Here is a 60,948-nt window from a genome sequence, read left to right on the forward strand (position 1 = left end):
GCTGTGCACCCACTGGCAGGCCCCACAGATCAGCACCTCCCCCTCTAGCTCCACGCCTGCCTGCCTGCCATGATCAGCTGTTTTGTGGCATGCAGGAGGCTCGGGGGGTGGAGCAGGGACGTGGAGGGGGCGGGAAGAAGTGTGGGCAGAGCCTGGGGTAGAGCCAGGGGTTACGCACCCTCCAGCACATTGGAAAGTCAGTGCCTGTGCATCTCACCTCTAAAATATCTTTGCTACCAGTTGACTCTTGGTAGGTCTAGGGCCCCAAATTTCATTATTCTGTCCCAGTGAAGGCCTGGTGGTCAGTCTGCCTGCAAAAAGCACTTTTAAGCAGTTGTAAATCAATGATCTAATCCCCCCTGAAACAGCTGCTGTACACTGAGTGATATTTGGGCAACTTGTGTCCTTCTTGCAAGCCTATGCTTTAATGCAGTGGCAGGTACAGTTTTACTTCTGTAATGTATTACCACTGGCAGTATCTTGTGGTGGGTCTGGTTTACATACTAAATCTGGTCACTTGTGTTCTGTATTCTGGATTAGCTTTGACCCACTCCAGAATCGTTCAAAGACTTGACTGGTTAGACAAACTTTGACTCTGGCTTGCAGTCCAAGCACTTGTTGGCCTCCCCCAAAAAATTAATTGTCCTAGTTGTTTCTGAATCAGTTGAGCTGATGCGGAGTGACTTGGAAGCTGTCCAGGATGTTTCTCTTGCATACAGATTCTTTCAGCATACAGAAAGGTGGACCACTCTGTGACATGATACTCAAATTGTAAAAAAGTGAGACAAAGTAAACTTTGATCACAAATCAGCTAAGAGCTGCCAAACTTCTCCTTTCCAGAATAAGCTGTACTTCCTGCTGGAATTGTGCACTGCATTGCAGAAAACATAATTGGACTTTTACAAGATCAGCACATTCTTAAGCCACACAATGTCTGAGAAACTCAGTGGGAAGTCTAGCTTGCCAGTCAGGTGAGCATATCTACACAACTTTTGTATTCCTTTTCTGCCATCCCATATAAAGGGGTGTTAGGACCGGGTGGAATTCCCCCAAGAGTTCTGAAGGAACTCAAATATGAAACTGCAGAATTACTAACTGGGTTATATAACCTATCACTTAAACCAGCTTCTGTACCAGATGACTGGAGGATAGCTAATACATTGCTGTGTGTTTGTGTTTAAAAAGGCTCCAGAGGCAAGCCTGGCAATTAGACTAGTAAGTCTAACTTTAGTACCAGGGAGACTAGTTGAAACTCTAGTAAGAAACAGAATTATCAGACATATGTGAACACTACATGTTGGAGAGTCAACATGACTTTTGTGAAAGGAAATCATGCCTCAGTCTATTGGAATTCTTTGAGGATCTCTGCAAGCTTTGATCCAGTTGATATAGTACTTAGATTGTCATAAATCCTTTGACAAGATCCCCATCAAACATTCTTAAGCAAAGTAAGCTGTCATGGAATAAGAAGGAAGGGCTCATAGCTCAGTAACTGGTTAAGAGACAGGAAACAAAGGGTAGGAATAAATGGTCCATTTTCACAATGGAGAGCAAAAGAGGGTTGCCCAAGGAGCTGTACTGGGACCTGTACTTTTCAACGTATTCATAGATCTGGATAAGATTAAACAGTGATCTTAAGGGGATAAACAAAGCTTGCAGGTGATACATCTGCTCAATGTGTTAGCTTTGACAGCTACTACAATCCTAGGAACCACTAGGAAAGGGATAGATAAGACAATCATTATGCCTCTATATAAATCCACAGTACACCCACACTGAATAGGGCAACCAGAATGGCATGCTCAAATCTCAAGATATATTAGAATTGCAAAAGGTGCAGAGAAGAGCAACAAATGATTAGGGGTACAGAAGTCTTTTGTACAAGGAGAGATTAAAAAGACTAGAACTGTTCTCCTTAAAAAATTGATTAAGGGGGGAATGATATCTATAATCTCAAATGGTGTGTAGAAAACAAATCAGGGAAACATTTAGCCTTTCACATGATACAAAAATCAGGTCACCCAATGAGGTTAATAAACAGGAGGCTTAAAACAAATGTAAGGAAGTACTTCAACCAATGCACAGTCAACTTGTGGAGCTCATTGCCAGGGGATGTTGTGAAGGCAAAAAATGTAACTAGGTTTTTTTTATAATCCTAAGTCTATGGAGGATGTGTCCATCAGTGGCTATTAGCCAAGATGCTCAGGGACACAACCCTATGCTCTACATGTCTCAACCTCTGGTGCCCAGAAGCTAAGACTAGGGGATGGATCACTTGGTAACTGCCTTGTTCTGTTCACTCTCTCTGAAGCACCTGGCACTGGCCACTGTCCAGATACTGGGGCTAGCTGGACTATTGATCTGATCCAATATCATTGTTCTTATGTTCTCAGTCTCAGCAGAAAGTTGTGCCATCTCCTGAGGCTTGCCAAAATCAGAATCCAGTTTTGAATACACTAAACTAAATACTTGTAGCTTACTACATCCTACCAGTGTAGAATTTTCCTACTACCAACTAAGGGCTGACTAAATCTAAACCCCTTATCTCCACCTAATAACTACAGGAGCAAGAAACTGACTAGTTCATGTCCATATAACTAAAACATGCTTTCCAAAAGCACAACTTCAAACAATAGCATGCTTAAATAATCACATGAGAGGATTCTTTAGTGCTTCTGTGATTACAAGAATATGGCATGTGGGAAACTGATCTTGTTAGCAGGTTGAAACTACAGAAACCTTTGACTCCCTGTCAGTGCTTCTCTTCCTTCTGTTTTCCTGCAAAATAGCTAGGCCAGAGTATCTTCATTGTGGGCAGAATGTATCCTAAAATCATAACACAGCATGGTTCTAGAAATGCCCTCATTTTTAAGGCTCTCAGATTGTATCCTAAGTCAACTAGAAATCTAGTGGTGTAACTATGATTTGAAGTCTGAAGCAAAAACCTATTACAACTATGCCTCGGTGGGGGAAGGTCAGAATTTACATGTCTGTGATAAGTGAAATGGTTACAATATTGCTGACTTCTTAACATTTGTATTTTATGCAAGAAGTGGAAGCTGTCTGGGTCTGTCAGGGACCAACAACCATAGATTCAAAGGCCAGTTAGACTATAGGATAGGGGTGGGCAAACTTTTTGGCTCAAGGGCCACATTGGGGTGAAACTGTGTATGGAGGGCCAGGTAGGGAAGGCTGTGCCTCCCCAAACAGCCTGGTCCCCACTCGCCATCCCCTGACTGGGACCCCACCCCATCCAACCCCCCCTTACCATGCCACTCAGAGCAGCATGTCTGGGAGCCACGCCGGAGCCGGACATGCTGCCCTGCATGAGCGCACAGCCCTGCTGCCCAGAGTACTCCCTGCACAGTGGCATGGCTGCAGGGGAGCAGGGACGGCAGGGGAGGGGCCAGGGGCTAGCCTCCTGAGCCAGGAGCTCAGGGGCTGAGCAGGACAGTCCTGTGGGCCGGATGTGGCCCACAGGCCATAGTTTGCCCACCTCTACTATAGGATCATAATGGTCCCAAGCTTTACAATGCAGGCCATAGAACTTCCCCAAAATTCCTAGAGCATATCTTTTTTTTTTTTTTTTTAGGACAGTATCTAAATCTTGGACTCAATGCCCAGCAAGACTCAAAGTTCATCTTATAGCCTGCCTAGAACAGCCATCTAGAAGTAGCACTTCTAGGAGTATAGATGCTTGCTAAACAGGAACATCAAATGCAGTGATGGGGAATTTGGAAGCAAAAGCTGAACAAGTTCATAATATCTAGTTGCCTGGTGTTTTCCTAACCAGACTTCAGCTTGGTATCCAGCCCTTACAGACTATAGTATCTTCCTGAGTTTGCTGGTAGAAGGCACAAACTTAGTCAGTTGAGATTGCTGGGGCCAATTCCTTTTGGATGTTACATAATTAAACTTGGCATTGTTTAAAGTTATAGGTTATGCCTTACAGACTGTAAAAGTTGGTATGAACCAAATTACTGTAGACTACATGGACTCTTCCAAACTAGTTCTTTAACAATACCACTCCTTTGTCAACATGTCTACCTCAACTTAGCATGATAAATTCAGCCCAAGGCTTCAGCTGACCTTTCTGTAACTTGTAAGAAATTATATTATAAAAAATAAAGTAGAACTTGCTTCTAATGACAAAGATGTAACAAGTTATTGGCCTTCTGGAAGTATTGAACCACTCTCTAAAGCATAGCTGTTGCCTAAACCTGCCTCTACACTGAAGCCTGAAGAATTTCACTAAAGTACCAGCTCTCTAAAAGTAGAAAAGTGCTTTATTTGAAGTCCTTTATTCAGAAGCTCTGTAGTACTGAGATCACAATGTCCTGAGAAGCTCCTAGGTTGGTTTGTCAGAGTCAACAAAAGAAACCATTGAAAGGTGGCTGGCGTGTGGGGAGGCCTAACCCAGAATCATGGATTTACCAAGGCACTAAGTGAATACCAGGACGATGTACCACATTTGCATCTTATTACCCTGTGAGTTATCTTTTTGAATAACTATTCGCACTTAACAGAACAGCAGTAAAAGAACCAACAGCTGTCAGCACCTGACAAGGAAGAGATGTAAGGCAACCTGAATCAGGGAATTTAAATAGTGAACAGTTACTAGACAGCAACTGGTTCTTCTGATTTGTAAACAGCATGGGATTCCTACAAGCCTCTGTACAAATAACCTCCTGTTGTAGACATTTGCTCTATAACTGTTCTGCACTTCAAGAGGAAACCAGGAAAGTAAAAATCCTTACTTCTAAGCAGAACTGTGCTTCAGTTGGCCCAGCCTGTGTAAACACTTGTAGTGGTGTTCTCTGAACATGTGTCTATGGGGCAATGCAGATAATACCCTGACCTGCAGGAGGCTTCCCCTTAGCGGAGAGCCAGATCATCATACTTGGGCAAGTTTTAAAATGGAGTGCAATAGTCTAATATGAATTAGCTAAGTTAACTTTCCTGCAGCTAGATTCGGTGTGAGTTGGATTCTTCAGTTGTATGCACTGTGGAAACACCTGAAGACTATTCCTCTGTAAAGGAGAAATATGATCTGGCAGTCCAAAATCCTGAAGAGGAAGGGTGTCTACAAAGTTTTCAAGCTGTAAAGCTACACCGGATACTTACTTTGTATGCCTCTGGCATTAATCTTAAATGCCTTCCTAGACACACTTAAGCAATTATAATAGATGTGTACCACCCTGTAACTGCTTCCTAATGCCCTTCTACTGAAACCTCATCCAAACCTGTTTAACCATCAGGTTTCAATGACCATACAGTGACTATACTGCTGCTTGGTAATTCAACATCGGCTCAATTGTAGTTGCTGGGAGACTTACTTCACTGTCATTGCTTGGGGTGAAAGCTGGTAGCCTGACTAAATGCATTGTGGAGGAGACATTCAGATTCAAACCTGGGCATGGTGATGTCCTAATTCTAGAGGTGCTAGATTAAACAGTAAATCAAAGGGAACAGAACACCGATGATGCCCATGTTTGTGCCAGTGCCCTGTAACTAGACCATCTTAAATGTAGAAAATAGCAGTTTCCAGATAACACAGCACATTCTTGGGACATCAGGCTAACTAGCCTCCTAGCTTAGCTACAGTGTGTGATGGGTGGAACAGGCTCAACTTGGAAGAAGTTTAATCTTAATGTTACCTTGGGCAAGTCATTCCTACTTCAGCATTCCCCCACCAAATGAGAGATCAGGGAAATATTTGCTGAAGCTGGTGCCAGTTTACCTACTTACTAGCAAAGCCCTATGCTAACTTAATAGGGTACAATAGCCTAGAAAACTATGCTCTCATGAGTGCATATGGTATTGTAGGGATACCATTAATATTGTTTTCCTCTTTTCCAGCCTTGGGAGCTGCTTATGGAACAGCAAAGAGTGGCACAGGTATTGCAGCCATGTCTGTCATGAGGCCTGAACTGATCATGAAGTCAATCATCCCTGTTGTCATGGCTGGTATTATAGCTATCTATGGCCTGGTAGTGGCAGTCCTTATTGCCAACTCCCTTGCACCTGGCATCACACTATTCAAGTAAGTTTTTGCTACACCTGTCAATAGCAGTGTTGGGAGTGTTAACCTGAAACTCTTGACCCTTGTCAAATGACTAGATTTCACTTAAACACTACTGCAGAGAAGCCTCTTATTATGGAGTACTTGGAATCTGTGGTGATAAGGGCAGTAAAGTACTTAGAGCATTCTATAGCTATAGAATAGCTTGTAATCCTGTAACAATCTGGTCCAAAGTTCCGATCCACTTTCTCCTGTCCTATAAGGAACTCAGTGCATCATGCAAAATGGAGAGCTTCAATACATGGTTGTCTAACCTTGCCATTCTGTTTCTCTTCATATATTACTGTAAACTGGCATTTAAAGTTGTCCCACTATGGCCCATAAGCAGTTCAAGAAAGGGGTCATCAGCCAGTGAGAAGAACTTTACAAACAGTCCCTGTTTATGGTACAGCTCCTGATTAAACAAAGACTATTTAAAATCCATACCCCCTACAAGGTGTGCTAACTTAATTAGGCTGGTCAAATACACAGTTTGTGAGCTTTGGTATGCACCAGAGTTACCAGGGAGGTGTTTGTGAATAATTCAACTTACTGCTTATTTCAGAGCATGCCAGCATGTTGGTAAATTAATCCTTTAGCTATGTTAATCTCTCAACAGTTGCCTTTTTGCACCTAGAGCAGTCTGAAATTCAGTCCCTTCCATGCTTCCTGAGACAGGCTGAAACTACCCTAATATGGCAGTAACACCTGTAATTCTGTAACTTCCTAAAAAGTCTGTCCTATTAAGGACCACTAAAATCTGTCTTAATCCTAACTGGGTAACAGAAGCAGAAGGATCTTCAGATACTGAAATTAAGGCAGTCCTTATTGCCAACTCCCTTTCAAGTAGCAACTCTTCTGCCCTAACAAATTTGGAATTTTTTCCAAAACTAAGAGTGCTTAAACAATCTATGCAAGTTAATGAGGGACTGGCACTCCTCAACTGTCCAGTGTGATACTGTTAAACCCCTTGATTCTAGAAATAGGACTACATCACAATGCGGGAGTTACTGTGCAATGCTATCCATCAGCAGTAGCAAGTGAAGTTATGCTCTACCTTTTATTCTTGGGAGGAAGCTGGCACTCCAGGTGTCCGGACAAATGGAATTAGAACCACTTGGAGCAAAAGTTGTAGCTGTGCAGCACAGTATGGCAAACACTTCTATTGGAATAGAACTTAATACCAGAATGACTCCTTACTGTACACATTAATGATTAACTGCCTAGAAAACCTATGCAAAGCTATAGTTGCCAGAGTCTCGAATATTTAATGAACCGTTTGATTCTTACATAGCTTCATGTGCTGCCCGTATTTGGAATTGCTTCCGACTAAATTACTAATGCTCTTTCAGAAGCATGCTTCCTGATAGTATATGGGCTTGATGTCCTGTCAGGGTCTGCAAATGCAGACACCTGAGAACATGAGATTCCCAACTCTGTTCAACATCAGTCTTCCAAGACTACACCCACATGTGTAGTGGGAGATAAAGCTAGGTGTACAGTTGGGAAGTTCCCTGCTGAGATTGAGGGAATATCTGTCCCTTTAGGAGGATGTGATTCCCCCTTCAAAAGTGGTGATGGAAGTGCTGTTTCTACAGAAAAATGGCAGTTACCTTTTTGACCCAGCCCTTGAACTTGAGATCTGTCATTCACCACTAATTGTCTCATCCTTGATCTGCAGGAGCTTCCTTCAACTGGGTGCTGGCTTGAGTGTGGGCCTCAGTGGTCTGGCTGCTGGCTTTGCCATTGGCATTGTGGGTGATGCAGGCGTACGGGGGACAGCACAGCAGCCCAGGTTATTCGTGGGAATGATCCTGATCTTGATCTTCGCTGAAGTCTTGGGTCTCTATGGCCTCATTGTTGCCCTGATCCTTTCCACAAAGTAAACACCACAGAGTATAATGTAAAGAATTAAACAAACAAAATCACAATTAAAACAAAAGCTCCAGAATGAAAATGGTCTCCACAATGTGTACAGTTGTCTTAATTTGGTAGTGGATCTCTTGTAAATGCGCAATGTATGTTAGTGACTTGTCTGTCCTGTGTGTAATTCAATATTAAACTGGATGGGCTGTCCCAAGCCTGCTTCAGGGCTTGGCATGACCTATGTTCAACTTTCCACCCATTTGCCATTAGAGTATGTATAAATAGGAACTAGAAATGTAATTTTTTTCTCTTCACTGGATGTTTATTTATAAAAGACTTGACATGTTCATGCATTATGGAGCAAGAATTTTCAATTTCCCATGCTATATATATTAATCATATATAGGTAGATTATTACACTGTGGGGTTAATTGTAAGTGCAGAGAATTTCTTGGATGTAACTTGATGCTAAAGATTGCTGTCGTGTCCTGGTATTGGAGTGTGAGAATTGTTTGTTTTTACTTATACAGCAAATGTCCAACACTCCCATGTTTCCAGTAGTAAAATTTATGCTCCAGCATCAGTCGTGCACCCAGTGTTGGGTTTTGCAGTTATACAATGTTTCCAAATAAAACTTCCTCCACTACCCTACTGTAGCAGATCTTGTGGTTTATTTTAAATCATGTGAAACAGTGGCTAATAAGTGGTATCGCACTCCACCTCCTAGACACCCCCAGTCCACACTTACATACTCCGTCTGAATCATGGGAGCAGGCAGGATTCCAATACAGTTGAGCATATAGTAATGGAAGAGTTCATACTGCAGTGCATCAAATATAGCCTGTACATGAAAGAAGCAGTATGTCCCCTTACCAAGGATAATGAGCTCTTACCTAAGCCAGAGACCTACTTTACACTGGCTGGGCACTCTGAAAGCACTGGGCTAGAGCAATGCTTCATGCACTCAGTCCTTCCAGCCTGCTGCATATTAAGTCAGAGTTAACAGGATGTTAAGCGTGCTGAAGGCCCAGTTATCACAGTGCTACTGTTAGCTTCATTGGTACTTGGTGCAACTGCAATGGAAAGGGTGCAGGACTAGCAATACTTAACAATTGATGCATCATCCCTCTACTTTCCCAGTGTGCAAGCTACTTAAATGTAGCTTCTTTGCTGTAAACCTGAGCCTAAAAATGGATAATAAAACACAGTACATGCCAAGAGAACAAAATTGTCTGTGGTTGAGTGCTCTCAAAACACATTTAACAGAGGGAGACAATATCCCTTAAACAGACTATCCATGGTTCACTCCCTGCTATGTAGAAATATCACCAGGTAGCTTACTGATCAGGCTAATGCTGCATGTACACTTCAGAGTTTTTAATACTGCTTCTGTGGGGGTGGCAGGAATGGCTTGCCCATCTGTGCTGCTGGTTGCCTGTTCTGTTCATTCCCTCTGGGGCACCTGGCATTGACCACTGTCTGAAGATTGTGTACTGGGCTACATGGACCTTTGGTCTGAGCTAGTATGGTTACACTTATATTCTTACGCTGTGGAAGCATTTCTCAAAGAGCATAGACATGAGACTTCTTCAGACTGAGCCAAAGTCTTCAGCTACTTCCTTATTGTGACTTGCCCTAAGGACAAGCTCTTGTAATTGTTTCTGCTGGTGAAGAATGTAGATCAGTGATGGTCAGACTGAGGCTCATGAGCTCTTATTGTGTCTCTTTGCAGCATATTAGTTAAATCAAGTGTGTTACTATAACCAGTTGTAACTGATATAATACTTAATCAGTTATTTTGCTATGAGAATATATATATATAAAAAGCTAAATATGTCCCTGTCCTGCTTTTTTGAATGAGTCTATAGCACTACAGGTTTCAGAGTAGCAGCCGTGTTAGTCTGTATTCGCAAAAAGAAAAGGAGTACTTGTGGCACCTTGGAGACTAACCAATTTATTTGAGCATAAGCTTTCGTGAGCTACAGCTCACTTCATTGGATGCATTCAGTGGAAAATACAGTGGGGAGATCCATATACATAAAGAACATGAAACAATGGGTGTTACTCTGGTTACAGTGTGTATGGTGATCACTTAAGGTGAGCTATTACCAGCAGGAGAGCAGGGGGGGGGACCTTTTGTAGTGATGATCAAGGTGGGCCATTTCCAGCAGCTGACAAGAACGTCTGAGGAACAGTGGGGGGGGGAATAGTTTTACTTTGTGTAATGACCATCCACTCCCAGTCTCTATTCAAGCCTAAGTTAATTGTATCCAGTTTGCAAATTAATTCCAATTCAGCATTCTCTCTCCTTGGAGTCTGTTTTTGAAGTTTTTTTGTTGAAGAATTGCAACTTTTAGGTCTGTAATCAAGTGACCAAAGAGATTGAAGTGTTCTCTGACTGGTTTTTGAATGTTATAATTCTTGATGTCTGATTTGTGTCCATTTTATTCTTTTACGTAGAGACTGTCCAGTTTGACCCATGTACATTGCAGAGGGGCATTGCTGGCACATTGGTAGATGTGCAGGTGAACGAGCCTATGATGGTGTGGCTGATGTGATTAGGCCCTATGATGGTGTCCCCTGAATAGATATGTGGACACAGTTGGCAATAGGCTTTGTTGCAAGGATAGGTTCCTGGGTTAGTGGTTCTGTTGTGTGGTTGCTGGTGAGTATTTGCTTCAGGTCAGGGGGCTGTCTGTAGGCAAGGACTGGCCTGTCTCCCAAGATCTGTGAATGATGGGTTGTCCTTCAGGATAGGTTGTAGATCCTTGATGCATTGGAGAGGTTTTATTTGGGGGGTGATGGGTAGTGGCGTTCTGTTATTTTCTTTGTTGGGCCTGTCCTGTAGTAAGTGACTTCCAGGTACTCTTCTGGCTCTGTCAATCTGTTTCTTCACTTCAGCAGGTAGGTATTGTAGTTGTAAGAATGCTTGATTATAGATCTTGTAGGTGTTTGTCTTTTGTCTGAGGGGTTGGAGCAAATGCAGTTGTATCGTAGAGCTTGGCTGTAGACAATGGATTGTGTGGTGTGGTCTGGATGAAAGCTGAAGGCATGTAGGTAGGAATAGCGGTCAGTAGGTTTCTGGTATAGGGTGGTGGTTATGTCCATCGCTTATTAGCACCGTAGTGTCCAGGAAGTGGATGTCCACCATCAACCTCAGCCTGGACCAGTCCACACAAGATCCACTTCCTGGACGCTACGATGCTAATAAGTGGTATCGCCTCCATTTTTACCTTAGCTGTGAAGTGAATCTCTGAGCTAGCCTGGCAGAATCTCTGCCACTTGAGGGCTTGTCTGTAGTGGGTGTTGTGCACCCATGGTAGCTGTGCTGCACCAGTACAAACCAGATTAAGTTGTACTGGTTCAAACCCTGGCTTTATATGCATGCAGCTACTGTGTCAAACGTTTCCCCGCATGGACCATCCCTGAGGGTCTGTACATTCTGAATCCAATGTACCTAATACTTTAAGGATGGCTGCAGCTTCCCAGCTGGCTTACTCAAGAAGCAGCAGCTATCTGAGGTATTTATCTGGACCCATCACTATAGTAGCTGAACACTGCACAGTCAATGTAGTTACTTCACAGGTGTGTTGTGAGGATAAGGCAAGGCAGTGCTGCTATCCACATTGTGGAGAAAGAATTGAGGCACAGAGAGGCAAAGACATTTGCACAAGGTCACATGGAAATCTGTGGTAGAGCAGGGAATTGAACCCCAGTTTCCCAAGTCCCAAGTTAGAGTCCTAACCACTGGCCCTGCCTTCAGCCAAGATGCAGAAACTCTTACTGCATTTAAAATTTGACTCCTTGTACTGAAGGTGACTGGATTACAAGGAGTAATAGAATTGCCATCCTAACTAGAGGACTTAAAAACCAAGCTCTAATTCATCTAAAGAATAACAGCCTCATCACAAAGGCATGTTTGAGTTTGTTACAAACTGCTCCTGACTTGGAATCAAGTGTGTGTAGATTAAGTTACCAGTTATTTAAATCAGTTCTTCTTTGCTAAAAGCTGACTTGTGTCTGGATTCATTGAACTGACCAGATACCCCTAGAGCTGTAGTTATAGGGTGACTCCCTTCCAGTTGCTTTCATTTCAATGTCTTTGTTGATTTTAAGACATGGAATGGACAAGTTTTCCACTACCAGCACATGCTTTGTAGCTGTGTGCCTTTCTTGGGGTGAAGTGTGTGCTTTGGCTACATCTACACTGCACCCAGAAGAGTAATGTGCAGTGTGTGTAGGTATACTTGCACTAGCTGTAAGAGCTAGCTTGCTAAAAATGGCAATGAGGACACGGTGTCATGGGTTCAAGCACTAGTGAGCAATGAGTGTTATGAATTCAGGGGGCTGGATGAAGTCCTTGCTGCCACATCCTCGCTGTTACTATCTCGCTACCTTTCTGAAAGTATCTGGCATAGGTGCATCTACACAAACTGCAAATTACACCTCTGGTTGCAGTGTACATTTAGGCCAGATCTATACTAGGACCACTTTGCCAGTGTAGCAATACTGATATACCAGCAAAGCACCTCTAGTGTGGATGCAGCACTGTTGCTAACATAGTTTGTTCCAGCCCCATGCCCCTTGTAAGCTATATGGGCACAAGTGCAGTTTGGCTGATATAACTATGTCTACACTAAGGGCTTTTGCTGACACAGCTGTGTTGGTCAGAGATCAAATTTCACACCCTGACCAACATAGTTGTGCTGGCAAAACTCTGTAGTGTAGACCTGGACATAGGTTGTAGGGGCACAGAAAAATGTGGAAAATGCCACAATTCTACTAGGAGCACCAGATTGCATGAAGAAAAAGTCTTTCTGACATTTCTGAAGCCTGAACAGACCAAGTGAGAACACTGAGACAGAGTCCTAATCTTCAAACTGCTGCTGGACCAATGGTCTTCAAGTTGCACAGGACCTATATTATACATTTCCAGCAGCACAACTGCATCATCTCTTCTCACCCTTCTGCACAGAACATCAGTTCAGAACTGTGACTAAGATGAATTTTTTAAAAAAAATTCTCATCTCAAGCTGCTTAAATTTAATCTTCCAAATATTAAAATCCTGTAGCCATCCTAGAGAGATTTATACAGCTCATATGGCAGAGTTAGGGGAGGGCCTAAAAGTAGTTAGGGATATGCATGCAAGATCCTTCACATTTATGCTCTTCAGGGAATACACACAGTCAGGATGGTATTTAGACAATTGGAAAGCATATTAGCAAATTGCAGATGAAATAGCAATAGTAAATGCTGGGAGTAACTTTAATCTGTAATGGCTGCATATGAAACAAACTGAAGGCACTGGTCTAGAGAAGTCCTAAAACTTAACTGCTTCTGACTCAGTTGTACCTTCTTATAAGAGCTTGTAAACGTTACAAGGACCAGATATAATAAGTCTATAGTATGACTCCTGCGTAACTAAACATAGCTGTGATCCTCAAATGGGTTAGAAAGCCAGGCATCTCCCATGGTACGTAATTGATATTGAAGTATGCATGCATCAATATGACTAGAGAGCAGAGGATACCAGGTGAGGGTAATTTATTTTGTGTACCTACAAATTGTTAAATAGCAGTAAGAAAAACAAGTTCAGAGGCATGCCTCTGAATTTATATTTTGGCCAGGGCAGTTCCTCTAACTGCCTCACTGTGGTGATTGTCACTGACCACTCCCAGGCAGGAATAAGCTTGTTCAAGTCCTTCATGTGTTGCATCAGCAGATGGCTCTAGTGATTCAGACCACTGAGAACTATAGGATCGTTCAGTCCCTCACTTTCCTTTACCCCCAACAGGCTCCAGCAATCTACCCCATCAGCATGCTGACCTACCTACCTGCCAGGGATAAGCCTTGTAGACTCAGGGTTTGGATGAGGTGTTGAGGAGTTTGAGTTTAATTCATAGATTCCCAGGCTAGAAGGGACCATTGTGATCATCTAGGCTGACCTCCTGCATAACACAAGCCAGAGACTGCCCCAAAATAATTCCTAGAGCAGAGCTTTTAGCAGAGCATCCATCTTGATTGAACAATTGTCTGATAGAGACTCCACCCCGATCCTTGGAAAAGAATACACAGGCTCTGGAGTGCCCAGTTTTAAAGGGGGATATAAATAGTTCTTTCTACCCCAGCAGGTTACCTGCCTGTGAACCTATACTTCAGCCATTCTCTGAGTACAGCAGCATGAGTCAGCCCTGCAGAGATAGGAGAGAGAGAGAGAATAGAACAGATGGATCTGAGGTGATAAACATCCATTAACAGTCAGCCCGGGCTCTGGCTAGGCCAGGTTGAGAGATGGTGGGTGTCAGATACTGCTTACATACACCATGTTCTTGTTTAGCTGACTATCCCTCCTCTCTCTAACTCTTTCCAGGTGTCTGACTTCTCTAGAGATCCAGGAGGAAAGGGCAAATGAAAATGAAATAAATTATTCATGGGTCTCACTGGAGACTAGCTTAATAGAAGTTTGGTCAGTGACTGACCAGATCCTGTGCTTTTTCCAGGATCCCTTTGTTGGGCTAAAAAGGCTCTTAAAATGAGCTGCAAGGAAATAAAACTCCCATTCAGACAAATGGCCATTAATTTTATCATGGTACAGAGGTGTTCCTGTGGCTGATGCTTTACCACAGATGGGGAATGGGGGCAGGGGGACTTCTGTTTTCCAGTGCTACTGGGTGTGATGGGTTCCCCCCAGAGTGCTGCCTGGAACTGAGGTACCACTGAGCCTCCCTGACCCACTAGCCTGGGATCCCTCTCACACTGAATTGCTGACAAGTTGCTAAATTCTCCAATCTTGCTCTTTCAATCAGTATACACACAGGGACACAGCCTGCCGTTGTAAAGGCAGTCAGGCTTTCTGACCAGCCCCTACATGGGAAGGCTTATACAGCTAGGGCACTTACCAGCTTCTCAGGCACACACCCCCTCTAGAGGGTAAACCCAAAATTATACCATCTTGTGCTTCACAGAGAACTACAGCGTAAGCTCATTAAATTTGCCCTCTCCCTCAGTGTGGAGAGAGATATGCAACAGCTTCTGCCCCAAGTTATAATGTCCACACACTGGTTTTAGAAAAAATGAAAACAAGTTTATTAAATACAAAAGAGATTTTTAAGTGATTATAAGGGATAGCAAACAGATCAAAGATTACCTAGCAAATAAACAAAATGAAAGAACTAAAATAAACTAAAGGAATTGGATATGAGTAGCAAATTCTTACCCTAAATGATGGTTTAAGCAGTTTTTGGTGATTCTTGGGGCCAGCTGCCCTTGCTTGCAGCTTAAAACCCCAGGTATTCGTTTCACAGGCTAAAATTTTGGGGTTTTTTGGAGCAGAATTTTTAATTCTTTGGTGCAGAATGCCCTCAGGAGTAAAGAGCCTGGTTTGAAAGACTACGAAATGCATAGGACTAACTGCTATCTAATTTACCTAATATAAATAATTGTGCATTGCAGGGTCCTGTAATCTTCCTTGATACATTTATCCCAAGTTTAGGAAATTTTCAGACAAGAAATAATTAAGATGAAAGAAAATTTACTTAAGGAAAAAATCATTAGAACATTCTAATTTGTAAAAATCAATGTCTGCACACAATATTTTAAAATTCTGCAAATTTTATTTGTCAAATAAATGTGGAGGCTCCATCATGGCATTGGAGAGCACAGGCCACTAGCTGCACAGAGATGGGAGATCACTGTGCAGCCCCGCTGGGACACAGACTCAGCGGTGAGGCTGCACACAACTGTGACACGATGAAAGAACCAGGCCTGCCCCAGAAACACCCCAGGGCCCTGCCCCTCCTTGCCAGGTGCTCTAGGTGTGGGCAGGCAGGCTCAGCCAGGCAAGATCCAAGTGTGGAGGGGCTTAGTGTGGGGGGAGCCAGCTGTGGGTTGAGAGGGTTCTTTGTGGGGCAATCTGGGTGCAGACAGCTCAGTGGAGTATTCAGGTTTGGTGGGAATCTGGGTGCACAGGGCCTTGTTGGGGGGTTCTGGATGCAACGGTAATGGGACTTTGCAGGTGAAGGTGGTCGGGGCTCACTGCAGGAGGTCTGGATGTGGTGGGGGATAGAGCTTGGCAGGAGGGTCTGGGTGTGGGGGTCTCAGTGGGGTGGGGATCCAGGTGCAGCTGGTTGGGGCTCAGTGAGGTGGGAATCCAGGTGGCTCTTTGGGGCCAGGTGTAGGGGAAGTGAGACTCATCGTGGGGGGTTCTGAATGCAGGGGGGTGAGGCTCGGTGGGAGGGTCTGGGGGTGAGGGTGTCTGGATGCATGGGGGTTGGGTGGATGGGGGAGCAGCTCCCTGTACAGGGATCTCTCCCCCTGCAGCTGAGGAGTGATGATTGCAGGAAACATGGAGGAAAGGGGGGAGTTTCTAGAGCTTCCTGCAGCTGGGGGAGAAACCTGGGGGTGGGTCTGACCCCGCCACCGATTCCGGATAGGGGAAGAGGAAATCCCGTCTTCCCCAGCCCAGCTGGGACTAGCAGCTGAGCCTGGCGCAGGGTAGAAGCTACCAGCTAGGTCTTCCGCAGTCCCGCTCCCTATCCCACAATGATTTACCTCTCTGCCAGCTGCCCCTGGCATCCGAAACATACTGCTGGGGAGGGCTGCATGACCATTCTTGTGGCTTCCCCATCAGAAAGTCATTTTTCTATAGGGAAGCAAAGAAATCTGCGGAGGACATAAATTCTGCACATGCGCAGTGGCACAGAATTCCCCCAGGAGTAGTGCATCTTTGGCTAAAGACATTAAGTCCTTAAAATTTTTGAATGAGTCTAGTTTCTAGGTCAAGCTGGTTTTGGTATTGATGTTCCAAATCCAAGATTGTCAGCTCTTTGGAGCAGGAACTGGCTTTTCTGTGTTTTCACAGCACCTATCACAACAGGTTTCTGGTCCATGACTGAGGTTCCTAGGCGGTATGATAATACAAATAATAAATGACAAATAACATTAATAAAGCATTAGAAAACCCTGAGAAAGCTTTATAATGCAACACCTTGCATCTAGTATCTACAGCTATTCTTATAGGTCCCAATCCTGGAGTCCAAGATGCCTTCTGCAAAATGCTGAGCATCTGCAACTCTCATTGACTTCGAAGGGTCAGGCTCTTGGTTAAGAGTCGGCTAAGTCCAATCTTTTCTACATGTAGCGTAGGCTGAAATCCTCCCTCTCATTCTCACTTGCCAAGCAGCTATGCTGACTGGTTCTTTGTCAGCACGTCAGGCTGCCATGTTTATGCCATTCCCTCCATTGGGGCTGCCAATTTGACTGTCAGCCTCTGTTCCTTTTGTGGAGACCCCAAGTGGCTAAAAATTATAATTACTGCCTATTTTTCCCCTTTGGGTCATGCATACTGAGATGAAACCCCATGAAAGCATGAGTCCCAGACTGATGTATTCCCCGGGTCATCCATGAAATCAGTTTCAGACGAGATATTAAGGAGTAAGACTATTCTTTTAGATACCTGAGTGAGTGTACATGAGAGATCAGAAGCTGAGATCCCTTTGGCATGTTGGTTGGTTTGGAATTGTTGAGCAATCCAGAGTGTACAAATTGCAAACTGTTTAGAATTCAGGTCGCAGCTTTATCAGTACCTTTTGGAGATGAGCCCCCCCATGCTTTTGACCCATTCTCACACTAGCATCCTTCTCTCTCATTGGCATCCTCTGATAAATTAATCTTAGGTCTTTCAGAAACTTCCAATAACAGTTGGCAGTTCTGATCCTCTCAAATAAAGTCAATGTGGCATTGAAAATAGAAAATTGACACTGATAAAAGTTAAGCAGAATCAAATATTCTAGAAATTGGGCAAAGGTAGGTTGAATCCTGTAGTTACAACTTAGTGGTTAGGCAGGATTCAAAGTCTTACATCTAAGCACAGACTGCTTTGCTCTTTCCAGCAGCATGGAGGAAGTTTCAAGCTATTATGCATGCACCCTTCAGCAGGTTCAGTGACTCACCCTTTGGCTTGCATCCTCTTCTTAGAACTCATGTCATGCAGGTGTCAAAAAAAGCCTTATTAACATGCCAGATCAAGTCAGAACATCCTTAATCAATGGATATTAAACAGAATCCTAAAATGTAGGGCTGGAAGGGATTACAGCTAGTCTGTCCCCCTGCGCCAAGGCACGATTCAGTATATCTAGACCATTCCTGACAGCGGTTTAAACATCTTTAAACAATGAATATTTACATTTTAAATAAATTTCTCTTCCATAATCTGGGAACTTCTCCCCAAATTGGCTCTGGAGGTAGAACAAGCCTATTCACACTTATTTGCGTATACCAAGGTTTCCTTTTGATCTTATAGTAGAGTATGAACCCACACTCACCTTTTTATGCATACACACAATTTTGCACCTTCAGAAGGCGCTCTCCCTCTTGAGCAAACAGCCTGGCATTGGAATGTATTTGTGGATGGCATTTTCTCTCTTCCAAATGGCCACACTGTTTCTTCAGCTTATGACCATGCTGTGAAAATGAACCATTACTGACAACAGCTGGGCTCAGTAATGGGTTAAACCACAGTAAAAGTCCCAAAGGGTCAGTGATGGGTGCTGCTGAACATGGTTTAACTACCTATTAGGGCAGGAACAACCTGTATCACACACACATTCAGAAACCAAACCTGCTCTGAGCAATTCTTAACCAAGGATTTCCAACACGCTGCTGAGCATGGCTTTTCCTTGGCTGAACTTGTAGCTGCCCTGCTGCTGTCACCCATTGGCAGTTTCCGTAGTGTAGATGAGGACTAGTGTAGATGAGGACATTATTGTCAGCTATTATGGTGCTGAGCGCAGTATAAAACCTTACCTAAATTAGATTGCTGGCCAGCCTGAGATGTTACACACACAAAATTCAATTCCTTATCATTTATCTGTGTGCAATGTGATTCACTAAACAGCAGATTGCATCAGTGCCCCGTCCAAATACAAAACTTGTTAAGGAACTTGTCTTTCTATGCAGCGTTGTTGGAGTGTGAACCAACAGGCAAATGGACAAGCAAAAATTACATATTAAAGAATTCTTGAGAAGGAAGAAACCATCTCATGCAGGGAGCCATCAATTAAGGGGCAAGAAGAACATAAACAAAACGAAGGATTTAGCAGGTGGACTATTTAGGACATTTGCTTAAACTGAAGGGAAATATGGATGATGTTCCCAAGTGTCCCCAGCTTGTATTTTATCTGTTTGAAATATTTGGGGCCTGATCCAACTTCCACTGAAGTCAGTGGAAAGACTGAAAACATTATAAAAGTAAGCCCTTTTGTTGTTATCATCATAATCACTGGAGAGAAAAGAGCAGTCAACTAGAAGTTAGAATTGAGAGTCAGAACACCTGGATTCTATTCTAGACTATCACTGACTCACTGTGTGACCTCAGGTAAAGTCACTATTAAAGGGACACGGTCAGGTTAAAAATAATATTGAAAAATAACTTGCCTTGCCCAAGTTCCAGACACCACATGTGGACATGATTTTCAAAGGTGTAATATTTTTCCAATAAGACCTAAAATTCTTGGAGAAATGAAGTTAGAGGTTCCAGAATCATATATTTACCTCTGCTCCATTGTAGCGGGGTGGCTACCCTACTCCTAAAATAGAAAGGGTTAAAAGCAGCCCTGAAGAGGGCTGTGGCTGGGGCTGGCTGATTGGGGAAGCAGCAGCAGCTGGGCCACACCCCAGTCAGGCCCCAGCTGGCCTGTATAAAAAGGCTGTGAGCCAGAAGCCTAAGGAGTCTCTCTCCAGGCTGGGAGAGAGCAGGGCCTGTCTGACAGGGTACTGAGGGTGGTGCTAGTGCTGGCGAAGGAGCAGGCTGAGTAGGGGTGCTCCAGGCTGGCAACTCCCCAGGCTGTAGGGCCTGGTCCAAGGCCCACAGAGGTACTGAGAGGAAGGCAGCAGGTCTGAACCCCCTTGCCTACGATGAGTGGCCTTTACACGGCAGTCTGCCCCAGGGAGTGGGGGCTTGGTGATGACTAGCAGTAGCCCAGACTGAGGCAAGGTGGGGATAGTGGGTTGGGGGTTCCCCAGGAAGCGGAGACCCAGAGGCAGAGTGTACAGGTACTGACAGGGGGCAGATCCCCAGAGAAAGGGGCACTGGGGTTTGTGAGAGCTATGAGGGCCAGAGGTCTGTGGATCACCAGCCTGCAGAGGGTGCTCCAGGCTGGAAAAGAGCTAGTTCCCAACGGCCAGCAGGAGGTGCCGCAGGTGTGAGTCCGCTCCTTTACAAGTGGTGGAGAATGCAGGCACTAGCAGTCTGCCCCACTACAAGGGGCAGGGCATGGACTGTGGGACAGAACAGAGAAAGGAGAAAATGGTGGAGAAGTTGGACTTCTATTGGGGGGCCCAGCTTGCCGAGCAGCAGAGAGGGTTGCTCTGGCTGTTGCGGGGGTGAGCACCCAGGCCCTATCAGAGACCAGGCACTAAGAGCGGGAGGCTAGGGCCTGGGCTCAAGAACTGTTTTGCCTGTGGGCAACTGGGACTCTTCAGGAGGGAGTATCCCCACTGGGAGGGGGCAGAGAGGCCCCACCCAGACAAAGTGCCCCCTGTGCGGGCAAGAAGGGGGCCTTCAGCTTGTTGGGTCTGTGTTGAGACTTCAAGAGGGAGTGCCCCTGCAGGGCTCCCAAGGCCCGGGCCAGCCCAGAGGGAAGGGCTAGGGCCCAAACAGGCTGTGGTAGGGCTGCGGCCAAGGGAAGACACAAGTGGTGGTTCCACTGCCACAGAGGGCCCCTTAAAGGGATGCTGCTCCCTAAGGCAGAAAGGGGGAAGTGTCCGAGACAAGGGCTTGGTCTGAGACCAGCCCCAGGGAAGGGGTCGTGAAGACTGGGGCCACGAGGGAGAAAGAGATTGGGGCAGAGAGGCCCCGCCTAAACCAAGGAACCTACACTGGGGCCAGGAGGGCTACAGTGAGGACCCAAATGGAGAGGGGAACCCCTGTAGAACCAGGGTGGTCTATGGTGAGAACCCAGACCCTAGAAGAGGGAAGCAGGTGGCTCCAGAGTGTGGAGGGCCTGAGAGAGGAGAGGGATGCCCTGCGGGCCCAGCTGCGAGGGAAGCTGGGGCGATAGGGATCCCCTGTCCCCGTGAGAATAGTCTTAAGGGGGGAAGTGTGTGGTGGGGCAGTGCCCCACCCCCATGCCAGATTAGGCTACAACAGACCAGAGCCGCTGTGCAGGGCAGTAGCCAATCAGGGAGGGCCTGTTAGAGCCAATCAGGGCCAGTATTACAGCCAGCCAATCGGGGCTAGGCTAGGCCCTATATAAAGGCTGCCCAGGAAGGGAGCAGGCAGTCTCTCCCAGGCCTTCGGAGGGTGAAGGACAGTCTCCTGCGTGAGGAGACTAGCCCTACTGGGATCTGGGAAGTCGATGGACGAGGGGAGCAGAAGGGCTGCAGGCCCTGAGAAAAATGGCCTAGCCGGTGCAAAGGGGCTGAAGGGGAAACGGCCCAGGGAGAGAGACGGACAAAGGGAGAGAAGGAGGGCAGGCAGGAAGGCTGCTGCCAAAGGGTCCCTGGGCCAGGACCCAGAGTAGAGGGTGGACCTGGGTCCCCCCCTTGCACTTCCACCTGGCCGTTTGGAGTGGTCATCATGGACTGCACCAGACCCCTGCCAAAAAGGTTAGACTTTGGGGTGTGGTTGGCCATTGTGGCTGGGACGAAGAGGACTGCTCATAACACCAAATCCCTGGAAGGGGATGAGACTGGAGCAGTGGGCACTGCTGGAGGGCAGTGTCCTGAAGAGGACACTGCAATCTGGGAGCAACATGGGTCGAGATGCCAATCTAGGGCGAGAGATGGACAGGACACCACCTGCAGAGGGCACTCTGCATGAACTGAGCTAATTCCCCGAATGAACAGCAGGAGGCGCTGCGGTGGTGAGTCCCAACTCCGTACATCCATAAACAAAGAAAGGGCTAACATTTCACTGAATTATTTCTGTTTATTAGTGGGCACAGCGAGCCAGCTCTCTAAGCATTTACATGATATAAATCACACAGCTTTTTGTTCTGTAGTTGTATAGTGCCTAGCACAATGGAGTATGCCTGGGGCTCTATAGCAGCACTATCACAATACTAATGACAACTGGCCAAATGAAACAAGGTCCTATGCTCAATCCAATGGCATTTCTCTATTTGTCTGGGTGTAACATGATAACTTTTGAAACCGTATCTGATCAATCCAAAATGTTCAGTGGATATTCTAGGCACCAGTGGGCAGAACTCTATTTTTTCTGGTAAAAATCAGGAACACCGATGTGACGGGTTGCCCCCCTTCAAGGTACCACCTGATGTATTGAGATACCACTGAGCCTGCCTGTTCTGCCGGCCTGAGCCCCCTTTAACCTGTCTTGCTGAGCCAGGTTCTTAAGCCTGCTCTGCCACACACACAGAAAGGGCGACACCCAGCTGCAGAAAGACACAGACACGGAGCCCTGGTCTACACCATGAGGTTAGGCTGGATTTAGCCACGTTAGGTTGATATTATAAGCAATGCGTCTACACAACCAACCCCGTTCCATCGACCTAAAGGGCTCTTAAAATCGACGGCTGTTCTCCTCCCCGGCAAGGGGAGTAGCACTAAAATTGACCATGCTGGGTCGAATTTGGGGTAGCGCAGATGCAATTCAACGGTATTGGCCTCCAGGAGCTATCCTAGAGTGCTCCAATATGACCGCTCTGGACAGCACTTTGAACTCCGATGCACTAGCCAGGTACACAGGAAAAGCCCGGGGAAATTCTGAATTTCATTTCCTGTTTGGTCAGCATGGCGAGCTCAGCAGCACAGGTGACCATGCAGTCCCAGAATCGTAAACGAGTTCCAGCATGAAGCGAATGGGAGACACTGGATCTTATTGCTGCATGGGGAGAAGAATCTGTGCAGGCCAAACTCCGATTTAAAAAAAAAAAAATGCTATCTATATATGCCAAAATCGCACAGGGCATAGTGGACAGAGGATACAACAGGGACACACAACAGTACTGCATGAAAGTTAAGGAGCTCAGGCAAGCCTACCAAAAGACAAAGGAGGCAAACGGTCACTCCAGGTCAGAGCCCCAAACATGCCGCTTCTATGATCAGCTGCATGCCATTCTGGGGAGGACTCTACCACTACCCCACCACTGTCTGTAGACACCTGCCAGGGGGGAGTCTCACGCAACAGGGAGGAGGAGAATGCACAGCAGACAAGTGGAGAATCTGTTCTCCCAGGCAGCCAGGACCTTTTCCTCACCCTGGAGCCAATACCCTCCCAAGGCAGGTTCCTGGACCCTGAAGCTGGAGAATTACCTCTTGTGAGTGCACATTTGTAACTACAGTACAGGGTTTAAAAGCAATTTTGTTTAATGTTTGATTTGCCCTGAAGAATTGGGAAGCATTCACGGCCAGTACAGCTACTGGAAACGTCTGTTAACGTGTCTGGGGATGGAGGGGGAATCCTCCAGGGACATCTCCATGAAGCTCCCCTGGAGATTCTCATAGAATATCAGGGTTGGAAGGGACCTCAGGAGGTCATCTAGTCCAACACCGCCCCCCCCCCCAGCTCAAAGCAGGACCAATCCCCAACTAAATCATCCCAGCCAGGGCTTTGTCAAGCCTGACCTTAAAAATATCTAAGGAAGGAGATTATACCACCTCCCTAGGTAACGCATTCCAGTGTTTCACCACCCTCCTAGCGAAAAAGTTTTTTCTAATATTCAACCTAAACCTCCCCCAATGCAACTTGAGACCATTACTCCTTGTTCTGTCATCAGCTACCACTGAGAACAGTCTAGATCCATCCTCTTTGGAAGCTGCTTTCAACTACCTGAAAGGGGGTTCCAATCAAATCCCCCCTCATTCTTCTCTTCCGCAGACTAAACAATCCCAGTTCCCTCAGCCTTCCCTCATAAGTCATGTGTTCCAGTCCCCTAATCATTTTTTGTTGCCCTCCGCTGGACTCTTTCCAATTTTTCCACATCCTTCTTGTAGTGTGGGGCCCAAAACTGGACACAGTACTCCAGATGAGGCCTCACCAGTGTCAAATAGAGGGGAACAATCACATCCCTCGATCTGCTGGCAATGCCCCTACATATACATCCCAAAATGCCATTCGCCTTCTTGGCAACAAGGGCACACTGACTCATATCCAGCTTCTTGTCCACTGTAACCCCCAGGTCCTTTTCTGCAGAACTGCTATCTAGCCATTTGGTCCCTAGTCTGTAGCAGTGCATGGGATTCTTCCGTCCTAAGTGTAGGACTCTGCACTTGTCCTTATTGAACCTCATCAGATTTCTTTTGGCCCAATCCTCTAATTTGTCTAGGTCCCTCTGTATCCTATCCCTACCCTTCAGCGTGTCTACCTCCTCCCAGTGTAGTGTCATCTGTAAACTTGCTGAGGGTGCAATCCACAGCATCCTCAATATCTTCATAAATGATCTGGAACAAAACCGGCCCGAGGACCAACCCTTGGGGCACTCCACTTGATACCGGCTGCCAATTACACATGGAGCCATTGATCACTACCCGTTGAGCCCAATAATCTAGCCAGTTTTCTATCCACTTTATAGTCCATTCATCCAGCCCATACTTCTTTAACTTGCTGGCAAGAATACTGTGGGAGACCGTGTCAAAAGCTTTGCTAAAGTCAAGGAACAACACGTCCACCGCTTTCCCCTCATCCGCAGAGCCAGTTATCTCATCATAGAAGGCAATTAGATTAGTCAGGCATGACTTGCCCTTGGTGAATCGATGCTGACTGTTCCTAATCACTTTCCTCTCGTGTAAGTGCTTCAGAATTGATTCCTTGAGGACCTGCTCCATGATTTTTCCAGGGACTGAGGTGAGGCTGACTGGCCTGTAGTTCCCAGGATCCTCCTTCACCCATTATTTTAAAAGATGGGCACTACATTAGCCCTTTTTCCAGTCGTCCAAAAGACTCTGAAAGCCTTTGCAGAAGTTTTCTGAGGAGGGCTGCCTTATGTCATCCCCCACGGTAGGACACTTTACCATGCCAAGCCAGTAGCAAGTAGTGTGGAATCATTGCAGCACAAAGCATGGCAGCAAATGATCCTGGGTTTTGGTCACATTCAAGCAACATTTGGTCTTTATCTTTCTGTGTCAGCATCAGGAGAGTGATATCATTCATGGTCACCTGGTTGAAATAGGGGAAATTTTGTAAGGGAACAGTAAAAGGACCCCATTCACGCTGGGCTGTTTGCGCTTGGCTAAAAGGGATCATCCCAGAGAATAGCCACACGGGGGGGGGGGGGGGTGTAGAGAGGAGTGTGCTGCACATCCAACTGAAAACCGCAGCCCCTCCTTTTAAATGGCAAACTCAACCAGCATTGCTTGCTATGGGAAAGGAGAGCGCTGTGGTTTGAAACTGTCAAGGTTCCTTCCCCATTCTGAACTCTAGGGTAGAGATGTGGGGACCTGCATGAAAGACCCCCTAAGCTTATTCTTACCAGCTTAGGTTAAAACTTCCTCAAGGTGCAAACTTTGCCTTGTCCTTGAAACGTATGCTGCCACCACCAAGCGGGTTAAACAAAACAGGGAAAGAGCCCACGTGGAGAAGTCTTCCCCCAAAATATCCTCCCAAGCCCTACACCCCCTTTCCTGGGGAAGGCTTGTACAAATTGGTGAGGATTTTTATCAAGTGAACACAGACCCAAACCCTTGGATCTTAAGAACAATGAAAAAACAATTAGGTTCTTAAAAGAATTTTAATAAAAGAATCATCTCTCTAAAATCAGGATGGTAAATACCTTACAGGGTAATCAGATTCAAAACATAGAGAATCCCTCTAGGCAAAACCTTAAGTTACAAAAAGACACAAACAGGAATATACATTCCATTCAGCACAGCCTATTTTACCAGCCATTAAACAAAAGGAAATCTAACACATTTCTAGCTAGATTATTTACTAACTTTTTACAGGAGTTTTGAGCTGCATTCCTTTCTGTTCTTGGCAAAAGCATCACATAGACCCTTTGTTCCCCCCACTCAAGCTTTGAAAGGAACATGTCTCCTCATTGGTCATTTTGATCAGGTGCCAGCGAGGTTCTTTTACCTTCTTAACCCTTTACAGGTGAAAGGGTTTTTCCTCTAGCCAGGAAGGGTTTTATAGTTCTGTATACAGAAAGGTGGTTACCCTTCCCTTTATATTTAGGACAGAAGCCATTCCCACATGTTATGAAGGCAGAAGAAGCCAACCCCACATAACATTTGGCTTACCATGGCTGCCTGGAAACTGAATTCTGTTGCCCAGCTGTGTATAATGTGTCACCATACCAGCAGGCACTCAATATAAAAGGCAAAATGCGACCTTGTACTTAAAGCACGTGTGCTGTCTGCTGTGAATTGCCTGATTTACTGTGAAAGTCTCCCTTTTGTTCTCAGAAATGCATCCTCATAAATTTTACTCTCCCTTTTTATCTCCCCTGCAGGTGCAAATGTTTCTATGCTCCCCCTATCATCTCCCTCCGTGAGGTTATCGCAGATTAGAAGGTGAAAAAACGCACTCGCAATGACATGTTTTCTGAGCTTGTGCAGTCCTCCTGCACTGAGGCATTCAGTGTCAGAGGCCAGGAAAGCATTAGGTGAGCACGATGAGAAGAGGCATGAAGCGATGCTGAGGCTAATGGGGGAGCATACAGACATGCTCAGGCATCTGATGGAGCTGCAGGAAAGGCAACAAGAGCACAGACTGCCGCTGCATCCACTGTATAACCACTTGTCCTCCTCCACAGGTTCCATATCCTCCTCACCCAGATGCCCAAGAACGCAGGGTGGGAGGCTCCGGGCACCCAGCCACTCCACTCCAGAGGATGGCCCAAGCAACAGAGGGCTGTCATTCAAACAGCTTTGATTTTGTAGTGTGGCTTCAATAAGCAATGTGGCCTTATCCTTTCCTCCCCTACCCCACCTGGGCTACCTTGTAAGTTATCTCACTTTTTTTTAATTAATAAAGAATCAGAGTTCGAAAGGACCACAGGAGGTCATCAAGTCCAACCCCCTGCTCAAAACAGGACCAATCCCCAATTTTTGCCCTAGATCCCTAAATGGCCCCTCAAGGATTGAACTCACAACTCTGGGTTTAGCAGGCCAATGTTCAAACCACTGAGCTGTCCCTCCCCCTGGTTTCAAAACAATAGTGACTTTATTTCCTTTGCCAGCTGTGATCAAAGTAGGGAGGGTGGATGGCTTACAGGGAATTAAAAATCAACAAAGGGGGCCAGGTTTGCATCAAGGAGAAACACACACAACTGTCACACCTTAGCCTGGCCAGTCATGAAACTGGTTTTCAAAGCCTCTCTGATGTGTAGCACACCTAGCTGTGCTCTTCTAATTGCCCTGGTGTCTGGCTTCTCAAAATTGGCCACCAGGTGATTTGTCTCAACCTCCCACCCCACCATAAATGTCTTCCCCCTTACTCTCACAGATATTATAGAGCACACAGCAAGCAGCAATAACAATGGGAATAATGGCTGCACTGAGGTCTAACCTAGTCAGCAAACTGCGCCAGCGAGCTTTTAAATGTCCAAAGGCACATTCTACCACTATTCTGCACTTGCTCAGCCTGAGGTTGAACAGCTCCTTACTATTGTCCAGGGTGCCCGTGTACAGCTTCATGAGCCATAGGAGCAAGGGGTAGGCTGGGTCCCCAAGGATAACTATTGGCATTTCAACATCCCCAACGTTAATTTTTCTGGTCTGGGAAGCAAGTCCCTTCTTGCAGCTGTTTGAATAGCCCAGAATTCCTAAAGATGCAAGTATCATGCACCTTTCCTGGCCATCCCCTGTTGATGTTGGTGAAACGTTCCTTGTGACCCACCAGTGCTTGCAGCACCATTGAGAAATACCCCTTGTGGTTTATGTACTGGTTGGCAAGGTGGTCTAGTGCCAAGATAGGGATATGTATTCCATCTATTACCCGACCACAGTTAGAGAACCCCATTGCAGCAAAGCCATCCACTATGACCTGCACATTTCCCGGAGTCACTACCCTTGATAGCAGCAGCTCAGTGATTGCATTGGCTACTTGGATCACAGAAGCCCCCACAGTAGATTTGCCCACTCCAAATTGATTCCTGACTCACCGGTAGTAGTCAGGCATTCCAAGCTTCCACAAGGCTATCACCACTCACTTCTCAACTGTCAGGGCAGCTCTCATCTTGGTATTCCTGCGTGTCAGGGTGTGGGAAAGCAACTCACAACGTTCCAGGAAAGTGGCCTTACGTATGCGAAAGTTTTGCAGCCACTGGGAATCATCCCATACCTGCAACACTATGCAGTCCCACCAGTCTGTGCTTGTTTGCCGGGCCCAGAATCAGCGTTCCACTGTATCAACCTGCCGCAATGCTGCCATGATGTCCTAATTGCCACATCCCATGCTTTCAGGAATGTCTGTGTCCATGTCCTCCTCACAATCATCCTTGTGCTGGTGTCTCCTAGTCAGGTTCTGCACATACTGCAGGATAATATGCGAGGTGTTTACAATGCTCACAACAGCAGCGGTGAGCTGAGCGGGCTCCATGCTTGCCATGCTATGGTGTCTGCATGGGCAACCCAGGAAAAAAGGTGTGAAACGATTGTCTGCCGTTGCTTTCATGGAAGGAGGGAGGGGAGACTGACGACATATACCCAAAACCACCCGTGACAATGTTTTTGCCCCATCAGGCATTGGGAGCTTAACCCAAAATTCCAATGGGCAGCAGAGACTGCGGGGACTGTGAGATAGCTACCCACAGTGCACCGCTCCATGAGTCGATGCTAGCCACAGTATTGAGGATGCACTCCGCCGACTTAATATGCTTAGTGGGGACATAACTTCAACTGTATAAAATCGCTTTCTAAAGATCGACTTCTATAAGATTGACCTAATTTCATAGGGTAGACATACCCTGAGATTAGCTCTGAGAAGATTCATCTTAAGGGACTTGCCCCAGCACTCAGGTGCCCACCTCCCTTGGAGTGCAGACCCTAAGGTATATTGTCTTATGCAATATGTCTTATGTACAGGGCAAGCTCATAAAAGTTCGCCCTCTCCCTCAATGTGAAGAGAGATATGCACAACTTCTTGCCCCCCTCCCCGCCCTGTTAGAAATTGCACAAACTGGGTTTAATAATAAACAAAACAAATGTATTAACTATAAACGGCAGATTTTACGTGATTATAAGGGATAGCAAACAAAACAAAGCAGATTACTAAGCAAATAAAACAAAACACATAAACTAAGCTTGAATCACTAAAGAAATTAGCTACAAATAGTAATTTCTCATCCTCTGTAGCATGGGGCACGGGTCACTTGCTGGAGGATTCTCTGCTACTTGAAGTCTTTAAACCACGATTTGAAGACTTCATTAGCTCAGACATAGGTGAGAGGTTTTTCGCAGGAATGGGTAGGTGAAATTCTGTGGCCTGCATTGTGCAGGAGGTCAGACTAGATGATCATAATGGTCCCTCTGACCTTAGTATCTATGAAACTATGAAACTTATCCTAAATGTTGTTTCAGGCAGATTGCAAAGGTTCTTGGAAGCCAGCTGCACTGGCATGCAGCGTGAAACTTCAGGTATTCTTACTCACAGGCTAGACACCCTTCCAGCCTGGGCTCTACTCTTTTCCCCCAAGTTCAGTTCTTATTTTCAGGTGTTTCCCAGCATCTTTTTGGGTGGGGAGGCAGACGACAACCACGATGATATCACTCCCCTGCCTTATATAGCTTTTTGTGTATGACAGGAACCCTTTGTCTTCCAGTGAAAAAACACTGGCATTCCAAGGTGGGGTCCAGTACCAGGTGACTCAGTCACATATCTCTACAGGGTCATAGCAGCCATTACTCACAAGCTGTCTGGAGCGTCCACATGAAGACTAAGCTCTTTCACAGTCCATTGTCTATGCTGATGGCCCATCAGCCCTGTCTGACTTTTTCATTGTTGTACCTGAAGGGCTAGTTATGGGTGTTACCCAGAGTAGCACATTTGAAATACTGATACATGTTCAATATTCCTAGCTTCAGATACAAAAATGATACATGCATACAAATTGGATAAACACATTCAGTAGATCATAACCTTTTCAATGATACCTCACATGACTCCTCTTGCATAAAACATGTCTTAGTCATGCCATATTCATATCAGAACAATATTTCTATGAAGAATTTGGGGTGTGGTGTAATGTCATAACTGGAAAAGCTGTTTTCATTTAAAAAGTTGCTCTTGGCTCTGCCTGTGGAGAGCTAGCTAAGAGCTGGATGCTCAGTCAGCAGGGGAGCCAGAGGGAGAGAGATGTAAAGGAACCTTCATTCCTTCCTCCATCCAAGCGTGCTGCCTCCCCCCAAGCCTGCTCCGTAGTGGGGGAGGCAAAGAGAAAGAGAGATGGCACCAACCATCTGCCCGTCCCTTCCGATCTGCAGGGGAAGAAAGGTATGAAAGAGACACACACTCCAGGCATATGGGGTGGGGGTGGAGAATGGGGGACCCCTGTATGGGGAGAGGAAGGACTGGGGAACATACCGAGCCCCTGGCATAGTAAGGAGCGGGGGAGTCAAAGACAATGGTATGGAGGAAGGGGGTCACAGAGAGCCCCTTGCATGGGAGAGGGAGTGGAGGTGGTTCCCTGAAATAGAGGAGTCTGGTGGGGTGGGATGGAGGAATGCAATGTGCTCAGCCTACAGAAGTAATGAAGTGTGCAATGCCCTAGTAATCTCCTATCAAAAAAGCTTTTAAAAAGAAATTCCTCCGAACAGCCCATGCAACCTCAGGCGAAATCCCCTCCTGATAGCCACCCCACATAGCCCCGGCTCTCTGGAAATACAAAATTACCAAACAAATTCAATGCTCCCCATATCCATGGCCTGATCGCCACAGGAGCTGAGCAGCCATAGACGGGTCGGTAGAGGAGAATTTTCACAGAACTGATTGCAGCCATTCCAAATAATGTATTTACATTTGTGAACTGACTGGCGCTGTAGCACGGATCTCTGAGGAGGTACAAAATTAAAGCCTACTGACTTGTTGTGTGACTTTTGGCCAATCATTATATTGATGGAACAAAAATACCTATCTCACCAGGGACTACTTGCAAAGCACTTTGAGATGAGGGCAGGGGACCATTCCAGATCCTGGTAACATGCATTTGTGAAGGCAAAGGTAGCTTGTCCCTATTCTAGTCTACCAAGCTGAGAAAAGTGAATAAAGATGGTTGTAAAAGCGGAGCATTGCATTACAACATGCTGGTAGCTTGATTTCAGTTATGTGACTTTGATACCCTGCTTCACATTGCATTATTGTAACTGGCAACACAACCTCCTCTCATGGCAGCAGAGCTCACCCCAGCTCACAAACTCAGAAGAGGGTCAAATGGATCCAAGTTCCCTCCCCCATATCTCCCGTAACCTCAAAACTCTCTGGGTCTAGCCACCCTAAGGATCTCTGGCTCCGCCTGGCAGAACCCTACCGGCAGCCCATCACAAATCACCCCCAGTGACATGCTCACAACTCACGCGCTAAGCTGCCCTCCAAACCTGCCCCTAGCTACCCATCCTGCTACCCCCACACTGACCCGCCCCCAAACCTGCCTCGCTCCCCACCCGCCCCACTCGTCCCCCAAACATCCCCCCAGCAACTCACCCGCCAAACCTGCTCCCAGGGTCGAGCTCCCTATCTGAGCCCTTTGGCTTTACGACCTCCCTAAGAGGGCGGCAGCAGCTGACTACCCTCCTTTACTTCGCCCTTCCCATGATGGCAGCCCCGGGCAGCCGATCACGTGCTCAGGGCAACCCCGCCTTCCCGTCGCTTCCCAATCAGCTGAGCAGACTCACCTGACCGGACGCTGGGGAGTCGCTGCTGCAGCAGGAGCGGGCAGAGCCGCAGGGGTAAGGTGGGGACCTTGCCCCCGCGCCGGGACTAGCATGACTGGGCTGCCCCCGCACCCTTGGCCCGGTCAGAACCCGCAGAACCGGGCTCGGGCTGAGCTGCCCCCGCCAGGGCCCGACGAACCGGGCCCGGGCTGAACTGCCGCCGCCCCGGTCGGAACCCGCAGAACCCGGGCCCGGGCTAAGCTGTCTTAAGGACCTCCATTCTCCCCCTCCAGCTTCCTGCCCCCTCTGCCCTGCGCTGACGGGCCTTAGGGAGCCGGGGGATAGACTTGAGCTCAGCTGAGCTGCACCAGCCACCCCGTTTTCTGCTAATGCTGCCTCCTCGATACTCTACCAGAGCGTTGGGGTGCCAGCGAGGGAGCATGGCCTGAGCTCCTTCCACAGTACCCTCTCTGTGCCTGCCCCCAACTCTGTCTGCTGGCTCCTTGCAGGGACACTGTCTCCCTCTCAGTACCTGGATATGGGGGGTGGATTTTTTTTCCCAGTAGGACAGCAATAGTGGGACTTGCACTGGACTGCATAACCCCTCTCATCTGCCTAGCGAGGTATCTCTGAAAAGAAGAGCTGCTGCAATGCCACTGAAACTACCTGGGGGACCCAAAAATATGGAGAGTGGGGAAGGAGAGAATAAAGGGGCAGGGACTATCTTTTCATTCTGTGTTGTCAGTGCTAGCCCAAAGTGGCCCTGATGCCTTCGAGGGCCTCTCGACTGTACCATAATACAATATAATTTATTCAGTTACTAAAGTAGGAGTCTGGTCTAACTGTCTGTCAAGGAGTGGGATACTCAGAGACTCTCTGCTTTCATCTCCACTGTGTTATATTTAACAGTTTCTTCCACAGGTACCAGCAAACTGTCAATGCAGTCCTCCTCCAAAGTCAGTATGGGATGCTGAGTGAGAGGAGCAGTATCACAAGCTGAAAAGGTTGAAGAGCTCAAATTGATCTTCCCAGGAACTGAGGTTAGTTGAAAAGAAATCAAATGACCTCTATTCATTGTCTCCACTCTCTGTGCTTGACTTTCCTGTGGTACCATGTTGTGTTTCAAAATCATAGCGTTTGGGGCAGTTTGGTTACATTGTTAGCTTTTACGTCCTGTTCACAGAATCATAAATTGGAGCATCTTACTTAATTATTTCTAGCATCCCTTAGGGGTAGTAACATGTTAGTAAAAGGTCTGTTGTGGTCTGGATTGTGTGATGTGTCCTGGATGGAAGCTGGAGGGACGGGAAGGAGGCCCTTGAAGAATTCCACCTGGATTTCAACAATTTCCACCCCACCATCAACCTCAGCCTGGACCAGTCCACTTCCTGGACTCTACAGTGCAAATGAGTGATGGTCACATAAACACCACCCTATACCAGAAACCTACTGACGGCTATACTTATCTACATGCCTCCAGCTTCCATCCAGGACACATCACGCGATCCATTGTCTACAGCCAAGCCCTAGTTTACAACTGAATTTGCTCCAATCTCTCAGACAGAGACAAACGCCTACAATATCTTTATCAAGCATTCTTAAAACTACAATACCCACCTGGGGAAGTGAGGAAACAGATTGACAGAGCGAGACGGGTACCCATAAATCACCTACTGCAGGACAGGCTCAACAAGGAAAATAACAGAACACCCCTGGCCATCACATACAGTCCCCAGCTATAACCTCTCCAGCACATCATTAACGATCTACAACCTATCCTGGAAAACGATTCCTCACTCTCCCAGACCTTGGGAGGCAGGCCAGTTCTCACTTACAGACAGCCCCCCAGCCTGAAGCAAATACCATCAACTACGCACCACACCACAGAAACAGTAACCCAGGAACCAATCCCTGTAGCAAACCTCGTTGCCTACTCTGTCCCCATATCTACTCTAGTGACACCATCAGAGGACCCAACCACATCAGCCACACCATCAGAGGCTCATTCACCTGCATGTCTGCTAATATTGTATATGCCATCATGTGCCAGCAATGCCCCTCTGCCATGTTCATTGGCCAAACCGGACAGTCCCTAATAAATCTGTTTGTCTTTAAGGTCTCCTTGTCTCTCTAACTTGGTGTGACTATTGAAGGGTGTTTTAAGACTAGCCTGGATCAATTGTTTGTCAGCAGGACTTCAGGATTTTGGGGTGCTTCTAAGCAGAGACTCATGTGAAACAAAATGTGCGTGTTGGTGACCTAAAGATTCCTCCTCTTATTGCCTCCCCGTCCCCCTATCCTCCTGTGCTGCTGGATAAGTGGAGCCGAGCTGCAGCTGTGAAGGTCCTGGTGGAGTTGCAAACACCTGAAACCTTTCAGTGGGGAAATGCTCTAAATAAATAAGGAGCCCTGGAGCAACCAGACCCCCACCTATCAGAGCATTTTGTGTGCAGTTTGACAGAGATCAGGTTATTTTCTGTCTTCCTCCAAATACTTCTCTCTCGAATCCAGCATGGTGAGCAACTGCAGCCTAAGGGCTCCGAGTAGCTGTCCCATCCACTGTTCCATATGGGTGAACCACTCCTTGGAGCCACGTTCTTCTTAGCAGATGTGCAATGTGCCTCAGGTGGCATGTGACCAGGATTCATAGCTGAATTTGTTCCACTGCTTGGATTATTAGCTTCCCTGACCTGGGCTGGGTACTGATGGGGAGCATGCCGTGAACGCTGATCCATGCCCCTCAGAGCCTCATTGACTTCATAAGAGCTCCTTGCAGGTTTAAGGGTCCGTGGAGCAGCTTGGAGAATCATGGTCCTGGAAGTACAGTAAAACAAAAGAGCACAAATAAATGATATTCACTAAATTAAGTTGTCTATCTTCTTGCTTTTCCCTCCCCCCCCCTTTTTTTTCTACTTCCATCTCCAACACATTATCTCCATTTTTGCCCCACAATTATTTATTTGTGATATAGTGGCACACTCAGGTCCCAATCAAGGTTAGGATCCCATTGCACTAGGCACTGTCTGAACTCACTGATGATCCCTGCCCCATCTGGCTGACCTCTGTCTACTGTATTCTCACTCTGCTTTTTTCTTTGTAAAGCAGCACCTCCTTTCTCCCATTTTCCACCAACCTGCCCCAGGTCTCCTGAGTCTCAGCCCTGTGCGCAAACCACTTCCTTTCTCATTCTTCTGTCTATCCTTCTATGAGGGTTACTGGAAGTATCCCATCCTCTGCATCATTCCCCTTCCCTGTTTCAGGTGTTTTCTCAAAGCCCCGACAATGCCGTCTAATAAGTCTGTCTCGGATGCTCCAATCTTCCAGTTCACTAACTGCCGGATTTTGAGGAGTCACCAGCTGCAAAGGTGAGCAGATAGGGCTGTTTGCCCTGGGATGGCTGCCTGCATACCAAAATGTACTCCTCCGATGCCGTGGAATGCGAGGTATAGAAGATATTGGACCCCAGAGTGCTGCTCTTTGGAAAAACCAGGCCTGGGAGTTGAACCTATGCAGATCTCTTGCATGGCAGCAAAGAGCACTAACCACAGGGCTGCTGGTTCTGACAATACTCCAACTTCCCTCTGTTTTGTAAAGCTGCAGTTGTTCCCTGTAGCAGAGACCGAGAGGTCTCAACTATGTGTTAGGTTGCCACCTAGGTAACAATCAGAACAGGCATAGACTCTTGCTAGAATCATTTGATCCATGCTAACCTCTTCCTACATCCTCCCTCTGCAGGGAGAGAGGAAGGATGCCTGCCCTTCCAGTGAAACTGTATAGGCATTGTTCATGTTGGGGTGGCATGTGGGAAACTTCCTAGAGGTGACACATGCAGTTCCCTGGGGCGGGAGTGCCTGGTGTTGATTTGGTTCTTCCACCTGCTGACCATAACAGCACATGGTGGGTTAACCACCAGCCCCCGTGTTGGGGTGGTCTATGTGCTGGGTTTCCTAATAGGAAAAGGGGGACTGAATAGTGTGGAAAGCAGTCCAGGCCTCTCCCCTACTGCTGGGAGGAATTGTTCATCTTTTATTCTGTGTGGTTCTTCCGTCAGGGAGGATCTGTGGGTGCGAGAAGGGAAGATCCTTAACCCAGAGAAGCTGTTCTTTGATGAGAAGGGATCTGCTGATATTCAGCTGAATTGTAAGGACAGCATCATCGCCCCCGGATTCATTGATGTGCAGATTAATGGTAAGGCATTCCAACTGATCTAGAGCAGATCTGAGTGAGAAACAGGCTCCACGTGTGCCATTTAGAAACAGACCGATGAGTTCCAACACAAACGTGTCCCCTCCTGCCCTTTGAACTCTGACTCACAGTGCGCCTGTTTCCTGAAAACAGACTTTGTTGGGACATCAGCTGCGTCAGTTGCGTCAGCAGATAAGGTTTGCATAGCTTCTAGTTTAGCAGTCTGTGGCTGGCTCTCTGTTTTAAGGCCTTGTCTACACTGTGCAGTTTTGTCGGCAAAAAGCAGCTTTTGCCAACAAAACAATGGAGGTGTACACACTACAAAGCTACTTTTGGTGCAAAACTCTGCTGTTTTGCCAATAAAATAAAACCACCTCAATGAGAGGCATAAAGCTTTTTGCAGCAAAGTTAAAGTGGCAAACACTCAGTGTAGATGCTGCCATTCATTATGTCGACATAATTGGCCTCCTCCAGTACCCCACGATGCTCATTGTGACTGCTCTGCTCACTGTTTTGAACTCGGCTGCCCTACAGGCATGTACCTCTCCACTTTCAAAGCTCTGAAGTTTTGACATTCCTCAGCCTGGAGAGCTCACAGAGCTGCTGTGGGAGAATACGGAGGGAATCCCAGAACCACAGGCAGGCAGAGCAGGCTGCTGCTATGGGGAGGAAGAGGGAGAGAGACTGCTGTGCAGAGCCGGAGGCTGATGGGGAGCGGGGGTGGGGTCCCCTCTTCCAGGAATGATTGCTCAGCCTGCTGTCTGAACTTGAGAGAGCATGCGGACACACTCTTCCCCAACACACATTCTTTCTGTCTCTCCTTCCCTGTCCTCTCACCAAACGCTCCCTGTCTCTCACACTCTCCCTCCTCCCCCACGCACACACTTCAGTTGAAAAGTGGCTGACGATCTAGTAGGATGCCCATGGAACATAGGATTGAGAAACCTGCATCATGTGATGCTATACTTGTCCCATGAGGCATTGCAAACCTTTCCCAAAGCACCCCGTGGCCAGTTGCACAGTGGGATAGCTACCATCAGTGCTCTCTGTGTCAATGCAAGAGCTGCTAGTGTGGATGTGCTCCTCCAACACAAGGAGCATAGTCTGGGCAGGCAGTAGCAGTCTGTTTAAAGCAGCATAACTTTTGTTGACAGTCCATGTGTACACTACAGAGTTTTAAGTTAGGAGGTGGTAAAGCCGGGTGGGTCGCCATTGGGAGAATTGTGGAGATGGGCTGGGTTTTGAGGAGGGATCTGAAGGACGATGTGTAGTGTGGCATGAAGGATCAGAGAGGAAGGATGGTCCAGTGGTTAGGGCACTAGCCAAGGACCTGGGAGACATGAGTTAAGTCCCTGCTCCACCACAGATTTCTTGCATTATCTTGGGCCTCTCTGTGCCTCAGTTCAATGGGATCAGAGTCTTAACCTGCTTCCCAGGTGTGTGTAAGGATAAATGAATTATAGCTCATGAGGTGCTCATATACTGTGGGAATGGAGGCCAGGTAAGTACCTAAGAAAGATTAGGGGGCAGTGTGGGGGAATGAAATAGACGGGTCAGGCCCCTTCTGGTGGGTTTGCCTGCTTGCCATTGGGGATTAGTGACCAGGACAGCTAGTGCAATCGGGTACTCCACATCTCCTTTTATATTGGCTTAGAATCATAGAATATCAGGGTTGGAAGGGACCTCAGGAGGTCATCTAGTCCAACCCCCTGCTCAAAGCAGGACCAATCCCCAACTAAATCATCCCAGCCAGGACTTTGTCAAGCCTGATCTTAAAAACCTCAAAGGAAGGAGATTCCACCACCTCCCTAGGTAATGCGTTCCAGTGCTTCATCACCCTCCTAGTGAAAATGTTTTTCCTAGTATCCAACCTAAACCTCCCCCACTGCAACTTGAGACCATTACTCCTCATTCTGTCATCTGCTACCACTGAGAACAGTCTAGATCCATCCTCTTTGGAACCCCCTTTCAGGTAGTTGAAAGCAGCTATTAAATCCCCCCTCATTCTTCTCTTCTGCAGACTAAACAATCCCAGTTCCCTCAGCCTCTCCTCATAAGTCATGTGTTCCAGTCCCCTAATAATTTTTGTTGCCCTCCGCTGGACGCTTTCCAACTTTTTCACATCCTTCTTGTAGTGTGGGGCCCAAACCAGGATACAGTACTCCAGATGAGGTCTCACCAATGTTGAATAGAGGGGAATGATCATGTCCCTCGATCTGCTGGCAATGCCCCTGCTTATACAGCCCAAAATGTAAAATGTTGGCCTTCTTGGCAACAATGGCACACTGTTGACTCATATCCAGCTTCTCGTTCACTGTAACCCCTAGCTCCTTTTCTGCAGAACTGCTGCCTAGCCATTTGGTCCCTAGTCTGTAACGGTGCATGGGATTCTTCCATCCTAAGTTCAGGACTCTGCATTTGTCCTTGTTGAACCTCAACAGATTTCTTTTGGCCCAATCCTCTAATTTGTCTAGGTCCCTCTGTATCCTATCCCTACCCTCCAGCGTATCTACCTCTCCTCCTAGTTTAGCATCATCTGCAATCTTGCTGAGGGTGCAATCCACACCATCCTCCAGATCATTAATGAAGATATTGAACAAAACCGGCCCGAGGGCTGACCCTTGGGGCACTCCACTTGATACCGGCTGCCAACTAGACATGGAGCCATTGATCACTACCCATTGAGCCTGACAATTTAGCCAGCTTTCTGTCGACCTTATAGTCCATTCATCCAGCCCATACTTCTTTAACTTGCTGGTAAGAATACTGTGGGAGACCGTGTCAAAAGCTTTGCTAAAGTCAAGGAAAACGCGACCACTGCTTTCCCCTCATCTGCAGAGCCACTTATCTCGTCAAAGAAGGCAATCAGTTTGGTCAGGCACGACTTGCCCTTGGTGAATCCATGCTGACTGTTCCTGATCACTTTCCTCTTCTTTAAGTGCTTCAGAATTGATTTCTTGAGGACCTGCTCCAAGATTTTTCCAGGGACTGAGGTGAGGCTGACTGGCCTGTAGCTCCCCGGATCCTCCTTCTTCCCTTTTTTAAAGATGGGCACTACATTAGCCTTTTTCCAGTCGTCCGGGACCTCCCATGATCGCCATGAGTTTTCAAAGATAATGGCCAATGGCTCTGCAATCACATCCGCCAACTCCTTCAGCACTCTCGGATGCAGCACATCCGGCCCCATGGACTTGTGCTTGTCCAGCTTTTCTAAATAGTCTGTGGAACCCAAAATCCTCCCGCACCCTGCTGGCTTGTAGCACGCCCTTTATTCTGAAAGCTAATCTTCAATTGCATGTTATATTAGGCACCATTTACAGTCCTGCCTCCAGAGCTGGCCTCCCTGGTTTCTAGAGCCAATTGCCATGTCACCACTTGGCATTCCCGAGTACACAGCTGTCCTTGTTTCCTTTATGGTGCAGGGGGCTTTGGGGTGGATTTCTCCTTGGCCACGGATGACGTCCAATCAGGAATCTCTCTGGTGAGTCAGAAGATTCTCTCCCATGGCGTGACCTCTTTCTGCCCAACCCTGGTGACCTCCCCGCCATCCGTCTATCACAAGGTAAGGGGAGCCCCACAGGGCACCAAAACACTCAGGGCAATGGAGCTGGCACCATTGGATCAGGTGGCTAAGCCTTGGGGGCTTCACCACAGAAGTAGAATGTGTGGGCTCTGTGATGTCAGCGGCCTGTTGGGAAGGGGAGGGAGTGTGAGGAGCTGGGTTCTAAACCCAGATGGCTTGTCTGCACATTTAGGCAGCTGACGCTGCAATATTCCCAGGGTCCCATGAGACAAGTTATACAGGGCTTGGGACGTGCTTTTTCTCAGAGCACAGTGTGTTGCAAGTCATTCACAGTGATCTGTTTTGGGTGCTTTTGAGAACCGGGGCTGGGGTACATGGGCCCACAAGAAGGTGGGTTCTGAAGTAGTGTCCCCCTCCAGCAGAGATTAACCCTTTCTGCTTAAGTCCAGTGCTTCAGTCTGCCCCACCGCTACGAGAACTGCCCAGGCCATGCCCAGCAGAAAAGCACATTTAACCCTGGGGCTAGTTTTTACGATTCCAGCTGGGGTAGTTACCTCTCTCTCACTGTCCTGGGGCTGAGTGGGTGAAATAGTTCCCTTTGGCACTCATAGGCATTATGCTAGGGGCCCTAATGCAGGCAGGGTACTGTGTCCGTGAGGCTTCTAACACATCCCCATCCTTCTAGGTTCTTCCTCAGATCAGCGTAAGAAATGGAGGGCCTCATGGGGCTGGTATCCTGGGTAAGTGAACAGCAAGGTCCTGTCCTCTTGGCCTCACTCCTCTGTGGAGGGAAGAGAAGCAGCTGCTGTGGAAAGCATTCACTGTGGCTGGGAGTGTTGTGCCACAGGGAAGTGGGGGTGGGGTTGAGATTTTTACCCTGTGCAAGGCCAGGTGCAGCCTAGCCATGACTCCCGGAGATCTCCGTATGCTGGCTGCCATGTTCCTCCCTCAGTTCTACCCCATGGTACTTGCTACTGCACTCCTCTCCGCTGGGCTCTGCATCCAACATGTCGGCCCTGCTGGAATTGGGCAGTGTGTGGCAGTGGGTCACTGTGAGTGGGCAGACTGCCCATGATGGCAGCGATGCCATCTCTCTTGCCATGTTGACAAGAGCAGCCCAAGGGCCTTCATTATTCTGAGGAGTGGGGAGATCTCGGCCTGACAACTGGGGGTGAGGCACCTCGGGGAAGGCTGCACCTCAGGGACCTTGCTTTGCTACTTAAAATTGAGCTGCTGGCATTTGGGGCAACTCATTGAGGAGAGGAGAGTGGGAAACAGGCAGCAGGAAGGGGCTGTGGGGAGGTGTGGGCTGGGGCAATAAAGATTATAGGTGCCAGCACTGGTGAGGTCAAGCAAAGCCAGACAAGAGTGGATGGCGAGGGGAAGGAGTCTGGGGTAGGGGATAGAGCAGGATAACAGTTACAGGGAGATGCGAAGGAGCCTTGACTTTCTCTTACACTGCAGCTGCCTGTTTTTTCATTCTCTGAGCCAGCTTGCAGAGGGAGGGGGACTGGTAAATTTCTAGGTGGGGCTGGCTGGGAGAGGGGATTGGCTGGGCTGAGGTGGGGGTGTCCTCACCCCCGGGGTAAGAAAGGGAAACAGTTGTGGATATTTTTTCCCTCCCTGGTGGGCAGGAGCCCATCTGGAGGGGCCTTTCATAAGCAAGGAGAAGAAGGGGGCACACCCAGAGCACTACCTCAGCACCTTCGATTCGGGAGCTTTCCAGGACCTGCTTGCCACCTACAGGTACCTGGACTGTGTCCGGATCGTCACCCTGGCCCCTGAGATGAAGAGGAGCAGTGAGGTGATCCAGGAACTTACCAGACGGGGCATCTGTGTCTCGCTGGGTAAGGGTGTCTGCTGGCTAGGGCCTGGAAGGCTACGTGGGTGGGTCTGGGCAGTCCCTTAGAGGCCCAATCTGTTTGCTCACATTGCTCGCCCTAGGCCTGATCCTCTGCTCTGTCACACTGGTCTCATGCCAGTGCAGGTGCATTGAGGTTAATGGAGTTACCCTAGCAAATCAGGCCCATTGTCTGTAGTGCAAAGTGCAAGCTGTGTGTTCAAGCCAACGTGGCTATGAGAACCCTAACATCTGCATTTCCTGATGTACTATTTGAATAGTAACCGTAATCGTGCATTAGTGCAAGTTATCTGCATTGGATTTCCCTCTGTGTCTTTTTTCCAACCTCAAAGGAAAATCTTTTTGCTTCCACTCCTCATGTCCACAACTGTGCAGAGTCAATGTCCTTCAAAGCTCTGGAGCCCTGCAGTGAAACAGAAGTACAAAAACTCATCTGTGTAACATGGCTCTAAACTGGGTGGGCACATCTGACGGTGTGCGTGTCTGTGTTTCAATGTGCTTGTAAATAAGGGCCAAATTCCACTTTGATAAGAGTGAGCAACTCTGACTCCAGCAAAATGGAGGAGTGGGGTGGGTGGGTCATCTGTATTTGAGGGAAGAATATGATCCTGACCTTTTCTTGTCTTAAACTTAGCTAAGACCTCAGTGAGGGCCAACCACATGCAAAGGTTCAACTTCTAAAGTTAACCTGTTTGAATTCTCCTTGCACAAAAAGTCTTAAGTGTCCAGTTGTCGCCACCTTAAATACCTGCCCTCTGAAAACTAGGGCCTTTACTGTGTTTCAAGTTACACACCCAAAAATGGAGGCATCACTAATATCTGGAAAATTTAGCGCAGTCCTTTCTTTTTTTTTAAAGTGGAAGCCGTGTGTGCGGAGAATTCCCACCCCCACCCCACCCCCATACACACACACTGATAACTTAGCACTGGCTGGATTTTGCTCATGGTCTCCTCACAAGCTCTCCTTTGGGGCTGAGATCAAGGATAGAAAAGCTTAACCCCTCCCCCCCACCCCCATTGTTCCTCTTTGGGCTGAAATTGATGAACCATGCAAAAGAAGGGTTTATGCAGCAAAGTCAGGGAAAGTGTGGGATCCTTACTGAATGGGGGAGGCAACCTAGTGACAGATGATGTGCAAAAAGCTGAAGTACTCAATGCTTTTTTTTTGCCTCGGTCTTCACAGACAAGGTCTGCTTCCAGACTGCTGCACTGGGCAGCACAGTATGGGGAGGAAGTGAGCAGCCCTCAGTGGTGAAAGAACAGATTAAGGACTATTTAGAAAAGCTGAACATGCACAAGTCCATGGGTCCAGATCTAATGCATCCAAGGGTGCTAAGGGAGTTGGGGGATGTGATTGCAGAGCCATTGGCCATTATCTTTGAAAATTCATGGCGGTCGGGGGAGGTTCCGGACAATTGGAAAAAGGCAAATATAGTGCCCATATTTAAAAAACTGAAAAAAGAGAACCCAGGGAACTACAGACGGGTCAGCCTCACCTCAGTCCCTGGCAAAATCATGGAGCAGCTCCTCAAGGGATCCATTTTGAAGCGCTTGGAGGAGAGGAAGGTGATCAGGAACAGTCGGCATGGATTCGCCAAGGGCAAGTCATGTCTGACCAACCTGATTGCCTTCTATGATGAGATAACTGGCTCTGTAGATACGGGGAAAGCAGTGGATGTGATGTATCTTGACTTTAGCAATGCTTTTGATACGGTCTCCCACAATATTCTTGCCAGCAAGTTAAAGAAGTATGGATTGGATGAATGGACTATAAGGTGGATAGAAAGCTGGCTAGATTGTGATTAACAGCTCAATGTCTAGTTGGCAGCTGGTATCAAGCAGAGTGCCCCAGGGATCAGTCCTGTGGCTGGTTTTGTTCAACATCTTTACCAATTATCTGGATGATGGGGTTAATTGCACCCTCAGCAAGTTTGCAGATGACACTAAACTGGGGGGACAGGTAGACATGCTGGAGGGTAGGGATAGGGTCCAGAGTGACCTAAACAAATTGGAGGATTGGACCTTCTGATGAGGTTCAACAAGGACAAGTGCAGAGTCCTGCACTTAGGAAGGAAGAATCCCATGCACCGCTACGGGCTGGGGACCGACTGGTTAGGCAGCAGTTCTGCAGAAAAGGACCTGGGGATCACAGTGGACGAGAAGCTGGATATGAGTCAGCAGTGTGCCCTCATTGCCAAGAAGGCCAACAGCATATTGGGCTGTATTAGCAGGAGCATTGCCAGCAGATTGAGGGAAGTGATTATTCCCCTCTGTTTGGCACTGATGAGGCCACACCTGGAGTATTGCATCCAGTTTTGGTCCCCCCCACTACAGAAAGGATGTGGACAAACTGGAGAGAGTCCAGCGGAGGGCAATGAAAATGATTGGGGGCTGGGGCACATGACTTATGAGGAGAGGCTGACGGAACTGGGGTTATTTAGTCTGCAGAAGAGAAGAGTGAGGGGGGATTTGATAGCAGTGTTCAACTATCTGAAGGGGGGTTCGAAAGAGGATGGAGCTAGGCTGTTCTCAGTGGTGGCAGATGACAGAACAAGAAGCAATGGTCTCAAGTTGCAGTGGGGGAGGTCTAGGTTGGCTGTTAGGAAACACTGTTTCTCTAGGAGGGTGGTGAAACACTGGAATGGGTTACCTAGGGAGGTGGTAGAATCTCCATCCTTAGAGGTTTTTAAGGCCCAGCTTGACAAAGTCTTGGCTGGGATGATTTAGTTGGGGTTGGTCCTGCTTTGAGCAGGGGATTGGACTAGATGACCTCCTGAAGTCACTTCCAACCCTGATATTCTATGAAATCATAGAATATTGCCCTCCGTTGGACTCTTTCCAATTTTTCCACATCCTTCTTGTGTGTGGGGCCCAAAACTGGAAACAGTACTCCAGATGAGGCCTCACCAATGTCGAATAGAGGGGAACGATCACGTCCCTCGATCTGATGGCAATGTCCCTACATATACATCCCAAAATGCCATTGGCTTTCTTGGCAACAAGGGCACACTGTTGACTCATATCCAGCTTCTCATCCACTGTAACCCCTAGGTCCTTTTCTGCCGAACTGCTGGCTAGCCACTCGGTTCCTAGTCTGTAGCGGTGCACGGGATTCTTCCGTCCTAAGTGCAGGACTCTGCACTTGTCCTTGTTGAACCTCATCAGATTTCTTTTGGCCCGATCCCCTAATTTGTCTAGGGACCTCTGTATCCTATCCCTACCCTCCAGCGTATCTACCTCTCCTCCCAGTTTAGTGTCATCTGCAAACTTGCTGAGGGTGCAATCCACACCATCCTCCAGATCATTTATGAAGATATTGAACAAAACCGGCCCGAGGACCGACCCTTGGGGCACTCCACTTGATACCGGCTGCCAACTAGACATGGAGCCATTGATCACTACCCATTGTGCCCGACAATCTAGCCAGCTTTCTATCGACTTTATAGTCCATTCATCCAGCCCATACTTCTTTAACTTGCTGTCAAGAATACTGTGGGAGACCGTGTCAAAAGCTTTGCTAAAGTCAAGGAACAACATGTCCACCGCTTTCCCCTCATCCACAGAGCCAGTAAATCTGTATATAATCGGCCATAGCATTCGCTGCCCTACAAGCCGTATAAAAGAAAAATCCAGAAGGACAAATTTCTGCCTCCAGCAGGATTCAAGGCCCCTGGAAAGGACTATGGTTCTCATCTTCATTGGGAAAAACAAGCTCATTCCATCACTGTAACAAAGCCCCACAGTCTCATGTTATCAGCACCCTCGCAACCTGAAGAAGAGCTCCTTGTAAGTTCGAAAGCTTGTCTCTCTCACCAACAGAAGTTGGTCCAGTAAAAGATATTACCTCACCCATCTTGTCTTTCTGCTGAAGTCCTTGGAAGCCAAGCACTCTACGTGCCTGGTACGCTGCAGTAGGGATCCAAATTAATCTCAACCACTGGAACTGGAACTTCCGTGCTCCAGCTGGGTTCTGAATGAGGCTGTCAGAACTGGAGTGTAGCATGACTGGATAATAGATGGATTTCCAGCAAACTTCTAGTGATTTGTGGACTGAGCACACTTGCCCCTTGGTGTTATTGGAGTAAATGGAGAGAGTAAAGGGGGAAATAGCAAGAGAAGTCACCTGGTGCTCTTTATTCGCAGGACATTCTGTGGCTAATCTGTCTCAGGCAGAGGAAGCTGTCCGGCATGGTGCTACTTTTATCACCCATCTGTTCAATGCCATGTTACCTGTAAGTAACCGAGGGGACCCGTGGCTCACTCTGTCTTGTCTTCTCCTCCATGAACATTTATTTTCTACCACACATCTGGGTGGGTTGTCGGCAGGGGGATGTGACTCTGAGTCTAAACGCACAAGCCCCTATTGCCTGAGCTGAAGACCCAGCTCTGTTAGCTAAGGCTGTAGCAGGCTCATCAAACTTTTTACATGGGCCAGCCATCACTAGTGGGGGATAAAGTGCCACCCTGAGTGGGTTATATCACCATGCATGCCTATTCATTGTCACTACGTCCAGCTGCTGCCCTCATAGAATACCAGGGTTGGAAGGGACCTCAGGAGGTCATCTAGTCCAACCCCCTGCTCAAAGCTGGACCAATCCCAAATTTTTGCCCCAGATCCCTAAATGGCCCCCTCAAGGATTGAACTCACAACCCTGGGTTTAGCAGGCCAATGCTCAAACCACTGAGCTATCCCGCCACCCCATGGCAGCACCCCCTAGCCGGGGCACCAGGGTGACCAGACAGCAAGTGTGAAAAATCAGGACAGGAGTTAGGGGGGCAGTAGGTGCCTATATAAGACAAAGCCCTAAATTTCAGGACTGTCCCTATAAAATTGGGACATCTGGTCACCCTACTTGGCACTGGCAGCCTGTGGGTTTCTTCATGGCAGTCATCACACCTGTTTTCTCATCCCTTTGCACAGTTCCACCATCGCGACCCTGGGATCGTGGGGCTGCTGACGAGTGACCAGATTCCTGCCAGGCGGAGGGTGTTCTATGGCATGATATCAGATGGGATCCACACCAACCCTGCGGCTCTGAGAATTGCTCATCGAGCGCACCCCAAAGGTGAATCACTGGGGATCCCCTTGGTCTGGACAGCACAAGACCTCTGAACCCAAATGCTGTGCTCATGTGGATTGCTTCTCTCCCAGCTGACATGCAGCATCCTCTCAAATGGTACCAGATGGGATTACTTCCACTTAAGAATGGTGTGTGTCAGGGACCTGGCTGGCTCTGGATAGTGGGAGCTTTCACCTCTAGGTTACTGGTTTCATACCAGTATGGCCTGTGCCTCATTTGCTGATCACATGGTGCTGGTGGTTCCTCCTCGTTCCTGCTAAAAGAAGCTGAAAAACTATGATTCGTTGCTATTGTTTCCATGTGAGCAGTTGCTGTAGTTGCCCAAAGGCTGTTCTGTGGTCAGGAGTGTTGGGAGGAGCAGGCTCCCGGAGTCTCTCTGAGGTATGGCCCATGCTGTTGGGGCTCCCTCCAGCTCTCAAAGAATAGGTGTCTGCATAGCATGCCGTCATAGAGAGTGGGGTTAACTGCCCCCTTGTTGACCATCTCAGGAGAGATGCCCAGAGAACGTCCCAAGTTCTTGCCCTGGGGATGCGGCCTCCCAGCTTGGGGGAGGCCGATTGGTAGCCCAATGGGAGGTGAAGAGTGACCCATGCTCTACCTGTTCTGTGGATAACCAGGGGACTTCAGGCACCAGGGCACCCCTGCACCCTTCTCCAGTGCTGCGGGAAGGGAATCCTGTGTGTTGATGGCCCCTTACGAGTAGAGTCCAGTGTCACTCCCCACCCCCTACTGCACTTACACGTTCTTTGTGGCTCCGAATTACCCAGCTCACAGCTTGGTCCTTCAGCCCAAACCTCTGTGTGACCTGCCCAAAACTTTATGCTTGTCTTGTGAAACAGTCTGTCGTCTCCCTGCTTCTCCATCTTCTTTCCCTCCCCACTTTCCTAAGCTACAGTCAGCCCTGCACCCAGAAGGTACGGTGCTCTCGGGAGAGTCTTCCTTGCTGGGTCACAGACATTCTGACTGGTGCCATTACCACTCCCAGCAGAATGAAATGCCTGGGACTTGTGCCAAAGAACTGGAGAGAAACCTCCTGCAAAGCTTGGCTGCAGGCTAGAGCTAATGTAGCCCCTTCTTGTCTCCCTTAGGCCTGGTGCTGGTGACAGACGCCATTGCTGGAATGGGGCTGGCCCCGGGAAGGCACACCCTGGGCCAGCAGGTGGTCGAGGTGGACGGGCTGAACACGTACATTGCAGGTGAGCACTCCATACGCAGCCCTGTCACCTTCAGCCCCCACCTAGGGCCACGTGTGTTTAAGGCAGATACCTGGGCCTTCCAGATGGCTCCACTGGCTGCAGAGCAGGTGTGAGCCCTGCATGTGCTGAGCTAGCAAAAGCTGGCAGTGCCATGAGGGAGCTCGCTGTTGCCTGGCCCAGAAAGGAGTGCCCTTTGGCTGTGTCTCACTCGCTGTTGGCTGATTGAAATCCTGACCCCCTAGTGGTGAGGTACCTTGAGAAGGGAAAGGCTGGGGAGGAAATATGAGCAAATGGTGCCACATCTGACGTGGCAGAGGGCACTGGTATGAGGCAAATGCTCTGCCATTATGGGAGGTCTCCTTGCACTATGTGGGACAATAGCAGCTACTTCATCCCCATTAAAGCCAAACCCTCCCCTAGGGTTGTGGTGCCCATGAAAGTGAGGTGCCAGGAGCACAGGGCAGAGTCAGGCATGGGGTGAGCAGGAGCTGGCCATGCACCTCTAACAACCTGTGATTTCCAGTCCAGATCCTCCTTCCCACCATACTCCTCAGTCCTGCCCTGTCGCACCCCCTGCAACCCCAGCCTATTGCCAAAATCTGCTATGGCTTCTCTGGAGCTGAGGCTGAGAGCCCTCAGATTCACTCCACTTGTGGAATAGGATTGTAACCCCACGAGGACCGTTGCTGTTAGATGGCAGGTGGATCTGCTCAGTTTCCTGTCTTTTCTCCTGCTCAGGGACAAAGACGCTGAGTGGCAGTGTAGCAACCATGGACTCCTGTGTTCGGCACTTCATGGAAGCCACAGGTGAGCCCAACTCATTTACTGCTCTGCTTGCAGGCTCTGGGATGGAGTACAGGACCCCCTGCTGTTATCACCTCTCCTAGGGCCAAAGGGCTCTACACATATCCAGAGAGCATAGGAGGGAGATCCTCTCCCCAGACAAGGCTGGCTGTGGCATTCTTTCCAAGCCCTCAAGTCAGCAGAGCCACACTGGGTGCCAGCCAGGGAGAGATTAGGCTTTACTCTTAGTGCAATGAGGACGAGCGAGCTCCTCTGTAGTCACAGGTACAAAGGAACCAAAGGTGAATAATCTTGTCCACAACTTCTGATTTCTCCCTCCAGCCACACCGCAATTGCTTATCCCTCTCCTGCAACCCCTCTGGGCCTTTCCCTGCAAGCACCATCCAAAAGTAACTATTAAAAAGTTGTGTCTGAGTTGCTCTTGCTCATACACGTTTGTGTCCTCAGTGGTTCAGCAAAGTGTCCATCTCTCTGTATGATTGTTCACTCCTCCACCCTCCTTTTCAGGGAGCAAAGGGGGTTACCAGGCTAAGTTGGGGCCTGTCGTATTAACTTCAAGGGTCAGAAGAGATAGTGTTCCACTGTCCAACATAAAATGAGTGATGCAAAGAGGCCCAGGGTCTGTCAACCAGGGTCTTGGTATATTAGATTTCTTGGCAAACGTACAAAAGCACTCATTCTAAAGCTGAAAGTTTATTTATCAGGAACAAGAAAGAACAAGAAATAAAAACAAGCATTTATACTAAAACTGAGTGATTACACAAAACAAGCTTAATCAAACCCTTTAAAGTCGCTCTCCTTTTGGAGAAAAATTAGTCTCATTTTCAGAACAACTTTTCTTTAAGTGAAAGGAAAGGGTTAAATTTACATTCAGTCCTGATCTGGAAAGGGTATTCATTTCTCCTGTGTCTGACAGACAGACCCACATGAGGCGGAGGTGAGATAGGACAGAAAAGGTGGGGAACATATGGCTGTGGCAGGTTCAGTCACAGAGACTCCTTTGGGACTGTCACCTGATATGCTGAGACCATTTTCTCTGCCAGTTTGAGCCTCCAGAACCCGGCCTTGTTGAGCCAGACACACCAGTCTGCTCCAACACAGACCCAGGGTCTGAACCTGAAGCCCCAAAGCTGCAGACTTAACTGAAAACGGCTTAAAAAGTGCCCCTGGCTCTAGTACCCAGACACCCAGCTCCCAATGGATCCAAACCCCAAATAAATCTGTTATACTCTGTATAAAGCTTATACAGGGTAAACTCCTAAATTGTCCGCCCTCTATAACACAGAGAGAGAGATGCACAGCTGTTTGCTCAACCCAGGTATTAATTACTTACTCTGGGTTAGTAAAAGTGATTTTATTAAGTATAAGTGGTGCCACTAAACTGGGAGGAGAGGTAGATACGCTGGAGGGTAGGGATAGCATACAGAGGGACCTAGACGAATTAGAGGATTGGGCCAAAAGAAATCTGATGAGGTTCAACAAGGACAAGTGCAGAGTCCTGCACTTAGGACGGAAGAATCCCATGCACCGCTACAGACTAGGGACCGAATGGCTCGGCAGCAGTTCTGCAGAAAAGGACCTATGGGTTACAGTGGACAAGAAGCTGGATATGAGTCAACCGTGTGCCCTTGTTGCCAAGAAGGCCAATGGCATTTTGGGATGTATAAGTAGGGGCATTGCCAGCAGATCGAGGGACGTGATCGTTCCCCTCTATTCGACACTGGTGAGGCCTCATCTGGAGTACTGTGTCCAGTTTTGGGCCCCACACTACAAGAAGGATGTGGAAAAATTGGAAAGAGTCCAGCAGAGGGCAACAAAAATGATTAGGGGACTGGAACACATGACCTATGAGGAGAGGCTGAGGGAACTGGGGATGTTTAGTCTGTGGAAGAGAAGAATGAGGGGGGATTTGATAGCTGCTTTCAACTACCTGAAAGGGGGTTCCAAAGAGGATGGCTCTAGACTGTTCTCAGTGGTAGCAGGTGACAGAACAAGGAGTAATGGTCTCAGGTTGCAGTGGAGGAGGGTGGTGAAACACTGGAATGCGTTACCTAGGGAGGTGGCGGAATCTCCTTCCTTACAAGTTTTTAAGGTCAGGCTTGAGAAAGCCCTGGCTGGGATGATTTAATTGGGGATCGGTCCTGCTTTGAGCAGGGGGTTGGCGTAGATGACCTCCTGAGGTCCCTTCAAACCCTGATATTCTATGATAAGTCATAGACAGAACAAAGTAAGTTACAAGCAAAATAAAACAAAACACGCAAGTCTAAGCCTAATATATCAAGAAACTGATTAGATAAAATCTCACCCTCAGAGATGTTCCAATAAGCTTCTTTCACAGACTTGACTCCTTCTTAGTCTGGGCCTAATTCTTTTCCCCGTACAGTCCTTGTTCCAGCTCAGGTGGTAGCTGGGGGATTTCTCATGACTGCAGCCCCCTGTGTTCTGTTTCACCCCCTTTTATAGCTTTGGCCCAAGGCAGGAATCCTTTGTGTCTCTGGGTTCCTACCCCTCCTTCTAAATGGAAGAGCACCAGGTTTAAGATGGATTTCAGTATCAGGTGACATGGTAAGACCTCATTCTTCATTACCTGTAGGCTGGCCCCCATGTCCCCAAGTAGGCTTGCAGGTAAATAAACCATCTACAGCCCATTGTCCTAGGCAATGGGTGCCATCAAGATTCTAAACCACCATTAATGTCCCACACTTTGCATAATTACAATAGGACCTCAGAGTTAACATCATTTCTAGTTTTAGATTCAAAAATGATACATAAATACTAATAGGATGAACAGACTCAGTAGATAAGCTTTGTAATATCTTACAAGAGACCTTTTACATAAAGCATATTCCAGTTGCATTATATTCACACTCATAAGCATATTTCCGTAAAATCATATGGTGTGCAACATCAAAGACTTTTGTTGACGTCTTTGGAATACTGGCTGGTTGGTCAGTCTCAAATGGATGCTTTGGCTGGCAGGTTGACCACGGCCCCAGTTGCTTGGATCCTGGTTCACTTTCCCATCAGGGATGTCCTCTGGTTGGGTCTTTTCTCCTTAGATGGGGCAAGGCTCTGGTCAGCTCATCTCACTGTGCTGTTGCAGTGCAGCTGATTTCAGGATGATAGAAAGCCAAGAGAATAAGAAATAGGACAGGAAGGGGGTCAGTGGGGGGAACAACATGAAAGGAAGGGAGACAAAACAGGATCTTGTGCATCTCTGCGATGCTGGCAATCAGGTATCCCCACTGGTGGGCTAAGGACTGGGTGTCATAATGCTGTGATGATTTTCACAACTAAGGTGAAAATAAAATTCCTTAACTGAGAGCAAAGCCAGCTGGCATTCTGCCTGGAAGAAAGTCTTTCAGTCTGCTCTGCTCCTTCCATCTTGGGGTGAGGGAAGATGAGATGAGACAAGGCTGGGGGGGATGGGAGAAGAGATGTTTTTTTTCAAAGTCTTTTGTTTGAGGAAGTCCCAAAAGGGGAAATGTTGGTGGCATAGTTCATCCCCCACATTTTCTCTACCAACTAGACCCAATATCCCTCACACCAATTTTGGTCCATTAACTTCTGGTTCCACATTTTCTGTTTTTACCAAGGATGATTTCAACACAATCCTTGAGTCATACCATCAGGTCTCCATTTGGACTAACCTAGCTTCTTTGTCTGGTACTCTTGCACTTGTTTATAATTCATTTATTGGAAACTCAACCTACCGTTCATGGTTAATTTCCAAGTAGGCAAAAATTGTTGGTTAGCATTTTGTCTTATGAGCTTTCACATGCTTTGTACATTTGAGCTTACAACGGGGGTAAATGTTATGGGCCTAGTAGTCACAGCAGACGCAGCGTGTGTTGGATTTCAGTGTGTGGCTGGGTAGCAGCCAGCAGCCCCCTGCTGTTCCGTTTCCCACAGAGATGGCTGTCGGTATCTTGGCAGGACCCTGATTCAGCTGGCACCTTGCTCCAGCAGCCCTACCTCGTCTGAAGGGCTGCCCGCTGTGGTAAGCAGTGGGGGGATCCTGAAAGAGGATGCTTGTTAACTGCTGTAACAAGGCACTGTTCTTCCCCAAAGGATGCACTGTGGAGACAGCCCTGGAGGCAGCATCCCTCCACCCTGCCCAGCTCCTGGGAATTGAGCACCGAAAGGGGACGCTGAACTATGACAACGATGCAGGTATCAGCATGATGGCAGGTTGATGCGTCACTTCACCATTCTCCACAGTGTCTTCTGGTGGCTGAAGCCAGGGCTGGAGTAGCTGTGAGCTCCCCAGCCCACCATCACCATTCTCCAGGGGGGTGGCTCCTAGAAGGAGCTGAGGCTGAGACACCTATGAGCTCCCTCACCATTGGGACTGCTACACCATTCCCTCCAGTGCTTCCTACTGATACAGGTTGGGGCTGGGATCTGCTGTCTGAGGCTCAGTAACATGATGCCCTCTCAAGCTTGGCCTTGGCACTTGGATTGGGAAATGGCTCCTTTGATTCCTGTTGTCTCTATTTGAATCCATTCCTCTCGTTCTGTCTCATCCCTGTGGCATCTGTAAACCAGGAGAGGTCGCTCTCCCTGTACAGACCCAAGATGCAACTGCCACCCCCAGAATGGTGGAGATGCCAGCCTGGGTAGGGGCAGTTCTACCACTGTTGGGGTACGTGCCTTACTGTAAATCCTCTGCAGGCTCCATGGATATTGGAATGTCTCCTCCATGAGCAGGAAATGTAACCCTTACAGTCCTTTCCCATGGCAACCCCAACAGATCAAGCACCACTCCTGCTGCCTCTGATTCCTGCTTCTTCTGTCTGCTACAGATTTCCTGCTGCTGGACAGCAGCCTACATGTGCGAGCCACATACATCGCAGGTGAACGGGTCTGGAGTCAAGACACCTTCACTATATGAAACCAGAGACTCACCTGGGACTGGCAGCACTCCTGCAACCCTGGTGCCAACTACCAGCTCCCCCAAGTGCCATGCTCAGTGGTCACTGGCAGCTGCATTGTCCTCTCCCTCTCAAAGAATGCTTTAAGACCTTGGTGTTTCGTCCTCCTGGGTCACCCTTGAAAGTACCAAAGAGCTGCATGTCCCAGAGCAGCCCTTGCTTTGCAGGCAGGGCTGGCAACTGAATGAGTTCATCAGCTCTCTGCTAGACAAGAGGTAAAAGAGTGGGTGGAGCTCTTCTGCTGGGATCACGCTAGGATGGAGCTACCTGAAGGACAAGTTGCCTATCTGTCTCCTTGTCCTCTCCAGAGCACTGCATTTGAGCCCTGCTGTAGAGGAAAGGGTAGCTGCTCCATGCGCTGTTCTGTGTCTATATGTGACCACATAGGCCTGCGTGCATATCACTGCAGACACACAACACTAACTTCACTTCCCAGAGTAGGCCTCTAGCTGTGCCCTTTGTCTCTCACCATAGGGCCTCTTAGTACCAGTATGTTGACTTCCTAATGTTAATCTGCCCATTTTCTAAAGAAATCCCAGTGGCCTTGAAGCAGCTCTGGTGACAGCCTGCAATCTGTCTGGGAGCCTGTGGAGGGGGCGACTTCTCCACCTGGCACTGTCAGCCAAGGGCCGTGAGTTCATGTCGCACACTTGATTTCCTGTACCCCGAAGCATAGTACTCACCGCCTTGCTCAGGCTGTGGGCAGCCCTAGTGCCTTGTGTTGCTCCCTGGGGTGAGACCCACACTGCCAACTTTCCTCCTGGGCTGAATCCTCAGGGCTGTATACAAACTCAAGAAAAGCAGGAGCTGCTGGCTCCTCATGCTATCTTGCTGCTTTGGCGGCGAGTTTGTTTGCTGGGTGCATGGACTTCATTCTGCAACAGAAAGCAATGTTGGTCTTGAACTATATACACATGCAAAGTGGGTCTTACAGGCTCTAGTATATATTCCCATCTGTATTAAACTAATATGGCTGGAGAGCTTCCTGAGGACTCCACACAGCTTGCTGGTCTGTTAGTTTCTTTGGGCATGGCTGCACTGGAAACTTCAAAGCGCTCCCACGGGAACGCTCCCGCGGCAGCGCTTTGAAGTGCGAGTGTGGTCATGCATGAGCGCTGGGAGAGAGCTTGCCCAGCACTCCTGGTAATCCACCTCCATGAGGGGATTAGCTCAGAGCGCTGGGAGCACGTCTACACTAGCGCTTTAAAGCGCTCAGACTTGCTGCGCTCAGGGGGGTGATTTTTCACACCCCTGAGCCAGCAAGTTAGAGTGCTATAAAATGTAAGTAGACAAGCCCTACGTGTCAGTGATGAGGCGAGATGCTTTTGCTGTAGGGAATGTATCCAAAATGGCAGTGATGTAACTGGACACCATTCCATCTTGAGGTGCGGGGTTCTCAGGGTTTATATCCTCACTAAAGGCTCTGCATGGGATTAGATGGTTGCTTATCTGCTCATTCTCATAATTACCTTCACTTGATGTGTCAGTTAGCTTTCTGCCTCTCTATAGGAGGCTGAGAGAGTTTCCATTCTAAACCTGATCTTGATTATGAACTTACCACCAAGACAAATGTATCTGAAATGCCCCCTCATAGGTAGAGGAGACCGTGTCTGTCGGATTGACCTAAATCATCTCAATGATGGGACTTAAAAACCTGTGGGGCATCTTAGCAAGTTTCAAGTTCATAAAGAAACCTTAAATCTGGTGGGTTTTAGTTAGATTTGTTCTTCCTTGCCATACCTTTTTATAAGTTCACTGGAAACAACATCTGAATGAGGCTTCATTGTAGATGTAACCCCTGCTGGCATCACTGGTCTCCTCAGAGAATTTCTAACATATGCTGCCTAGATCAGCGGATACTCTGCCCTCCCAGGCTGCAACATTTGAAGGAGATGTCAAGTGTGCGAGCGTGTGCAGCACTCTGGGGTTCCACCCCTCACCAGTGGCACTTCTGACTGCCATGGGGCCTCTGTATAAAATTGGAGGAAATGTCAGGACAAAGAAGTTTGATAGACTCTAATTTTGAGAGTGTTTTACTTTTTTAATTGAATAAACATCATAGATTCAAGTGCTCAAACTGCAGTATAAATATAGTCTGACTTTAAGAATGAGGTGGATCAGTTATCCCATGTAGAGAATTAACGATACTATATGCACGTATGATTGAAACTCCCCCACACCCACCCTTTTATGTACATACATAGTGTGTTGTAGACTGAAACAGGCCAGTGTTTAGACTGTCAGTTGCTGTGTGGTGGTCACTGTGACAGTTCCTCTCCCCACCCCACACCCAGTGCAACCTGGAACTGGGGTACTGCTGAGCCCTTTATTTTACCAATCTGGGTTCCCTCTCAGAGTGCTGTTGTAATAAGCTGCAAAGCCCTCCAAGTTTGCCCTCACACAAACATCCACAGGCAGGGGCCACACCCAGCTGTGTTCATGAATGTTCTGGCCAGCCACTACATGAACTAACAATAGTAATTTTGGCTCCAGCCAAAATACCCCCAGGCCAGGACCCTGGCATCTTGCGCTGGTCCAAAAAAGCCTGACTAGTAAAGATTACAATTATCCAGTCTGCCCTTCCCACAGTGGAAAGGAATATGTACAAACCTTTGTTAACTGAGCTGCGATTTTCCCCCAAACACTTCACTCACACCACACTGTTTTTAGGTAAAATATAAAATAGATTTATTATAAGTGATAACAAACAGATCAAAGGTGGTTGTATTTTGTTTAAGTAATCATATACACTACACAGGATTTGAATCAAACAATATCTCACCCTGTTAGATAGAATCATAGAAGATTAGGGTTGGAAGAGACCTCAGGAGGTCAGCTAGTCCAACCCTCTGCTCAAAGCAGGACCAACACCAACTAAAATCATCCCAGCCAGGGCTTTGTCAAAACCTCTAAGGATGGAGATTCCACCTTACAGTACAAGCAGTTTATAGATGTTTTATGTGCAGGCAGGAATCCTCTCTTCCAGCCTGGGACCAGCAGTTCCCCCTAGTTCAATCTTTGTTTCAAAAGGTGTTTCCAGGTGTTTTTTCAAGTTTAGACTTGAAATTAGATGAAGGTTCCTAACCATCAGAGGAGTGAACTTTTGGAATAGCCTTCCACGGGAAGCAGTGGGGGCAAAAGACCTATCTGGCTTTAAGATTAGACTTAATAAGTTTATGGAAGAGATGATATGATGGAATAACATGATTTTGGCAAATATGCGCAATGGCCTGTGATGGGATGTTAGATGGGGTGGGATTTGAGTTACCCAGAAAAGAATTCTCTGTAGTATCTGGCTGGTGAATCTTGCCCATATGCTCAGGATTTAGCTGATCACCATATTTGGGGTCAGGAAGGAATTTTCCTCCAGGGCAGATTGGAAGAGGCCCTGGAGCTTTTTCGCCTTCCTCTGTAGCATGGGGCACCGTTCACTTGCTGGAGGATTCTCTGCTCCTTGAAGTCTTTAAACCATGATTTGAATTAAACCATGATTCAATAGCTCAGACATAGGTGAGAAGCTTTTCATAGGAGTGGGTGGGTGAGATTCTGTGGCCTGCATTGTGCAGGAGGTCAGACTAGATGATCATAATGGTCCCTTCTGACCTTAATATCTATGTATCTTGGGTGGAGGGTGAGGCTTCTTGGTGATGTCACTTCCCCCTTTTATAGTTTCTTCCATAGGGCAGGAACCCCTTTGTTCCAAGACAAGTTCCAAGCCCAGTTTGTGGAAAAATACAAGTACCAAAATGGAGTTCAGTATCACGTGATCTCATCACATGCCCTCATCACATGCCCTTCCATGCTTCACTGAGTCATAGCAGGGGCCATTACCCATATACTAGATGGACCTTCCTCAGGAAGGTCCATCAGGTGTAGATAGGCTTCTTCCATGGTCCATTGTGAGTTAAGTGTTCTCTGATGGGCCATTCAACTTGAATAGTTCCTTCACAATGTGCTGGCCAGATGAGAAGTAAAGCTTTGTGGGTGTTATGCAGAGCAAACATACTTGAAATACAGATGCATAGTCAATATTCATAACTCCAGATACAAATATAATACATGCATACAAATAGGATAATCATTCAGCAAATCATAACTTACATGACACTTTGTACAAGGTGCATCATAATTATGTCAATCATAACACTATGGTGAACATGGGGTGCAGAGTGTCACAGTCAATTGTTGGTGTGTATTGATATGGGATGGTTAAATTGAAAATGAATATGTTCAGGGGAGTTGGTGTGCTCCAGTGACTGAATGTTTGGAGAGCACTTTTGGTGAGGGGAGTGACGGTTTTAAACTTAGTTCCTTTGATTTTTTAGGGGTTGTGTTTTCGGCCAGGAAATCCACTGGAGAAACCTGAATTCTCAGTTAACACAGGGTTGTGGTTTTGTGTGGGTTTTTTATTTGGGCGGGGGTGGGAGTGGGAATGGGTGCAAATAAATAGTAAAGGGATCAGCTCGTCTCCGCTTTTGGAGGTAAGCCTGAGGCTATTGTGACAAAGCTCTGTCCTTGTCTCCGTGGGTCCCATATTTCCTAGCGGATTTCGCTAGCCTCAGAGGCTCACTGTGACCCTCCACGTACCCCTTCTGTCTAGATGCAAGGGTCACAGCCTACTGAGCCATATTCATCATAAGCCAACAAGGGAGGTGAGGAGAAGCTACCCCCCCTTACATGGTCTCTTATCTCCCAGTCTCAGTGGTTAATCGGGGGCAGGCACAAAAGGGGAGCCCAGGACCCTCTCTACTCTCGTCTCCAGCCCAGGGACCCTAATAGTATCAGCTATGGTAGCTGACTTTTTAGAAACAGGACACATACAATTCCCTGGGCTACTTCCCTACAACAGCCCCCACTTTACCCTTACCTCAGGGCCTCCTTCCTTGTGCCTGATATGGTTTGTGCTGCTCAGTCTCTCCAACAGAATGGCTTCCTCCTACAGCTCCTGACACACACACCCACCTGACTAACTGGGAGGCTTTTAACTAGTTTCAGCCAGCCCGATTGGCTTCAGGTGTCCCAATCAATGTAGCTGTTCTCCCTACCTTCTGGAAAGTTTTTAATTGGCCCCAGGTATCTTAATTGACCTGGAGCAGCTGTCATTTGCTTATCCTGGTAACAGGGATTTGTTTAGCCTGGAGCTACTATCTCTGTCTCCTACTCCTTTCCTATAGCCCTCTGGCTTGGAGGGAGGTGGGAGACTGCTGCTCCTAGGCCCTGGGCTCTCGCTGCTCCTGCTCTAGCTACTCCCCCGGCTGGGCCAGACAACCCCCCCGGCTGGACCAGACAACCCCCCCTTCTCTACTACCTGGTTGCTGGACCACCCTGCCCCCCCAGTTGTTGCTGCTCCTGTTTCAGCCCCTTTGGGGGGGGGGGGCTGCTGACCTGCTCCCCAGAGGAGGGGAGTGAGGGACCCCACCCCCAGCCATTGCTACTGCTGCCGTAGACGACGACACCACCACCAGAGAGGGGTCCTTCCTGCTTGGCCACCAGACTGCCTGCTGGAGCTGCTGTTGCTGCCTAGAAGCTGTTGGAGTCTTGAGGATAAGGAAAAAGAGGACCATCTGCTGCTGGGGGAGCATGCAGCGCCTCTGCAGACCCCTGTGGAGGGGGCCTTCTACAGGCTGAGTAACTTTCAAACTGTGCTCTTGTGGGGGTCTTGACTGTGTTTGTGAGGACACAGGGGGTGTGGTGTGGAGCCTGCCCCTTGGTCCATCCATGTGTCCCCCCCACCACCACCAGCATCGCTGTCCCCTCCACTATCGCCACTGGCTGCTTACTCTCTGCCTCAGCTCCTGCCTCTGGGACTCAGCTGCTTGCTTGGCTTGCCACGCCCTGTTTCCACCATTTGGGCCTGAAGCAGTGGCCAGCAACATTGACTTTTTTTCTGCAAACACACATGGGTGCATGTGACCCCCTCCCCTTGGACCGACACCCCCCCTTCCCTGCAGCAGTCTCCCCCTCTCCCCTTGCATCCCTTTGCTTCCCCCTCAGCAGCTTCAGTTTGTTTGCCTGCCCTGCCCTTTTCCCTCTGCAGTTTTGTTTGCCCCGCTCCAGCCTCTGAAGCTAGCCCCTGGTTTCCTTGTCCTACCTCTAGCCTGGTTGTGTCCCCCCACCCCCCCGGCTCCTCCCTGTGGTTCCCCTGCCCTGATTAGCCCCTTGCTTCATGCACTCAAGCCCCCTCCCATGTGCTTATGCCCCTCCCGTTTTGCTTGAGCCCATGTCACTGCACTCCCCAATGCTATTATAACCTCTTCCTCCCCTAATGCAGCTAGAGGAGTCGGAATCCCATCCTGTGTGGGTGACTGAGTCCTCCAAGTTCTTGGTAGCCCCCCCATCCAGCCCTCCCCTCTGACACCCTCCTCCCTGCCTGCAGCCTAGCAGGGAGGAGTGGTTGCCCTGTTTCCTCATTTCCCTACATCCTCTCCGGTGTCTGTCCTCCATCCATGCTCATTATGGCAGGGGACAAAGTAAGTGGGAACCCTCAGGCAGCCCCCACTGCCCCTCCTCCACCTGCCCACCCCCCGTTGTCCCCTGTGGCTCCCACCTCGACTGCCATTGCCAAACCACCTGCTACCACCCCCTCTGGGGCACCGGCAGCGGGGGGCACCAGGGTAGACTCCACTGCTACCACGTCCCTTGCCCCCTCAGACTCTGTGGGGGGGGTCCCCCCAGCTAGTGGGAAAGGCCAGGAAAAAAAGGGTAAGGGCCCCACCAAAGAGACAAGGCCCTCCATGGTAGGGGCTGCCCCCTCTGCCGCGGCCCCGCCACCGGCTGCGGCATCCCTCCCCGATGCTCTCTCCACCAGCACTGCGGGTGCCCCTCTCCCAGCCCCCAGGGTGTACACCCAGGTGGCGGCGACCCCCCCTCCCGCCGCTATGTCACCTCTCCCAGCCACCGCCTCCACTTCCATCTCTGGTGGCCGGGGCCCCTTCCCCACCTTGACCAGAAAGCACGGCGTCTGTTGCCTCCTGGTGCCCGCCTCGTCCCATGTGGAGACCTACGTGCTGGCGTTGATGAGGGTGGTGGGACCCACGGCCATCGTGGCGGCCTCCAAAATGTACGGTAAGGTAGTCTTCTTCCTGGCATCAAAGGCCGCTGTCCAGGAAGCGGTAGAAAAGGGCCTGGCGGTGGAGGGTGTGTTCATCCCCCTGCAAGACCTGGGCGTCCTACTGGTCCTGACCTCCGTCCCTCCCTTTCTTCCCAATGCTGCCCTGCTACCCACTCTCTCTACCCTTGGGAAACCCATCTCCGTGGTCAGCCCTCTCCCGCTGGGCTGCAAAGACCCCGCCCTCCGTCACATCCTCTCATTCTGCTGGCAGGTGCAGCTTCAACTGCCGCTGGCAGTGCGTGATGGAGAGGCACTCAAGGGGTCCTTCCTGGTCCCCTATCAGGGGGCCCGCTACCGGGTGCATTATTCTACAGGGAGGCCCAGTGCTACCTCTGCCAGGCGATGGGACATGTCTGGAGGGACTTCCCCTTGGCCTGGCACGAAGGAGTGTCCGGGATCCCCAGCAGGGTGCCGCCCAAGTCATCGCTGGCTGCTTGGTGCCTAGAGCCGCCCCTCCTTCCCAGCCTACTACTGCTCCCACTTGGGCCCTAGGGGCACTTCCCCCACCACGCCCAGATGAGCAGGAGAGCCCCACCTCTGCTGCATGCAGTCTGGC

At 48.2% G+C, this 60,948-nt stretch overlaps 2 protein-coding genes and 1 long non-coding RNA gene across 7 annotated transcripts in view; 2 read left to right on the forward strand and 1 right to left on the reverse strand.

Annotated features, from left to right (window-relative positions):
- The window catches only part of ATP6V0C (ATPase H+ transporting V0 subunit c), a 21,579-nt gene extending 13,001 nt beyond the window's left edge, over window positions 1-8,578 (forward strand). The window contains exons 1-3 of one of the 2 annotated variants that reach the window (XM_043524363.1): window positions 3,600-4,488; window positions 5,860-6,043; window positions 7,743-8,578. In XM_043524363.1, coding sequence (XP_043380298.1) covers window positions 4,461-4,488; window positions 5,860-6,043; window positions 7,743-7,947 — 417 coding nt within the window. In that variant the 5' untranslated portion in view covers window positions 3,600-4,460 and the 3' untranslated portion in view covers window positions 7,948-8,578. Of the gene's footprint in view, window positions 1-3,599; window positions 4,489-5,859; window positions 6,044-7,742 lie in introns of those variants that run through there. The other variant, XM_007054536.4, reaches the window with a different exon arrangement.
- A 20,459-nt stretch (window positions 8,579-29,037) lies between these two features.
- On the reverse strand, window positions 29,038-31,662 carry LOC119567191. The gene is made up of 2 exons (XR_005227093.2): window positions 31,528-31,662; window positions 29,038-30,305 (listed from the first exon to the last, which is right to left on the reverse strand). It is a non-coding gene; the product is annotated as an uncharacterized LOC119567191 (long non-coding RNA).
- AMDHD2 (amidohydrolase domain containing 2) lies at window positions 31,647-55,358 on the forward strand. 4 transcript variants are annotated; one of them, XM_007054537.4, is made up of 13 exons: window positions 31,647-31,772; window positions 32,619-32,737; window positions 34,958-35,062; window positions 35,749-35,885; window positions 39,305-39,444; window positions 40,091-40,145; window positions 41,040-41,252; window positions 45,410-45,498; window positions 46,188-46,332; window positions 47,436-47,543; window positions 48,282-48,350; window positions 52,419-52,520; window positions 53,153-55,358. In XM_007054537.4, the coding sequence occupies exons 3-13, from the start codon at window positions 34,980-34,982 to the stop codon at window positions 53,239-53,241; spliced, it is 1,230 nt and encodes a 409-aa protein (XP_007054599.2). In that variant the 5' UTR covers window positions 31,647-31,772; window positions 32,619-32,737; window positions 34,958-34,979; the 3' UTR covers window positions 53,242-55,358. The 4 variants fall into 4 exon arrangements, with proteins under 4 accessions (XP_007054599.2, XP_037766870.1, XP_043380297.1 ...); XM_043524362.1 differs by having other exon boundaries at window positions 31,751-31,777; XM_043524361.1 differs by lacking the exon at window positions 31,647-31,772 and adding an exon at window positions 31,808-32,320.
- The last annotated feature ends 5,590 nt before the right edge of the window (window positions 55,359-60,948 follow it).

This window comes from Chelonia mydas, chromosome 10 (genome assembly GCF_015237465.2).
Source record: "Chelonia mydas isolate rCheMyd1 chromosome 10, rCheMyd1.pri.v2, whole genome shotgun sequence".
Lineage (NCBI taxonomy): Eukaryota > Metazoa > Chordata > Testudines > Cheloniidae > Chelonia > Chelonia mydas.

Bases quoted from the DNA above. Each gene is read 5' to 3' on its own strand.
- AMDHD2 (XM_007054537.4), top strand. From the start codon at position 34,980: ATGCCGTCTAATAAGTCTGTCTCGGATGCTCCAATCTTCCAGTTCACT. The intron at 39,445-40,090 runs GTAAGGGGAGCC...CCATCCTTCTAG, and splicing joins CGCCATCCGTCTATCACAAG to GTTCTTCCTCAGATCAGCGT. The intron at 40,146-41,039 runs GTAAGTGAACAG...CCTGGTGGGCAG, and splicing joins TCATGGGGCTGGTATCCTGG to GAGCCCATCTGGAGGGGCCT.